The following is a 72,089-nucleotide window of genomic DNA, read 5'->3' as shown; positions in this document are numbered from 1 at the left end:
TATACTATATGTCTTCTTAATAATGTGTGTTCTAGACACAAGATGATATCACAGTTATATTTTTTTAAAATTATCATTCCGAGTTATACCACCCTCTTCAAAACTGTTTCATATGTATGGGAACCAAATTTTCCCACTGAAATAGATCACAGGGTTTTTTTCTCCTCCTTCTTTCTCCTTCTCCTTCTCCTTCTCCTTCTCCTTCTCCTTCTCCTTCTCCTTCTCCTTCTCCTTCTCCTTCTCCTTCTCCTTCTCCTTCTCCTTCTCCTTCTCCTTCTCCTCTTTCTCCCTTCTCCTTCTCCTTCTCCTTCGCCTTCTCCTTCTCCTTCTCCTTCTCCTTCTCCTTCTCCTTCTCCTTCTCCTTCTCCTTCTCCTTCTCCTTCTCCTTCTCCTTCTCCTTCTCCTTCTCCTCCTTTTCTCCTAGTGGCAGGTACATACCTGTCAGTAAGATGGTTAAAATTCATTATTTTTAACTGTTGAATTTTTTGTGTTCTACTGAAGTCAATGACATTTTCAAGCATTTAGCTTCCATCTGGAATCATATTCTAATTAGCAGCAACACTGAAAAATATTTAATTTTTTCTTTTATCTTATTGCAAACCATTTGTTTTATTCAGATTCAAGTTAATTACAGAAAAAAGTACTTCCATTATTCCCATTAACTTTAATTTCAGCTCTGAATGGAGCCTGCCTAATTACTGTCAAATACGAGCATTACAAACATACACATACACCCCCTTCTCCCTCCCTCAGTCATCTTGAGGAAGATTTGTTTGGGAAAGTACCAGCCAAGGGCCTTGCTCTCTATCCTCCTGTATGAGCATTTGTATATTACACAAGAAGATAGTGTCACCTGTTTCATTAGGGTATTATAAAAGTGGTCTGGCCTTTTACCATGTTTCCTGTGGAGAATCTGTTTACAGAGACTTTGAGTTTCCTTGAAAGACATTTATACATAGAATTGTGGACTTTATATCTATTCACTGTGCTCTTTCTGGTCAGTGTCTTTTCTGCTGAAATATTGTTAGACGTTTTGCAGGTCAGTGGGTGTTTTTTCCTCCTATTAATCAAGAAGCCTCTGGCTTCTTTCCTTCTTACAGATGACAGTTTATAACCACAATTACATTTCAATAACAAGATCAACATCAGAAAACATTATTTAGACATCCAAATTTAAAAAAGAGTTTATCTTCCTGAACTGTGTCAATGTCTTCAAAAGTTAATCAAAATAAGGTGTTTTCTCCTGAACATACTGATAAAAAAATTGTACATTGCAGTGCACCTATTTATTGAGGTGCATATGAAATAAAGAATGTAAGTTGTGTATTAGGCAACATTAGCTTCCCAGCACTGTGACAGTGGGGTAATATAACACCTTAGACAGCCTGAGATATTCAGTAATATTTGGAAAACAGTAGCTACAGAGGCACAACCATGTCTTGAATCTCCTATTTGTTTCATATCTCTCTCAGTTAGTTAAACTATGAAGTGCTCTGGAGTGATCACATTATAGTTACCATAAGAAATAAAACAATTTTCTGATTGATTCAGCTTATCATTATTGGGAATTCAGGATGTGTTATTGGTACTGCTGCCAGACTAGAAACCTGCCTGAATGTTAAGGGTATCTATTAATGTCACATACCTAACTCACTCGATAACTCAAACTGTTATTGTGTTCTTGGATAATCACATTTGCTAGCGATTAGCGGTGGCTGTTAAAAAAATAGGTGGGAGAAATTTATATTATTTGATAAAATAAGTGAGGATTTTTGTCACACAGAACTTCTCATCAAACTATAATCTTTTCAACTTTCCAGGTCTAGACAGAGAAATAAGAGTAATAGAGAGATTTAAAATTAAATATTTATTACAAACTATATGAAATGGATAAGCATACGTGCCACAATAGAGGATAATAACACTGGAGTGTCTCCAAAGAAGGGCAACAGAACTAATGTCTAGACAGCAAGCCTTACAAGGGAGCTGCGGTTATTTAACCTGGAGAAAAAGAAGCTCAGAGCTGTAGCAAGGTGGATGTCAGTCTCTTCTCCCAAATAGCAAGAACAAGAGGAAATGCTCAAGTTACTCCAGGAAAGGTTTAGGATGGATATTAGGAAAAAATTCTTCTCTGAAAGGGATGGAAAACATCAGAAAAGGCTGCCCAGGGAAGTGGTGGAGTCACCATCCCTGGAGGTATTTAGTATCATGTAGATGTGGCACTTAAGGACACGGTTTAGTGGTGGACTTGGCAATGTTATGTTTATAGTTGGACTCAATGATCTGAAAGGCCTTTTCCAACCTAAATGATTCTATTACTCTAAGTTCTTATAATTTTATGTGAGTTTGTAAGCCACATGAATGAACTCCAAAGGGGAAAAGATGTGTGGTTGCATGTAGGAGACCTTAAAGAAGAAAAAAAAAATACAGACAAACATAAGTAAAAAGCACCACAAGTAGGCAGGACATTGTACAGAACACATGAAATGGATGACTGGCAAAAGCAAAACCAAGAGCATAACCCAGAGCATAACCCCCCGTGGGAGGGAGACTATAGCATAAAATCATCAGTCACAAAAGAGGAAAATTTGAAAGAGAACAAACTGACCTCTGTTCAAGTTTCACTTGTTAAACAGCTCTCAGGTCTGATCAACTCGATGGCTAAGAGCCATAGGTCATCACAGCTAACTACGTGTTGACTGCATCAGTGCAAAGGCATCAGCTCTGGGGTATGGTATACTGATAGCTGACTGAATGTAACTGTAAAAAATAGTAAGTTTTTCATATGGTGCAGTGATGATTAAAAATAGATAAGAACTAACAATAATTAGGTTAGAAATGTTTTCTTTCACATTTACAAAGCAGTCTGATTTTTCAGTCTTCTGAAGCTTCCCATCACAATGATCTCTATATATAGGTATCTAAATGCTAATCACAACATTTAGTCAGTAGGTCTTACCACTAGATTCCTACTTAAATGACTCTCCTTTCTTCATTGACTGTATTGAATAGGTGTCTGTTGATTGCAGTGACTCTTTTTTGACTCTTAGTGAGCCTGTGGTTATTTGTATGCCACTGTCTGACTGGACTGTGTTACAAATATGGATGTGTTAAAAATATTTCTTTTTCTATGAAAAGAATGTATATCTTTACTTAAGAATAGTTTATAAAACTTGCATCTTTTCTAACTTATATGCTTGTATTTGAACCCATTTTTTATGGAAGAGTTTTTATTAATGTGATCTTTTAACATTTATTTGATTTATTTTGATTTATTGACCATTAAGATTAGAGATTGTAATATCCACTTCTCTTCTGGAATGGTGAACATGGCAAAGCCATTTCTACCCTTGAAAAAAATGATAATGTTTCACTCCCAATAACAAGAATTATACATTACAGGATACAAATTACATTAGGTCATGTCAAAGCAGATAGTTAGACATACATAGAAGCCTGTACAAGCTTGATGTCTAGATAAAAATCAAAAAGCTTATTCTTATTGTAGATAAAGTACAAGATAGAAAGAATTATATTCATCATGTTAAAGTACCTCTCATGAGATTGTTTTTCATTCAGACTATGCTGAAAGCATTTTGCCATTGTTTTTGACACTTCGTATAAACCGTGTTTTCCCAGAAACTTCTACTTTGTTAGATCTTCTACAAAAATCTTCCATTGGATATATTACTTTGCCTCTCTTTTTAACAGAAGGCATAAGATGAGAAAATGGGAAATGGAAAAAACCTCCAAACAATAAAAACCTAGAGGACACTAGAAACAGACATCTTATACATTTCACAGTAAGAGTGAAATGGAATATAAGAAGCAGTGGAAACCAAAGCTTTCTGTTGGCTGCAGAAATCCTCTCTTACACAAATAATCTGTATTTTTCCTCACCTTTTTTTTTTTTTCTGTCATTCCAAAATATTACTGTCTTTCACTGCATTTTACAGAAGAAAAAAAATACAAAAAAAAAATGCAGCTCAAAATCTGATAGTAGGATATAATACTCTGGGCCACAGTATATTAAATGAAATGCAGACTATAAATAATGGTGATGCATGTGTATTGGAAATACCTGACAAGTTCTCCTCTGCTGATGAAGGTTCTGGTACCTCATCCAGTCCACACTGCAGTCTTGTGGTTGAGAGAGCTAAAGCTTTCTGTGAAGATGTTGTAGACGGTATTATTAGTATATGGACTAAACTCTTCAATCTCAAGTACAAAAATGGTTCCAGTTGTGCCGGATGACTACTGTCAGGAATGGTGATGGTGAAGTGGAGGATGTTTAAAGTGGTTTGTAATAGTACTGTTTTAGAAACAAGCAAATAAGTTTGCTTGATCTCTCTGATCTTTTTTTTAGCTTTTTCTGCCCTGACAATTTCCCTCATCTGTTCCTGATGCCTTCCTAAACTCATTTACTCTACCTTTACTTTGGAAAACCTAGACATAGCCCAAAACAAATTCTGTAACTTTTCTTCCATGTAAGGAAAAGGTCTAAATATCCCCCGAATGATCCTCTCCCTCTTTCTAAAAGATGTAGAGAAATCTGGCAGATATAGGTTATGGCTATTGTAATTTTCTTTTGAATAACATTTTTCTATTTTTTTTACAACTCAGACATTTCTCTTGAATCTCCCAGTCTCCCACAGGTCTAGCACTCGAAACATTTAAATGAAGAAAAAGAAACCATGAGGTAAACCTGTTAGCATGACACTCTCCAGACTGAAGAGAGTTTATGTTCATATAATGAGCCTTGAGCAATTAATGAAATAAAAACAGCTAAGAAAAGTTACCACCCATATATTCCACAGCTTCTGCAGCATGTTCCTTTCTTTATCATTAGAGTTGTGGCTTTCAGGATAAGCTATAAAATCAAAAGAATAAAAATGTACTCATTCCTCATAGGAAACATTTCCTCACTAGAAAAAAATATTAAAAATTAGTTCCTATGGCTTTTAGGACTTCTGTGACTTCATTTGCAAGAGCCTGTGGACACATACTGTTTTATGTGCTATTACGATTGCGTCACACTAATATATGTATTAGAGTGTGGATTGCCAGAATTGTTTACCTTCCATAAGGAATTAGTTGTCTGCCTGCAGCTGGGGGAACATGGAAAATGGCAGCCTTTCTGTTTAATGATGTATGCACGAATAAATGTGATGGCAATCACTAACTCTGAATGAGACTCTTGTTGCACAGAGAAATGGAAAATAGTAAGGCAGGTTGGAAACAGTCTAACCAAAATGTTAAGTCCTCTCAAGTTAGCATTGTCATACTGTTTGAAAGGCTTCAGTTGTATGGGTATTTCAATTCACTTATCTTCCTAAAAATATTTTCTTCTACAACCTCTCTGGAAAAAAGTTGTGACTGTGGACGTTGCAATCAACAGAAAGTTACCCAATTTTTTTTTCAATAAGTCTTTGATAAGTCTGCCCATCCCCTATATTGGCTTGCCACCCCATATCTGATTAACGAGGTACATTATATTGGGGAATTGTATCACTTTGTAATCACTGTATGAAAAAGTGAAAAGGAGGAGAAGACAATAACATATTTGGAGAATTTATAGTGCAGGACAATTAATTAGAAAAGAAAATAGAAAGAGCAGCTAGCTAAAGACAAGGTGTAACTTACCTGAGTGGAATTTACTAGTCTGTGCACGAATAGTAGGTCATTGTAACATGTTACAGGCACCCAGTGATTATTTTTTTCTCATTTCATTATTTCCACAATATGTTACACTGATAGAAAAAACAGAATATTTTTCACGTGTTAGCAACTTGAAAATATACAATCACTTCCTCTATACTAATTCTTCTTCCTTGTGATAAAATGAAAAAGAAAAAAAAAAAAAAAGAAAAGAAAAACAATGCTTCCACAAACAACTGTTAGTCTGTCTGGCTTTTGCATAGCACAATTCAGATCAGCTTGATGGATTAAATGTGTCATAAGGTTAACAAAAATGAAAGACAGAAAACCAAACTCATATGAAATCAAATCAGATATTGACAAATTCAAGGAACCACGTTACCACTGCATCTAGCAGACAAGAGGAGCAAGAAGCAAAGCAATACAATCCAATTGATGCAGCAATAAACAATTGTAGAAAGTAATGAGACAAGGTGTTTTTTTTTCATTTTAAGCCTTTTAGTAATGATAGAAGGAAAACGCACGGGCAGAAAGAATGAGACTAAATTGGTCAATGTGTCCTTACTCGGGTCCCTCAAGCTACCACAGCATTTCACTGTTCAAGATGACAAGCAAACTTTATTGCCTTAGCTATCTGGACCTTCTTATTCCTCAGTATCAATGTAAGAGCAAATAGAAGCCTCACAGAGCCATTTCAACTGCTATTTCAGTAAGTGACATGTCTTAAAGATGCTGCAATGTGTCATTTTTTAATGGCAAGATCCTCTAAAGAGCTATCTTAGAAGCTAGTGTGACTGTCTCTCATATGAGTGAAGAGGTTTGTTAAGAGTATACATACGTTTAACCTGAGAAATGAGAGGATGGAGACAAAGGAAACCATTTCTGACACTACTACGTTCTTCTCATTTTGGTCTTTAAATATTCATAGAGAAGTGTCTCATTAATGTATTTACAGTGACAACCCTGTTTATAAACTTCTTCTTAAGATTTATGTGTCTGTATCTTGAATGTATCTAACAGAGCTATACACTATTAGTTATTGTTGATAGCACAAAGTCTTTGTTTACAAATCAGTTCAGTTAATAAGATTGATACAATAACTTTTACAAGATTAATAAATATCTTAATGCAACAACTTGACTACAAAAAGGTACATGTGCCTAAATTTACCCTTGATTCAAAGGTTTATAAATTATACAGTTAAATAAACTTGCAGGTCAAGGGAGATGAAGCAGGTTTCAAAATTTTTTTGAAAGTCTAAATTAAGTTTTCACACTTTCATGTTATTCCTGTGGAAGATGATTTCTAAACACCACATTGGCATAGCTCATAGGCAGGTAAGTTTAACAAATCACAATTCATTACAAGTTTTCTTACTTGAATATCCTGCAGATACATGAATAATTCGAGGGTAGTAAACAGTGCTACTCTCATTAAAAGAGCTCTGTTAAAGCATGGTGACCTACTCCTCCTGAAAGTTAATCCAGTGTTGACGAGCTTTGAGAATTTTAGCCAAATTACTTATAAGATTGTATTTCATATTTGTACAATTGGCAATTTTTTACTGCAAAATACTGGTGCTTGTAGTGATGCTAGGGGTGACTGAGCTGTTAAAATTTAATACTTTGTTAACATAAGCTCTTTATTTCTCTTCACAATGTCCAAACTCTGCCTCCCTCACAGTATTGAGATACAGTGCATTAAGTTCTCAGTCTGCATATGTGTCATGTTCCAAGAATTCCCCCACCTCTCTGATAACTACACTTACACAGTCAGACACTTTCTATTCGAAAATGCAGTATTCTTTCTGATTTATTATTTATTCCCTTGTATTATTACTAATTATTTCCAGAGCAGAATGGATAAGAATACTTGTACTAGAATTGTGCAAACACAAACTAATTTCTGTCTATAGTAGTAGTGACCCATACATATTTGTATATAATTGTAATTTATAGTAATATATATTGAAAGAAAATAGTGGAAGACAAAAACTCTGCCAAAAGACAACTGTTTGTAACATCTGCAAGAACGACTACTTGAAATTTTTTATGAAGTTAATTTTTGGTTTTATTTGGTTTAAAGGAAATTTTTTTCTTAAATAAATTCAATATTTTAACAAAAAAAGTATAATGTTATTTTCTGTTTTCTGGACTTGTCTGTTACTTTACAGCGGAACAGTTGAAGAAATAATAGGTTGCTGAAGTACATGAGTTTGACATTCAAACTGGTTTCAAGACAATATTCTTCTTTAACACCTGGTAAAGCTTTTCAATGTGAATAACATTGAGTAATTAGAATCTCATAAGAGATTCTAATATTTATGCATTTATACAGTCTTAGAGTTTCCTCCACTGACATTAACTAAATTGTCTCCAACTCTAAAAACGTTGGAGATTTAGTAAGAGAACAGAGTGATGGACAGATGAAGTTTCTGTTATTCTTTGAATTTTTGCCACTAAGTACTTTGCACTAGGATTTAAACAGTCCCATAAACTTATTCTGTTTCTGTTGTTTTAAGGGTATATATGTGATATGAAATTCAAATATGCTGGTTTAGTTATTCTTGTGTCTGATGCACTGTATAAAATTTTTTTTAGAAACATAATTCATTTGCATTCATTTTTACTTTGAATCCTCATGTTATACATGTCTTTAGTAAAGAATTTATATTGGCATATCTTTTGGTTTTGCTACGGTGGTGTTTGAATACGAGTATTTGGGGAGAACTTGTAGGCAGGTATTTTTGAAAAAGGAACATCCTAGTGAGAAGTAAAATAAAAATTTTATGTTTTCATTAATTTTGAAAAATATAGATTTGGTTGTATCAAGAAGACATTCTTCATATGTTTAATTTTACATGTTAGTGTTTGGAAAAGGGTCTTCATTTCAGGTAAACTCTAAATCTGAATGCTTAAGAAATAACAGATGAGTGAAAAAGTACAGAAGTGTTTAGATATTGGTTCCTTATCTGCCTTCAAGAACAGGAGAAAGGTGAATTTAACATGAACTGATAAAACTGTTTCAAATGCAGAGAATTTCCACCTATTCTTAATCTTTATCTCTCTTTTGTTCTCATTCACTGTTCTCTATTGAAAACATAAGAGTAAAATGTTCATAGGTACACACCAATTAAAAATAGGGATCAGACTTCTGCTCATTTCCAAGATCAGGTCCACAAATTCAGAAACAAATCATTGTTTTTTTGATTAAAATGAACAATGATCAGAAATAAAATATCCTTAGTGTTTTTTAAATGAAAACATAATATTTTGGTTTGACAAATAAAATGTCTGTCTCAATACTGCAGTACCTATCAATTACAAGTACAGTTCATTACCTTTTTTCCCATGGTTATGTTTGTACAGGTAAATAAAGTAGACTAAAACCTACTGTCTGGACCCGAGTTACAGCAGCTTGCGGCTGTTTGTCAAACTTTCTTCCCCTCACAAATAGGTTCACCTGTACTGTCCATGAGGGCAAGTTCTTGACTCAAACTATCTGTGACCATACTCGACCGTTGCCTAAGAGACTCTTGCTTAGCACTGGGCAAAAACATGTTGAGGACCATACTCACACTGAAACATGCTAGAGGATTGTACAATAGAATTTCACTTGAGCACCAGTCCTACTTAACTCATTAATTTAGGCTTATGGATCAGGACACCTAACCAGAGAAGTACTGCAGTAGGTAGGAAGAGAAGATACAGTGATGTATGATGAGAGATATAGCCTTCTCAGACTGTCTGACATGAGAAGAAATGTGAAAAAAAATGAATCTTGACAATTCAGTATTCATTGAGCTTATCCAGCAGCTTATGACATCCTTCATCACACATTAAAACATATAGCAGTTTTCTATCTCCTATACTGGTTATTATAAAAATCGTTTAACACAAGTGATGGGTCTCTGTCATTTTAAGACTGCCAGTTCTCTGGTGTTCATTTTAGGGGGACAAATGGATATGGTATCAGAAGAACAGTTTAATAAAATAATTTTTAAAAAATTCAGCTCTAATGATGAAAGAGTAGTATGATACATTGAAAGGACTTCGTTATTAGCATTGTTTCTTTCTCTCACTCTTTGTCTTAAGTTCAGGAAGACTCTGAAGAACATTCACCACCTATGGATATCACACTGGATAAAACGTACCAAATTATCCAGCTGGTGGCAGGGCATCATTTGTCTAAACCATAGATTACTTTATTGTTAGGTTGTTAAACAACAAGCCACAGTCTTTTACTCAAATGGAAAGTTGCAAGTAGCCTCTGCGAGCAATTCTAATACCAGACATATCAGGCAATTTTACTATTCCTATCAGATCCTGCTCTTTCTCTGTTTAGTTCTAAAGTGTTTAGATTATTCATGATATAAATAATATATTTCAAATACTTGAATAAACTTAATGATGAAAATTTTTAGATTTCACTTTTAAACCTACTTTTTTTCTCCAGTCCAGAGCAGATAAAAAAATTTGCATAGAATGAGTAGTGTCATAAGAGATTTAAGCAATATGCAGTGTTTAAGCAAATGTGTGAACTTTCCAAGAGAGCTCCAAACAAATTAATCTTACCTAAATTTGGATTAGAAAGATGGAATCGTCATGGAATCATAGAATAACTTAGGTTGGAAGGGACCTTCAATATCATCTACTTTCAACCCTTCTACCATGGTGGGGGAATCTTCCACTACACCAAGTTATTCAGAGCTTCGTCCAATCTGGCCTCGAACACTGCCAGGGATGGGACATCCCCAACTTCTTTGGACAACCTGTTCCAGTGCCTCACCACCCTCACAGTAAAGAATTTCTTCTTAATATCCAATCTAAACCTACTCTCAGTTTAAAGCCATTCTGCCTTGTCCTATCACTGAATGTCCCTGTAAAAAGTCTCTCTTTGTGTTCATCATAGGCTCTCTTCAAGTACTGGAAGGCCACATACCCCAAAGCCTTCTCTTGTCCAGTCTGAAAAATCCTAATTCTGTCAGCCTTTCCTCATATGAGAGGTTCTCTATCTCTCTAGTCATCTTCTTGGCCCTCCTCTGGACTCACTCTTGCAGGTCAATGTCCTTCCTGTGCTCGGGATGCCAGAGCTGGATGCAGCACTTCAGGTGGGGTCTCATGAGAATGGACAGCTCTTGTTATTTATTGACCTTAATGTTAAGTGCTTAATAGTTCATCGTCTAAGGCAAATACAAGTAATTCTAAGCTTTCTTTATAGTTAATGGAGAACAATAGACACCTTCAAATAATTCATGCTATCCTAAAACGGATGTCCAAGGGAAAGACAAAGCATTCTCTAAAAGTTTTTGTTTCCTTCTACTAAACATATATGAAAGCCAAAATGATTTGCTTTGACTTGGATAACTAGCTTTAGACATGTAATATTGGGTCGTAGATATGCCAAAGAATTCTAGAATTCACTGGATTAATACATATTTTACACACCTGACAGCTCTGAAAAGCAAGTAGTTTACTAATAACCATGCTTTAACATGGGGTCAGGATGAACATTGAATCCAGATCTGAGTATTATTTCAATCCTTTCTTGGTCAGATTACTCTAAATATTGTTCTTAAAAAACAAATTTAAAAAATGTGCAGAACTCTATATCTTTAAAATAAGTGATCAATACTTATCCTAAAGGTGTGCTTTTAAAACCTACATAGAAAAGTAGACCTTTTCTCTTGGTTTAATCTCAGTAAAAATAGCAGGAAAACTTTTATCAATATTAAAGAGTATGAAATCATTTGATAGATCATCTGAGAAGGCCTAACACATAAAACAGGTTCTTCAATATTTTATCCAAATAGAGCAAAACTTACACCATTGATTACTAGACCTGCCTGCAAGTAAAAAGTGAAGTGTAAACTTTCTAACCATCCAAGTGCAATCTCAGTACTGTTTTCACTTAAATGAACACTGTTCTTAGCTGTGCAGGCTTCCTTTTCAGTTGTAATAGGGCTTATTCCTATCCTGCTGTCTTAAATATTTTAGCATTACCTTTATCAGAAGAACTTAAAAATTCAATGGCTGCTTTAGGCAAGCCAAATAAAATCAACACAACAATTTAATTACAATTATATCAGTCATAATGGACATCTTCTTTAACTGAAAACTAAGGAAAAAGCTCAGTGCATAAACTTCATGGAGATCTGAAAGAGAATTAAGAAATCACTGATGTTTCTAGCAACACCATTCAAACAGGATATAGCTGGACAGACAGTACAGAGATGACAACAGGAATCTTTTGTTTAAAAAGAGAGAAAAAAAACAGGGAGGAAAAGATTTTATTTGAAAAACTAAAGTATACTTCATAAATAGAACTTCAGTCTCAAAATTGACTTCGTGAAAACAATCTGGTTTTTGGGCCTTTTCTTAGTGTATAGTCAAACTTGTCAACAGGGAGGTCTTAAAAGCAGAAATTAATTTTAAGCAGACAGAAACAATGTGGATTTTGGAGAGTGTACTGCATAATTTCATGGCCTGAACTTAAATCAATATATTTGTTAACTTAAAGTTCCACTTTCAGAACTATTCTTCAGTTCCACTATTTTTGCTGTTTTTCCTTCAGTTACATTTATGCAACCTGACTGAAAGTAATGGAGTTTCACAAGCGAATCCAAAGGCAATACTTGACCTGCAAAAATCTTTATTATTGGTGATCCATGAGTCAGATAGAAGACAAATAAGCTCCCAAATCCCAAGCCTAATTTAAGGACTGGCAGTCAGAAAAACATTTCACTTGTAAACTGAATTAGTTTGATTGAGAAATTATGGGGGTAAAAATAACTATCGAATGTGACAATACTATTTTTGTAGAGTGTTTTAAGAATAGCCTTGTGCTTTTAAAATTAGTCATGTCCTGCTGCTTATTCCCTAATTGAAGACAAAATGCTCCATTTCGATATTACAATTAGTTGCCATAGAAATGATAATCCCATCAAACAAAAAGAAAGGATTACGATTTCCGGTGAGGCATAAGTTGAGGAACCCTTGACAAACAAAGAACTTTATTCCTTCTAAATATCAGTCATAACAGATGTAAAGAACAGAAAAGTTATATTTTTACATGCACACACACATTTATATAAATTAAATAGCATATTTTTCATTTTAGAAAACATAGCTCCATTTAGTTGCAAAGAAAGAGTGATGGGGTAGCACACTGCTATTTAAGACCTTAACCATGCAAAACCAAATTATAGAGTGGGTCTTAATAGTTAGCATACACGGAGAGAAAACCTTCCCAGCCACAAATACTTGTCCCATACAAAAAAACCCCAAACCCAAACAAATCCAAAGAACGCCCCGCAGATAACTACAGATCTCTTTACAGTATGATTCCTAAAGCTTATCATGTTTGATGATTTTTCCATTCTTCATGTGTTTGCCTTAAAAATGAGAACATGTCTCACATAATTAGATGTTCCTGGCTCTTAGTAAGCATTGTGAAGGAGAGGAAGTTATGAAGTTGCTTTGGGCCTTTATATCAACTTGAATTACTGAATATTTATTAGTAGTTTTAAATCTGTTATCTTTACAGAATAGTCTGAGTTGGAAGAGACCCACAAGGACCATCGAGTCAAAGTCATAAGTAAGGGGATCAAACCCACATTGGGGATCAACCCCACAACCTTGATGTTATTAGCAGTATGCTCTAACCAACTGAGCTAATCTCAGGGTCAATGGCAACAGTAACCAGGTAAGAAAATCAGGTTTGTACAGTTTATATGGATAAAACAGGGCTGGAAAATTACTATGCACCCAGTATATAAGTCAAGTAGAAAACAGATATGAAATATGACTCCATAAATTTTTTCTTCTCTTGAGAGAATCATGGATTATCTGGAGGCTTTCTATATCTTTATGGGAGAACCATATAAAATAGGAATAGTCTAGAGAGATATATACAGGAATAAGGACGTTCACACATTCCTTGTGAACTCTCCAAAACTGAGGGTGATATCCTATCATCTGTGATTTTTCCTTGCCAGATGACGTATGTTTTGCATGGGAGAAAGTGAAAGGCATTTCCATACAGTCTTACTTAGCGTAATGAAGAAGGTATTTTCACAGGTGGGTTCGGTTCCTCAAATCTTCCAAAAGAGGTATATATACTCCCTTTTTAAATATCCAGTATAATAATATTCATTGCTCAAAGTTTTCAGTATGGTATACATTTCTTTCCATTACTTATTCTGCTCATTGTCCTGAAAATTCTTATGTCTTCTTTTTATTATCACTCTTGAAATAATGTCCCTTTATTTCACTATATAATGATGTGGGTTAGTAACATTTTCTTTGTAGATTTCTAAGATAACAATGACAAACTTCTGCAAAGAGTATTTGATACTTCCATTTTTCACTCCAATTTTCACACTCTCATTAGAGGGCGATGCTGAAAGTTGTGTCACCACTGTATTCATTTATTTATTTGCCACACCTATCACTTGTGGGTTTGTTATGCAGTAGTCATATCTTCACTAATAATTTTCCAATTGAAATCAGAAAGTTAAACATGTTGAAGAATGGATTCATTATAAGAGAAGACAAAAATCCAAAACAAAACAAAAAAACCCTAACCAGCTGTCTCTGAGTGAATACCAACTGCACTGTGTAAAAAAAGTCCAATTATTGTCTGTCAGAAGCAGGACTGGTTATTAACTCCATAAAGTCACAGAAAAAAAAAAAAAAAGTTCATGGATACCGGTTATTATTGATGCCTAAGAGGAGCTCAGGAAAAAAACTCCGGAGCAGTTAACTGAGGATGAGATAAGAAAAGGGTTTAATTTGTGCCTAGGCATAAAGATCACAAGATGCACGCACCTTCTGTGCTTGAGATGTTACAATTTATAATAATGCCTGACCAATCCAAGGTTTGTCCATCCCGTAGCTTTTGCCCTGGTCCACCCCCTGGCCCATTCCCTGGGAATTGGGTCTGGGGGCTTTTCTTCATCATCTTTATCTTCTTCAGAGCACAAAGGGTACACAGTCACCTAGTTTCTGACCGTGTCCTGTGGTTCAGGCCAAGATATGAGTGTTCTCTAAACGGCATAGGCCTTGCTTTGACAAAAGACTAAACATTTTCTACTGGAATTCAGCGGTAGAATTGATATGGGGAACACAGAATGGGGTAAGAGGGTTGAGGAATGTGTAAACTACTGTGCTAAAGGGTGAGGAATAAGGGCTGCTGCTTCTAAAATCTACTTCTACTATAATTACTTATAAAGCTTATAAAATTAGGAAAATAAGAAAAAAACAGATGGACTTTAAGGCATCATTATACACAGTATAATAGCCAGACAGTGTCCTAGAACAGCATATGAGGTGTGTAAGATATGTTCGGACAGCATTTAGTCGTAGAACTTTCCTCCAGTTAGCAACTAAAATCAGTATAAATTAGACAAAAAGCTTCACTCTAGGATTCTTTTTTTCCTTTTTTTGAGTGGCAAGCATGACTTATGTTTATGAATGAAGTGAAAACTGATGTCAGAAGGATAAGAGCATTACTGGGCTCTGCAAAAGTATTTCAGGAGAGTTAAAATTTCTAATCTGTGAAAGTTAGAACTAAATTCTAGATTTAATTTTATTACCTAAAAGAAAAAAACATTCTATTGCATCCATGGTTTCCAAAATCCACATTAACTAAACCCGTATCTTGCCAAACCTGTGTTAGATTTTATAAAAACATATTTCTTTTTTTCTTGTACTATAACATTGTTTGCAAGACAGTATTTGTACTTCATACTTTGTTGTCCAGCATGCTAAACTGAGAAGACATCAGATGAATCAGGTTATTAAGTCTGTACCCATGCACTGTCTCCTGTGTACATAATTGTTGAAAATGAACAGACAGAACAGATATTTTTATTTTCGGTTTACAAAGGTTACAGTACAGCAGACTAATTCTGAAAGATTGATGATCAAACAGCCCTCAAGAAGTCTGTGTTAAATAGACTCTCATTAACTAAAAAAAAAAGTTCCCTTATTTTTTGGTTTTTACATGCCTTAAATCTATAACCTGGTTCAAACTCATATGCACCTTCTTCATGTTCTGGTACACAGCTGTTACAGCTAAAGAGATTAAAAGAAAATGAAGATATGAAAGATATGAAAAATATAGGACAGGGGGTAAAGACTTTAAACTGCAAGAGTTTAAATTAGATATTGGAAAGACATTCTTTACTGTGAGGGTGTAGAGGCACTGCTACATTGCCCAGGGAAGTTGTGGATGCCACATCCCTGGATGTGCTCAAGGCTAGGCTGGATGGTGCCCTGGACAATCTATTCTCGTGGAAGGTGTTCCTGCTCATGGCAGGGGTGTTTGAACTGGATGGTCTTTAAGGTCCCTTCCAAGCCTATCTTTTTTAGACTTCTATGATTCTATGAAAAGGCTTCTAAAGAAAAATAAATAAAGTAAGTCTTTTCAGCACGCTGAGGAGACCTTACAGTTGGAATTGCAGAAAGTCATTCATTTAAATACTTGTGTCAGTAGAACCCTTTTTTCTGTCACCAAAAACCTTCTTACTTACAACAGGTGATAATAAACAAGAAAAAGGTATTCTTCCCTGCTTGATATTCCAAGCTAGAAATAGAGTCTTAACAAAACTTCAAGTAGATAAACTGTTTTTATTTGAGTTTACTTTTAAGAAAAATGGTGCTCATAAATCCTTGTAGAATACTGACTCCTCAAAATTGCAGTGAAAATATGAAATGTTTAATGTTAGATGATGTAAGACACAGGGATAATATGATAAAATATATCTCTGCCACATTAAGAAAAACTTTGTTTATTACAAAGATACTCTATCTTTATTGATGTTCATCATTAATAACCTGTGCTATTATTTGTAGTCTATTTAAGAAAGACCTACAAGTTAAAGTTTTTTTCCACTTATTCTGGGATTTTTTTTACTTTGATTTTCCCCTATTTTATTGCGATATCACAAGCATTTGACCTAACTGACACTTGGAAAACAGAGTTGACTTTGACATGTAATTTAATGTACAGCAATTTATGAGCTCCTGAAGTCTTTACTCTACTCCACAAATTTCTAGTTTCAGTCCTAAACACTCTATATTAAATATTTGGGGATTCTATAAGGGCTGGGTCAGTACATATAATCTACAAAGCATTAAAATTTTCTACCTAAACTTTTAGATTTTAAAGATGTACTTTTAAGAATGATTTTAACATACTGTAATTTGCCTTACATTTAGAACTACAAATTGAATCTGTTGTACTGCTGTTCTGTATCCGAACATGACGTTCTGTGAACCTCTATTAGTTTTGATGGGTTACCATGGAAACTTGAGAGAAAGAAAGAGAAGGAGAACGCTGTACAGGAAAGAGATTATATCCATTGACTATAAACCTTACAAACATATCTACAGATAGATTTTTTCTCCCCCCCCCCCCCAAAAAAGTAGAAAATCAGTTATTTTGTTAAAATAAAGAAAAGAAAACCAAAGAAATCAGCTGTGGCATCCACAGTTGTCTTATCTAAATTTAACATATTATCATGTGATTATAAATAGCTGCATACTAACTGAAGGTTCCTCTCTCTTCTGCTGTAGGATTGAGCCTCTGTTAAAGATCCAAGGAAAATTGCATTGTTGAGGTGCTGTATGGGGTGAGCTGCCTACAACCAGAAGTATATGTACATGGTTGTGATCTTTGGAGTGAAAACAAGTGCCAGAAAAGGGCACTTAAAACCTGCATATGTGCAAATTTAACATAGGAGCTGATTTTGTTTGGCTTTGGCTTCCATCGTCTAGTAGATTGCTGTGGTACTGGGAATTCAGTCATTCCCAGAAAACACAGGACAGTGGCTTCTCTATTCTTCCTAACTCATATGGGGGGAAATGGAGTGAAACTGTAGTGGTAAACAATATAGAAGGAGCATATAATTTTTTTTTTCTGATGGAAGTGCTACACTTCTTATATGATTTGACAACAAAAGGATGTAAGGTTCATGCCACTGATATGGGAACCACGTCCCTTTCATACATACAACCCTGATGGGAAAGGAATCTCTCATCTTAAAAAGACACTTTAAAATGAAGTCTTTTAAAATCCTTTTTCTTTCATTGGTTTCCTATGTCATGTATGACTTTTGCAGATTCTTCTCTGATGTGTGAAAGACTCAGTTTAGTTTTGGGACCAAAACCTCAGAAGAAACTCTTTATTCCTTCAGAAAGTAAAGCATCCAGAAATTATCTGTGTGAAATATCTCAGTCTTACTAGATGCATGTACACGTGTTTATAATTTCCAGGTTTGACTGAAGATCTGCAGTATCATTAAGTTTTACAGTTCTTAATCAAGCCTTGAGTGAAAGAACCTTCACCAAATCAAAGGACCTCTGACTCCATTAAGATAATTGCTAAAACTTTCCTTGTCTTTTACAATCAGGACTGTTTTTATGTAAGTAGAAAAATACATCTTCAAAGTGTTATCAGAGATAACTTGTCAGTCAGTTACGTGCAATGTTTAATTACGTTTAAATTACTATGCTGGTAGGATAAATTTAAATATTCATGCTGAGAGTGTGGGTTTATATTTGCAATGAAACAAAAAGGAAAGTAAATAATTATTTACCTCAGTTATAATTCTCCAGGGGAAAGTACGCTAGACTAAGTATGCACAAGTTTCAGTGCAACAGAAGATAAAATAAGACACTAAAGAACTCTATCCTATGAAAAAAATTAATTTACTGCTTTGGCACATATTAAAGAGACAAGACCCTTGAAGTTATGTTTAATAATAAACGTAGTCTGTGTATTCCCATTAGTTATAAGTATTATCTATCAATGCTTTCAGATAGGGAACATGCATCAGTAAGAAACATTTTAATTTAAAATGATGCAAAGTAGTCCCAGTGCAAAAAGAGACATTGAAAAAATTATTAAGCTATTGAAAACTGTCCAAGTACTAAATTTTAAGATGACAAAGTATATAAAAAAATCATTATGCAATGATAGCAGCCGTACAAGATAGAATCTGGTGCCCAATAGAGTTACCGTTATTATCTTCAGCTTTCACATAAAGACAAAAATCTTACACATCTGAGTTATTGAGTTGAATTACTTTGATATTCAAACTTTTGGGGGGGAAACTTTTTTTCCCTCCATTTGTAAAGCAAGCAATTTTTCCCAATTCACAGGAATTGCTCGAACATCACTGAGCTGATGTCAATTTCTATTACCAAGGAAGAGCACAGAAGCATTCAGTCACTTCGGAGAGTACAAAAGGGCTGTACTGCCTTCCCCATACTGATCGGCAGACAATACTCTTCTGATTAGATGATGTTGTCAGTAGAAATTTCTTGCAGTTTTAGTGTTCTGAAGCACTGTCCCAGTTAAGCACTTAAATTAAATATTTCTGAATAAAAGTAATCCTTTGAAGAAAAAAATCTTATCGATCCATAAAATTCATACTGAAAATAACTGGTATGTTACATTACATAAGTTCTCCTTATACTATCCTGAAAAAGAATTGAGGATTTTCAGATTTTCAGTGAAAGAAAGTTTCACACATAGGTATCATCTTTCTCATGAGGTTTGACTTTCTTTCAGCTCTCCATAGAAGTTGTTCCATTTTTTGGTCAAGGTATTATGGTAATATTACATGGTACACTAAGGATCTCCTGTATCTTTGGTAATATCATAACAATCATTCCAAGATGCAATATGAGTACTTCGAACTTACAGGTTTCTAGGAGAGACAGTAAAATGTCAGATTAGGCAATTAAATCCTAAAAGAGGTCAAATTTAGCTGCTTTAAATAGACTGTAATGTGAAATGTAAACATTTAGAGACTGAAAAAGCTTTGGTTGAGATGGCATTATTTAGATTATATTTGTTTCATATAGAGTGTATTCTCATTGACTGCACATGCAGTAAAGTGGGTAGACAGATTGAATAAATAAGAAAGGGAGAGGAGAGGAGAGGTTCAGAGAGGTTCGGAGAGGAGAGAAGAGGAGAGGAGAGGACATGATTTCATCTTACCTATAACCTTGGCAGTTCTCCAATATTGCTTTTGCCTGTTGGAGTTGTGGAATTCTTCTGAAACACAAATAAAATAAAAATTAACTAACTTCAAAGAAAAATATTTTGATACAGAATTGCATCTTCAGGGCAAAATCAGAAAAGGGAAATTCAGCTACTGATTTCAATGCCATCAGGATTTTATCTATGCAGTATAAAAAAAACAAATTAGTTTTCTACCTTAAATCTGGGAGTTTTGAGAATAAAATCTCCTTCAAGAAGAAAATGAAGGGTTCACTTTTTGCTTACCTCATGAAGACAGATATCTGCAACATTATGACATCTTTGGCAGTGGATAAAACCTGACTACTGCATATTATTACACTTTTTTTATGGTTGAGTGACCACACTGTTTTCTCCTTGTCAAATTTTCCTTTTTTCCTTTGCAAATTTTCAAAGGTTTGTGTTTAGGATTCTACAGCAATACCCTGTCTTTTCTCACAGAGTCCATATATTCCTTCTCAGTGACAGGATATATTTAGCAATTATTTAACAATTACAGGTGAATTTTAGATTTATAACAGCCTTCCATAAAATGTGTTAGCCTAAGGGCAACCAAAGGAAACAAGGAAGTCTTTATCTTCATTGCAAGTATTCATATACAGTTTGCCAACACTACAGCTATAGAATTTTAAGAAACACTAGATAAAAATAACATATGCTTATTTATGTATGTCTGTAGTCCCTGACGTACAAATGTAAGGCAATTATGCTCAGAAAAAGCCCACAGTGATAAACAATTTTTGCAAATATGAAGGAAGAAGCTTGAACACAACTGAGACAATTGTTTCTTCAGAACTGCAGTGGATAATGGATATTTGCAATGTGGTGTCCTTTTTTCTCCCTAAATTATTCATTTGAATCCAGTGTAAATGGGAAGTGGTTAAATCAAAAGTTTTTGCCATTTATCTAATGTGTAGTCTCAGAATAGAACTGATGAACCCCACCTCTTTCCTGTTGGATGATTCATGCTGTACAAAATCATGCTCTCATCTGATAAAAGTCAGGAGCCTAATTGGTAGCCTAAGCAAAAGTCTTGAGTGTTGACTCCTAATCAGATATGCTTACCCCCAGTACTTTTAACACATATTTTAAAACTGCTTTAAAATAAAAGGTTGTGGTCTAAATTGTATCCACGGTTCCCATAAAACTTTTTCATTGGTGATAAAATTTTTTCCTTAATATTGTCAGTACTCATTAACATTTTAGCTAAGTAACAACCACCACTGTTGCTTAAAAGAAAAACTAACAGGTTGCATTTTCTTCTATATATTTGCCTACCAAACCTAAGAAAAGAGCAATTTTAACAAATGGCCCAATATATTCAATTCAATTCAATATTTTATTGTGAAAAAAAAAAAAATAAAAATCAGCACTGCAACATTCAGCTAGATGTGATTGGGTTATTTGACTTACTGAAAAATACAGAGCAAAGTTTTCCAGTACTGGCAAAAGCTAAGATTCAACTAAAATATGTTTGCAGAGGAGAAACAAAAAGATGGGTGGGGGGTTTTTTGATTTGTTTGGGTTTTTTTTGGTTGGTTTGTTTTGTTTTCTTTTCAAATAGCAATTAGACTGAAAAATTAGCCACTTTGGGATTTCGTAGCCAGTGGTAACAGATGGCTAAGTTAGTGATGAACCACTGAGGGGGCTGGAGAGCTGACTAGAGAGACTGAAAACATGTATGCTCAAATTGGCATAATGCCCAGTAAAAGCAGTGACCCATCACTTAGAGTAAGTCTTTGAAATATTAAGTGGACATATATATATTCAGAACAGAGGGGGAGAGCGGGAGAGGGGAAGGGAGCTTGCACAGTTAGTTTTTTTGGGGTTTGTGTTTTGGTTTATTTTTGAAAGTTTTTGGGTAGAAACAATTTCTCAATTCTTGCTTGTGTTTCCAGTGTAGCTTCTTTTCCTATTCCTATCTTTTTGAAGTTGGCTACAGCTGTGCAAAATAGAGTGAGTTTTACTTTATTAGTCATAGCTTTTAGAAAAATAACAATCAAATAACCCTCTCTCCTTTGAAAAACAATCTTGCTTTTCTGTGGTTATAAGTTTACTTCAATCATTTGAAAGGTAGGAGACTTGCATTGTTGGTTTTCATTATTAATTTTGGTGAAGTATTTGAAAAAAAATGTTTATTTGGGCAAAATATCTTCAATTTTAAGGTAAAGTTCTAGAATCAGATAAAGGATATTAATATTCCATTGTAAACTAAATGCAGTTTTAGACCACAGGACTTCTAAATATGAACTATATTGCTCTTTCTCTTTCACCGTTACTCATATTTACTGCTTTCTACAGCCATTAATTTTCCTTCCCACAAAAATTGAATTCATACAAAGGTGGTAGAAATTAGTATTTTGACAATAGGAATATTTTTACTTAGAAAATTTGTAATTCTAGAGGGAAATGTGTCCAAACTTTTAACTAATAAAAATTCTCATTATCCAGTTTCCATACTATCTTTGTTCTCTGGGTGACACCAGTGTAAAAGATTGATTACATATAGTATAAAAAACATTAAATAGCAGCAACAATAGCACAAAGTTCAATTTTGCACCTATCACTACCTTTCTCGTAAGCAAAGCTCATTGTCCGCCAGTGGCATTCTAACTCCTTCACAGTATTAAAAACCTAATGAAAGCTATTAGAACAAAAAAAAAAAGCAATCTGAGAAAATGCTTTAGATTTTTCTTTTTTATTTTTTTTTATTTCCCACAACACTATGTAGATATTTTGACATAGAACTTTGCCTTTTAGAATATGTCTGTGTGTTATAAGGTTGTGTCCTGCCTATAGAGAATATTAACTCAGCTACTGAAATCAACAGACCCATTTTCCTAGCATTTGCCCTGCACCAAAATAATGTCTTTTCATAAAGGCTAATTAACCTTAACAAAGTGTGACTCTAATATAGTTAAATTTCTCTGTTATTTGAGCTGGCTAATAATTTCAATGTAAAGACACATCTTATCCATGCACAGGTGTTCATATATGCACTGTCTGTGCCTGGTTCAAACTCACTGGTTTTCCAAAGCAAAGAAGTAATTATTTCCTGGGATCAATATAATTGTTATATTTTGGGCATAGGTAAAACAGACTTTTTGTGAGTTCAATATTATCTCTTTTGATCACAGTTTTTTGTATACATGTACTAAAATTCTTTATCTCCCAGACTTCCACTTCTTTTTTTTCAGTCTAGAAATGGCTACTTGGCAGGATGTTCTACTTTCTCCTAGAGGTTGCTACAATCTGGTGTCCTGCTGCCACTACCCATGTATAAATATGTTATGCTAGCATGTATGAATATTCCTATGCTAGTAATCAGGGATAACATCAAAGTAAATTTTTTTCCAGATATGACTTTACCTCTATATTTCTACAGAGAACCCTCTTTGCCTAAGTTGGTGTAAAATATCTAGAACAAGAAAATAACTTTCAGATATGGAAAACTTGTGCCTTTAAAATAAATTTCTTTTTAATATAAGTTGATTTCTAATGCTGATAAATTATTTAGTCATTCCATCCAGTAGATAATGAGAAGGTCTCGACCATTCCCAGGAGGTATTTTTTCAGGAACCTACTCACTGCAGCCTGTCGGCATTTGTTTTCAATCTTTTATTCAAAACCCTCTTTAACTCTACTAATAACTATACAAATAATACAGCTACTCTGAATAGAAGCAACTAGGACAAGCACCTTTATAAATCACCAGTGCTGACTGAGTGCCCTTGGCTAACAATGCCTAAGCAGGCAGACGTGCACTGTCTCAGGCCACAGTAATTTTAGGAATGTATGTTAGAAAAGCAACAGCTCATACTTACTACAATTCTCTAAAGTCACGTAATATTTTCAATAATGTAGTTAATAATTTGTTCCCTCTAGTTATTTGGTTGGTATAATCCGTGTGTTGGGTTTACGTGGCAAGGTCTTCGTAGTGGGTGGTCTGCAGGAGTGGCTTCTGTGAGAGGACACCAGAAGTTGTTCCCATGTTATGCAGAGACAGTTCTAGATGGCTCTAAAACAGACCTGCTGCTGGCCAAAGCTGAGTCCATCAGCAATGTTGGCACTATCTCTGTCATAACATATTTAAGAAAGAATAAAAGATGTTGCAGAACAGCAACTGAGATAAAGGAGGTAGAAAACGTGAGAGAAACAATCCTGAACACACCGAGGTCAGTGAAGAAGGAGGGGGAGGAGGTGCTCCGGGTGCTGAAGCAGACATGCCCCTGCAGCCCATGGAGATGAATCATGGAGCATTTCCACCTGCAGCCCATGGAGTAGCTCATACCAGAGCAGATGGATGTGCCCTGAAGCAAGTTGCAGCCTAAGAAGGGGCCATGATGGACCAGACTCAACAGAAATTGTGGCCCTTTGAGGATCACTAGAGCAGTCTATTCCTAAAGGACTCCACACTGTGGAAAGGACCCATGCTGGAGCAATTTGTGAAGTACAATCCATTGGGAAGACCCATAAAGCTCATGAAGGAATGACTCTTGTGGGAGGGCCCCCACACTGCAACAGGGTAAGAGTGTGAGGAAGAAGCAGCAGCAGAGGAATAGTCATTCCCTGACTCACTGCACTGCTTAGGTGGAGGAGGTAGAAGAGCTGGGAGCGAAGTTGAGTCTGGGAGAATTTAGGGGTGGGAGAAAGCTTGTTTTAGCTTTGTTCTTATTTGTCATTATGCTACTATGTTTAATTGGCAATTAATTAAATTAATAAATTAAGTATTCTTTTTGCCAACGATGGTAACTGTAAGTGATCTTCCTGTCCTTATCCTGACCCCCAAGCTTTTTGTCATATTCTCTCCACCTGTCCTCTTGAGGAGGGGGAATGATAGAACAGTTTGGTGGCACCTCATACCTAGTTAAAGTTAACCCACCACAATCACTTACTATAACATTTATTTCAGGATATTTTACAGTAGAATAGTCATACAAGACCATCTTTAAATTAGACTATCAGTATTATCTCACTTTCATAATACAAGAAAATAAATATTTCCAGCAAAAAAATATTCTAGGAAGGTGTATCAGGCACAAACAGTCAGGCTTTGGGTGGCAGGGGCCTTCCAGGCTGTCCTGGATAGGAAGCGGCCATGACCTGTCCTGTGCTGGACAGAGTTGGCTGCAGCTAGAGCTGACACTGATGCAAACAGTGCATCTCAAACTGCAGCAGCTGTGAGAACCTGCAACACCTCTGCTCAGGCAGTGATAAGGGCAGCAGCCACCGTGCAAGGGAGATGCAGGGAAAACACAGAGTGAGAAATGAGGAGAAAGAGCAAGAAGATATGTGGTGAAAATGAGGACAAAAAGCAAGGTATAGTGGAGAATCACTCATGGGAAGGGAGACATGGAGAGAGATGTTGGAGACATAGTGGAAGGAGGTCCTGTCTCTGAGGAACTTCCACCGTGGGGGACTCAAGTCTGGGGAGGAACACCCCTGAGGGGCTGCAACCTATGAACAACCTGTGGTGGGGCAGACAGAAATGAGAAAGAACCAATGAACAAAAAAGGAAAACGTATGTGAAGCAAAGAGTGGCAGAAAGAATCTTTTTTAGACTGTTTTAAACCTCCCACACTCCTGTCACCTTGATGAAGTAATTACCTTGACTGAATGTAACACAATGTGAAGGTAAGGAGAACTGAAACTAGGAAGTGGGTAGGAGAGTTGTTTAGTTTAGTTAAACCTGGGAAAGGTACTTCACTAAATGTTTGTTTAAATTATGTATGTATGTTTTTTTTTTTTTTTTATTCTTAAACATTTGTCTATCTATCTATTTATCTATCTGGGAGGGCCGACCATATACTGGGGTGCATTAAGTACAGCATTGTCAGCTGGTCGAGGGAGGTGACTGTCCAGTTCTACTCTGCACTGATGCAGTATCACCTTGAGTACTATGTGTAGGTTTGGGCACCACAATACAAAAATGACTTTAAGCTATTGGAGAGCATCCAAAGGAGGGCCATGAGGATGGTGATAGGTCTGGGTCTTAGGAGAAGTGGCTGAGGTCACTTGATCTGTTCAGCCTGGATGAGACTGAGGGAATGAGGGAAGACCTAATTGCAGTCTTCAACATCCTCAGAAGGGGAAAAGGAGAGGTAGGTACTGAACTCTTCAGTCTTGCGACCAGTGACAGGACTCAAGAAAGTGGCATGAAGCTGCATCAGAGGAGGTTTAGGTTAGATATCAGGAAAAGGTTTTTCACCCAGAGGGTGCTTGGGCACTGGAACAGGCTTCCCAGGGAAGTGGTCACAGCATCAAACCTGACAGAATTCAAGAAGCATTTGGACAGTGCTCTCAGGCGCGGTGTGATTCTTGCGGTGTCCTTCCCAGGGCCAAGAGTTGGACTCAATGATCCTGATGAGTCCCTTCCAATGCAGCATATTCTATGATTTTATAATTAATCAGTGATCAGAAGTTTGGCCTAATCAGTAATAAATAAACTAAGTATTCTTGAATCAAGACTGTTTTTACTTTTCTAAAGAACCTGCAATATATGAATGAGCTCAAAGGATCAAAGTTAAACAGCAGAAGAAAATTAATAGAAAGTAAGACAACACTAGAAGGAATGCAGTTCAAGGCTACTCTAATAACAACAACAAAAAAAGACCTCTAGTCTTTTGGCTCATTGCTTCATGGCTAGTGTGTGTCGCCGCATGTTCTGCCACAAAACATATAGGGGGTTGATCTAGAGCCTTAAAGTTGAATTTGAACTTACTTATCAAAAACTTAGTATTTCTTTTCCATAAAAATTTGCAATATATTTGAAATTTGGTATACAGTTATTTCCTGGCTTCTGCAGACCTAATGTCTAATGCATCAATAACTCTTGTGATGTGGAAAGAGAAGAATCAAGTAGTATATTTGGAGAGATATTAAAAACAAAAAGTTCATGGTATTACACATAGCTTACAGTAGCAAATTATGTCAAATTTTCGGCAATTATAACAAGTACTTAAACTTTTCAAGCAAATCATTCAAATTAATTTGCTTTCCTATAATTATTCATCTGCATGGTTTAGGCACCATCTAGTAATCTTTTGTGACTCTCTCTTTTTGAGTAGTGAACCTGAAACAATTCGCTCCGGTTCAGGAAATTCACAAGAGACTTGAGAATATTATAATACAGTTGAATTGGGTGTCTTTCCCTTAGGCATACACTTAATGAAGAAATTACACCTTTTTTGATTGATTAGTGGGAATATTAATGACTACTGGGTTTCTGACAAAAAGCTGACATGTCTGTTAGAAAGAAAATTAATGCTTACATTCCATTATTTTTGTTTCCAACTGCTTTTTCTCAATTTACAGTAGATCAATCTTTCAGTGAAAAATATAGGTCAACTCCTAACAAAGAGGAAATATGATTTCATATTACCCATAATACACTGTTTATTATTAACACTGCAAAATAATGTGTCACAGAAACCAGAGTTTGTTTTTCATCATTTGACTTCTAAATTATGTAGGACATTGCTTATTTGTATTCAGATATGCAGACACTAGCATAAAATTAATTAAATCAATCTACTCAAAGGCTATTGGAAGAAGTAAATATGTTATTGGAAGTAAAGTAAAGATTATTTGATTGGTAAATATTATTTGACTCACCATAATGACTAAAACTGTAGGGTCTAGCCTACAAGGTATTTTTCTTTTTTTTTTTGCTGTATGTAATCAAAAGGAATGTTCAATGAAGAAAATAATCTTTCAGTAGGAATTCAGACCAAATAAAAGTTTGGGTGTCCAATGGCTGGAAAAGTGGTACTATCCATAACTCTGTAAATGTCTAAATATAAAGGTATATACGTGTGTTTGTTTGTAAAGTTTTCTCTATTATACTGTTTTTTCTTTTGTTTCACATTCTTTATCAAACCTCCTCTGTAATAAATACCTTAGAATAGGATTTTAGCATTAGGATTAATTTGTTTTCAGCATTGATTATTCTACATTACTTTGTGGAAATAATTGCTGATAATAAAATAAAGAGTACCTAATGTCACAAAAAAAAGTAAAAATTAATTTTTTGTCACACAAGCAGAATTTTAGTCATTTAGTTTAATCTAGTTGAGGAAAATGCTAATAAGAAAAACATGTTTAATATCTTAATGGAAGCCATCTTTAGAGAAATTAGTGGTTACTCTAACATTCAACACCGCAAGAGTAGTATCTAAGTTTGATTCTTTGCATTGGTGACCACAAATACACCTTTATGTGAAAAATGATATTGTTGTCTTTGTTTTAGAGACAGATATCTGAAACATAATTGGAATATTCACCTGTCCAATGACAAAATCTGTACTTTAGACTGGGTAGGCAGTGGTGAGAAGTAGACAGTTCTGTAATAGAACTGCGTATAGAAGAAAACAGAACAAAATCACCCTAATGTCTCAGCATTCAGACCTACAACATTAATTGTAATTTTAATTTAACAATTCATTTAATGTAATAAAACATGTTTTGGCTATTCTAATGGACCTTTAAGATTTGCATATGCAATATAATTTTCTCTTGATCAATTCTGTTAAATTCTGGATTTGCAGCTTGCATGGAATTTTAGAGTGTGGATTTCTTCCTGAAGGTCATGTAAATCTTGATTTCATACAGCAGCATCAAGAACATTTGAGAGGAATTTTATACATAAATAATCTTATACAGTAATACATATGCAAGTTATTTTGTCAAATGACAAGTTAATAGTTTCAAAATTATTTCTTAGAAATAATAATAAAATACTAACTTTGCAAGGAGCAATTGAAGATTGAGAGGTTCTGCAGTTGGTTTGCTGTTGCTTCTTCCACCACTGTAAAGGAAGGTGTGTCATCCTATTAGCATGTAGTTCCATTGCCAAAAAATATATGTGAATGTATACAAACTATTTGCAGCAGTTCATGAACGTGAATAATGTGAATGAGGTTAAGAGTTTATCCAGTGGTTGTAAATACAAAGAGCATCAATTGCTTGCAAAAAACAAGATAAGACATTGCAAGGTGTATGAAAATATGTTCTTGAGTGCCCTAAGTAGGCAAAAGATATATATATTTGCTTAAGAGTTATCTTTTTATTGAGAGCTCAATTGCTGTCAGGAATTGGTTATCTCTAATGCATTTATAAAAGATATAAATAAAACATATTTCAAAGTTGTATATACATTAGTCAAAACATGATACCATGAAAGAAAAATAAATCATATATGACAAAACAAGTCACACATAAAATAGTAAAATAATTTTTATTAGCAGCTTAGAGATACTCTATTTTATCTTTCCGGAAGAATAGATAATGTTATATTCTTCCTTTGAAAGGGTGAAATTCTTTTTTGGGCTGGAAAAAAAATTTTATATTTTATGTTAATAAAACACAAATTAAGTTTTTCCTTTAACATAAGAATAAAATTGTAGTGTTTTGTAAAACCTTGAGATACCAATTTATTTACTATTTATTCTAAAAATATATTGTATTCAAGTCAGTTTTATTAGCTACCCTCATAGCTGAAAAAAATCATGAGGACTACAGAATAATCACAAAACCTCCAGAAAATGTTCTCCATTGAAAGCACGTTAAGAATATGACCCTAATTTGGATTCCCTTTGCTGTTAATGAGTAACACTGATGCTCAATAAAGGCAATTGTACTTGACTTAAATGTAGAGACCAAAGGGGACTACTTCAGTGTACAGGTAGTGAATGTCCTTGGAGGATGAGATGAAGGATCATGTTTCTGTAATTTAATAGCCAAAAATAATGCTAATACCAATTAAACATCTGTTCACAGTAAAAATCAGGCAATTTATAACACAGCAATTTTCAGTGCCTAGTTCTATCTACTCCCTGACAGAGAACTGGTTACTTTAAGTTTTGGATTTTAAGACCAACATCTGGTGTGGATGTTGGAAATTTAGCTGGCTTTTTAATGTCATCCAATTTCTGTTATATTGAACAGTACAGGTAGCTAAAATTATATATCTGAAGCAATGATACTTCATCACATGTGTGAGCCCAGCAATGCAATGCTTCTTGGGAGTCCATAGGAAGACACTTTCTTCCAGTTCTACAATCCTCACATCAGGCACATTTTCCTGTTTGAAGTAGGGGGTTCAATAGTGTTTTTGAAAAGGTCATTACTTTTGCTTGAAACACAGAAACAGCCAGAAAATGTGTCATTTCCCTTTGCTCTTCAGGTTCTTTTTGGAGGGCACTTTGAGGTCTGTAGCTTCACCCAGTGAATCTTCCCATATGGTATCACTGTGGATGACCATATAATTCATGGGACTTTGTTGCAACAGTTTTCTAATTCTGGATCAGCCTATCCATCGATAATACTAATAGGTCTGTATCTATTGCCTATATGATTAATCATTCTAATTGTTTAAATGTTCTCAGTGTTGCAAATTTAAATGTGTCCAACATGCAGTTTCAGGCATTTTGTTTAGATTATGTTTTCCTCTGTTAGAGGGTACATTTCTCCTCATGCAGTCTTTTTGAGATGACTCAAAGGTTTTTTGAACTTAACTGAGTTTCTTCAGAACCCATTATAAAGTCAGCAACGAAAAAATGCTTAAGTGGAAGACAGAAAATCTTCTTAACTGTTCTTCGATATATGTACATAAGTAGGTCTATACACATATAAGTGCAGACAGAAATAATTTTGCCAACCTTATAAATATATCTGCTTCCAGAGCAAAGTAAAGGAAAAAACTAATAGTTTCTGGGAACAATCAGAATCAGAAATAAAGAACATGTTGAACCTGTCTGTAGCTAACAAAGCTAAATGTGAAAAGACAATTGTATGTCATCTACCTTTACGGTTCTCAGACATAGGGACAATGCCCCTAACCTAGCTTTGAAGAAAGTGAAATGTAAGTACTAAAGACTTCAAAAACAATAGACTGTCTTCTTTTTTAGTGTCTTCAGCTAGAAAAGTCATCCCAGAGGGAACAGGGCAATTTCACTACATTATCTACATTTTCTGCAATGCTCTGTGTAATTAAGGACAACACTTTACAAGGGACATGTGCCATTCAAAACATGCACAGCATTCTTGTTACTATTTAATTACTTGAAGTAAAGGTTATCTAATTAAATGAAAATTAACCATTATGAGTACTAGAAATAATTTTACTGAGAATAAGATACACACACATATAACTACCCCCCTCATACACACACAAAAGGAAATATCAGTGCATCATGCATCATGCATCTCGTCTGTCATACAATACAAAACTATTGTATGACAGATGAGAACATCATGATCATATTAGTAGCATGGTTGAGGTGGGAGGTGATCTCTGGATATTGTCTGGTTCAATCCCCTCTTCTCAAGCAGGGCCACTAGAGCAAGCTACCCAGGATCATGTGCAAACAGCTTTTGTACATTTCCATGGAGGCAGACTCCGCAAGCTCTCTAGACAACCTATCCCTGTCTCTTGACTTCTTATTCTTTATTATAACCACATGATAATACTTTTTTTAAAAAAAAATAAATTCTGCAGTATGTGCTTCCATTTGGGTAAAGATGAAAAGCAGAAAGAAGAAATTAGAAAAGGGGAATGACATTAAATTAAGAAACTCAGTATAATAATCAGGAAAATAAGGATTTGTTTTGTCCTGTTTGGGTTTTTTTTGTTAATATCCATTCCGAAAGTGGTATTTCTCTTTCCTAATGTCTAGATTATGAAATCTGTTTAAGAATGAAAATAAATGAATAAAGGTACATATATATATATTTATATATATATGCATTTTAAGAGAGAGAAAAATAAAATGTTAAGCTTCTTGGTTTCACTTTAGTGCTTTAGAAGTACTGCGAAGTTCTTTAAATTCTTAAGTCATATCTCTGTCTGCTTTGTACTGTGATGTTATGGAAGGAAATCAAACAGACAGAGTTATATGGACCATATGTTTTTACAGGTTGTAATTCTATAAAGAACAGATAAGGTAGAATACATTACACTAAAACAACAGGGTAATGTATTCATGTACGTGGATTAGGAGTCTGCAAAAATTAGAAAACATTCTTCATGGCTTCATTTTAAAACGAAAATGGAACTGTCACCCAATCAAATGACAGGAAGTCAGTGCAGCATAACTTATATAGCAGCACCTTTACCTTAGGTTACGTATTCAATATCTCCAGTTTATCCTGTACCTTTTTCATAAGCAATATAGGAGATGACTTTAACATATGAGTGACATTATCATATAAAATACACAAACAAATGTAATGTTTTCTTGATTTTCATATAGATCATTATATATTGATTGGCTCCTATGGTCAGAATTTTTGAATTGTTTGCTGAAACAAGGCCTACAGAAAGAAGGGAAAAAATAGGGATCAAAAGAAAAAGCAGTAGGTATTTTTTTAATCATTATTTACATACCTTCTATCATACTGTACAAGTCTTCACAGATTATTAAGTCTTGTCCTCAGAGATATTTATATTTACACTGTATTTTTTTTACACTTTGTCCTTTTTCTGAGTTCATAAATAATTTAAGACAGAAGTCTGTGATAGTTGTTTGGGGAATAACTATTTTATTATTTGTTCTGCATTAGTATCAAAAGTGTTAATTGATATCAGGTCTCCAAAGTACAGAAACTATCCAGAAGAATTATTAATTCTTTGAAAGAGTACCACCAAATCTCTCTTAATTTGAAAGAAGAGAGGGAATGGAAGATGAATAGGAAAATAAGGTATTATCTGTGGTTTTCATTGAAATATTTAAACAATTTAGACACTGAAGCAGTCACACAGGAGATGAAAAAACCATATTCCATGTGTCCCTGACTCAGATTCCAGTCCACATCTCCTATTATACTGGATTGTGTTATCAGCACAGATGGACCTTTTGTGGAGAAACTCTCCTCTTCACCTTCCGAACATCCAGTGCAGAAAGAGAGATATGTTTTACTTTGGGATTGACAGAGTCATTTGAAATTCCAGAGGTTTTTATCCTCTTTCCAAAGTGGTTTATGTATTTTATCTTTTGAATAGGTAAAACACTATCAATAGTATCATGGTTGTCTCTTGCCCTAGCAATAATTTTTGAAAGAATATATGGTTCTGATAGTTTTGCAGGAAAACCAATCACATGAATGCATTTTAGGAACATTGTAATGGATTAGGTCTTTCAGAGCAAAAATAAAGTTTGAATAAGAAAGAGGCATTGAGGTACTGAAACTAAGGTATTTACAGTGGTGCAAGTCTCAAAAAAATTCAGATTCTTTGTGAAGGCAACAGCTAAGTAAATTTTAGAGGACAGACAGTACTGCAAATGTATTTTTTGTGCTTTGAAAGTTCTTTTTGAGTTCATTTTGTTGAAAGTCACTCTGTCTGTCTTGCTTCAAAATTAGAAACGAAATCTGATGAAGAGTTGAGAATTGAATTTTCAATGTTTGAATCCTCTTCTGGTGTTTAGTTCCTGGGCATGCTCTGCCTCAGGAGACAACAAGAAGCCTTAGAAAGGAAATTAAAGAAATGGGGGGAAAAAACTGAGGACACTAGTTAGAACAAGAGTAGGAAGAGGAAGAATAAAATACAAGTAATTGTTGTATTTTTAATGTAACAATTCACTTTTCAAAGCTTAACTAACCATGTTCTTTCTGAACAGAGAAAATTTAGACAGCAGGATGTCTAGACCCTGAACTGCTATCTAAAATGCTGCAACTACAGAAACTAAATAGCAGTTAAACTGCTATTTAAAATCTTGCAACTACAGAAACTCTCCAGAACAGTTCTGTAGAGATCAATGAGCCAAATGAGTTGATTTTTTTTTTTTCTGTTTTTTGTTTGTTTTGTTTTTCCTAATCCAAAGGCCTTCAAATTCAGAGGAAATCATATCAAGAAAACTGGGATTTATTGTGTTAAAAATAGTCCTATAGAGTCAGATTAAAACCGCCTGCAGACAATTTTATTTTTAAAGAAGGAAGAGCAGAGTATCCCATGAATTTTAGAATCTAAGATATATAAAAGCAATATGGCCAACTCTGACTGTACACAATGCTCCTAATAAGACAACTCGGTTGCTTGTTCAGCCATATTTTAACAGAAGAAAAATTATCTGGGTCATACTTCATACTATGAGTTAAGAAGTTCCGTAACGTATGTCAGCATGGTCCAGATGCAGCCAGCAGATCAACCATGGTCCATAGATATTTCCATTCATCTGATTGCATATTCTGTATGAAATGAAGAAGAATTTTTCAAGCAAGGGCAAACTAAAACAACTGATCTTCTTGTGTGTGCTAGGAACCCAAAGTAAAAAATGAGACTGTTATCCATACCACATATGGAAATTAAAGTTATTGAGGTCTATGAGACAGTGATACTCTTGCTTCCAGAGGGGAGGTCCTCCAGTAATTGCTGCTGCTTAATGACAGGTACCCAAAAGTTCATTCCTAAATCCGTTTCATCCCTCTGCAGTTTTTAAGGTTGGATTTTACTGACATAAAATACCTCTGTGTTATGAACAAAATGTCAAAAAACATCTCTACAGCCTATACAGTCATTCTTCACTAAAGGATAGCTTTTGTGATTTAATCCCAGTAGGAAAGCAATCATCACACTGACCCTCATTCACTCCCCTGCATGTGTAATATGGGGGAGATTAGAAGAATAAAAGTGAGTAATCCCATGGGTTGAGATAGTGCCAGTTTGATAGGTAAAGAAAAATCTGTGTACACAAGCAAAGCAAAATGATGTGTTCATTCCTCCTTTCCCATCAGCAGGCAGGTGTTCAAGAACCTCTAGGAAAGCAGTGATCCATCATGTGTAACAGTTACTTGGGAAGATAAATATTATCACTCCAGATGTGATCTTTATCTCCTCTGTTCCCCCAGCTTTTATTGCTGAACATGATGTCATATGGTCTGGGATATCCTTTTGGCCAGTTGGGCTCAGTTGTCCCAGCCATGTCCACTCCCAACTTCCTTTGTACCCCCCAGCCAACTTGTTGGTGGAGCATCATGAGAAATAGAAAAGGCCTTGACACTGTGTTAGTGTTGTTCAACAATAATTAAAACATTCCTGTGTTATCAACACTCTTATCATCCACAATACAAAACAGAGCACCATATGAGTGAGCTACTAAGAATAAAATTAATTTTAACCCAGACAAACCCAGTACAACAGGTCATAGGGACCCCGGCTCTGCTGAAAAAGAATGTTAAGTTGCTAATAGTAAAGTATTCAGGACATCCAAGAGACCTAGTTTTTTCTCTATCTGTCTATGATCAAAACTTTTTATTCTAAGAGAGGAATAGTGCTTTTTTTTAGGGAATTGTGCAATATTAACAGAACAGATTTAGAATTTGAGTGGAGGTGTTAAACTAATGTACATTTTACAGAACACTGTTGTGTCAGGAACATCCATCCCCTTGGACAATAAATGGTGGCTGCCAGACTTTCGCACTCTTGTTTTAATGCCTTCACAGCACCACACCACCGTGGCTGTGGCAGATATACTGTGACACCCTCCCCTCCACAGTGGTGGGAAAGAGAAGGGTAGGCACCTTTGTTCAACAGACAGGATTCCCAGCCCATGAGAAGCCTCTGTCCGGAGTAGTTTATGGACCATGACCATGTATGACCACAAGGCTCACCCCAACCAGGTTATAAATGGAGGTCCCACTGGAAGACCCTTTGTGCAGTTTTCCATGGATCACTGGGCCTGTGGTGGGAACAGACTGAGTTACTCTGCACTGGAATTTAGTTAATCGGAATCAAAAGGGAGCATCAACTTTGGCTAAGTGCTTTGAGAGAGAGAATGTTATTTATCAAAGTGGAAAACCACTTTAAACAGCCTGCATGATAAGCGTGTGTTTTTCTCTCATGGCTGAACACAGCCACCAAATGATGCGAGTGTGAATGTGTGGGATCAGGGCACTGGTTTGGGACAATCCTGGGAATTTTGGTTGACTAAAAGAAAAACACCGGGTGCTGTTTACGAGAGAATATGAATAAAAGGAGAATGCTGAACGCTACGTATGCAGCCTCATTTTCTCCTTCAGCGCCCATAAAACCCTACCCTTGAGACTGGGGTGCCACCAAAATTGACTTCCTGAGACTGAGTGCCCTTATGTCCAACCCACGTGAGTGACAATTTTACTACTGGATATCCCTGAGTGATCTCTCAACCCTTTGGGGTGAAGCAGACAGTTTGGAGTAAGAGGCCTCCTCTGTGTAAGTGTGTGTGCAATTTGGATCATCATTCCTGTTCATGTAGGAACAATATCCCTGATTGGTACACGTTAAATGTCATTAGAGTGTCATCATTGTTACCACTGTTGTTTTTTAGTTCTGGCCATTGGTTTTTGGTTGCAAATTAGTTTGTCTGAGTTTGTCAGTTGTGTGAAGTTGTTTACATGTACTTCCTTGACAGCTTACAACTGTCACTAAATTCAAGATATATGTAGTGAGTTTTCAGGAGTTCTCACCTTAAAAGGAAAAACAGAGAAATCCTTTAGTAGAAAATTATTTTTTTTACCCTATCTACTGCAACCATTACGAAACAGAACACTTGTATGAACTAGAACATTTATCAAACAAATAAACAAAGAGATACAAGTACATTAACAGATTACTATGAATATTTTCTATGCTCATAGGCCACAACTACTCCTGGCTCCTGTACTTAGCTTCCTACCTCCATATTATGGCAGGAGCCAAACACACAGCTGAGTCCATATTCATCCTCTTCACTGGAGAAGAATCCTGGACATTCAGAAGAGAGACCAAATCAAGAAGACAAGGGTCTCTGTACCCAAGTATACACCTTCCACATGACTTAAAACTAGATCAAGAGAGACTTCAGATTCAGTTGACATGAGAGATAGTTTAACATTACTGTTGTAACCAAATGCTGCTTCTGCAGGAATTAAATAATTGGGATAGAGGTCAAGGGAGAATATTCTAGGTGGTCTGAACAATTCAAAGGGTCAGTTATGGCTAATGTTGCTGTGAGATCCTAAATCAAAATCAAATATAGTCAGTTATGGCTAATGCTATTGAGATATCAAACATGGTCAACAACAAGTAAATTGAAAGGTAGATTACTGTCCATTTTAGCCTTCGCAGTTTCAGCTTTGTGAATGTTAGCATCTAAATTGCAGTCTTTGAAATGTGTTATCAGTGAGATGAGCCTAAATTGGAAAATAATAATTCCTTCCCATTGTTCTTACTCTGATTCAAAAAAAAATCAAACCAAACCAAACCAAACCAACAAACAAACAAAAGAACCAAAACAAAAAAGCAAAACCAAAACCAAAAACCTAACTAAAACACCACAAAGAAACAACAATGAAAAGACATAAAGGCAACAAATTACATTCCCTTCAGCTGGACATGTGGGTCCCATAGGACATAATTAAAGTCCAGTTACTATATAGAGGCATTATTAGATGTCAATGTTAATTGACTGTACAAAGAATTGCTAATGATCTGCTGTGCATATTGTGGTAATAGGCCTAAGTGGACAATAGTTTAAATTCTGTGACGATTAAATATGGTGAGTAAAACAAACCTCTAGCTCTAGATCTAGAAGGGAAAACCAAAGTGTTAGGCTTTTGATTATAAGATGGGGTGAGTTAAGCAGCGTCCTGATTTCAGCTGGTATAGAGTTAATTTCTTCATAGTAGCTGTTACAGTGCTGTGTTCTGGATGCCTTGAGAATAATGTTGACAATGCACTGACGTTTTAGTTGTTTCTAAGTATTGTTTGCCCTAAGTTGAGTATCTCATGCTCTGCCAGTGAGGAGGTGCACAAGATGGTGGGAGAGGACACAGCTGGAACAACTGACCCTGGCTGACCAAAGGGACATTCTATACCATACGACACTTTGTTAATCATAAAAAGCTGGGGGGAGAAGGGGAAATGGGGGCAGCACTCATAGTGATGATGTTTGTCTTCCCAAGTCACCCTTACATGTGATGGAGCCCAGCTTTCCTGGGGATGGCTGAACATCTGCCTGCACAGGGGAAGTGGTGGATTAATTCCTTGTTATGCTTTGCTTATATGTGCAGTTTTTACTTTATTTCAACCCATAAGTTTTTTCACTTCTACTTTTCTGATTCTCTCCCTGATCCCGCTGGTCAGGGAGTGAGTAAGTGGCTGCCTACTACTTAGTTGCTGGGCTTAAATCACAACAAGCAGTACAGTAAAATTCAAAGGAATAGGCTTAAATCAAAGGAATAAGCTTAAACACCACTGGTGATGAGCAAAAACAGGTAAATGAATAAATCTTACATATATATGTAATACAGAGTACCAAGAATCAACATTTGGTATCCATGCTAAACGATGAGGCAAAGGAAAACAGTTTCAGATATTTTGCCATCTCATGCTAATATTGAATTCTTTGCATCACTGCAAGTCATCAGCATTCAGAACTCTTTCTGAGTGTCCAGTCAAAATCCTCTTTGATTTTGTGCCTAGAGGAATGCTAAGCATTGTGTTATCACCCAAAATTTGTGGAATACTTTCCATTAGGATTTGGTCTATACTATTATATATCTCACATGTATCTATATGTTGTGACATCCTGAAAATTCTAGAAAAACATTTTCAACCTGGTTTCTTCAAAATAAACATTTAACATTTCAGTTCAGTGATTAATTTCTATAGAAATTTGCTTTAGTACATTTTCTTGGATTTTCATTTGATTTTGATTTCTGTTATTCTTTGTGAGAATGCTTTCCAAGGGAAGCTTCACAAATGAACAGACAAAGACATAAGCATGGTGCAATTTTCAATATTATAGCCGGAATAGAAAAACTGAAATTGTTTATTAAAATCAGGTTAATAAGCACCATTTATCATTCACCTTGTCTGATGCTTCTTAGAATAAACCCCCATAATTACTTATAATTGCAGCAGTGTGTTAGAGTATGTATGGGTTAAAAATTTTGAATGTCAGATTTCTTCCTCAATCTAAGTAATTTCTGATTTTTTTTTGTAATAATTTCTGCACTTTCTGAACCTGTAGAAGGTAATATTTATATTTTTTAAAAATACAGTTGTTTATATATCGACAAGCACTTATTCACATGAAACTATGCAGAATGGACTTGAAATCAGAGAAGAAGCCTCCTGTCAGGCCTTTTGTCTTTGAAAGATCTCATTGCACAGGACAGCATGTGTAGAGTAGATTGGCAGGAACCTGTAAAGATCTTATTCTTCACTTGAGTTCACAAGTTAATATAAAACAGACCTCTGTAAATTGCTCTGAACATGTACCTTTCTAAAAGAACACTCTTTCAGATATTACAGTTTCTACAGGTTTCTGCAAAAAGAAGAATAAAATGGTTTCTATGTATATTGCAGGGAAAATAATGGACTAGATGGAATATTTGAATTTATAGACTTTTATTCCACTTACTTTCAAATCCCTGAGATTCATACTAAAATCAAAGAGAAAAGAGCATAGGTCTGGTCTTCAGAGAGAAACAAACCTACCTGAATGGAGGCTAAACTGACAGGAAAAATAAGTACTAGTATGTAGAGATGTAAGATATTAATTCTGAACCATTTTACTTAGCAGGTAGAACTCAAGACTCTGGAGTCTGATCTTTCCTTTGCTGCCAACAGGTATGACAGATGCTATAGTCCATATATGATCTACCTATTCTGTTAAACCAAACGACATAAAATCTCTGCTGTAGATCAAAAGACTCGAGGTTAGTCACATTTCACTTACGTGTTATGCAATGCTAGGAAGCTAGATCTTACTAAAAATTTGCATCGATTACACCAATATCCTATAATTATCTTTTTTGTAAAACCAAATGCTCACCAAGGAAGTGAAGAGTTGTCCTCAGTGCAGTCAGAGCTATGTAATCACAGAGTAGCTGAGGTTGGCAGGGACCTCCTGGAATTGGCCAGGCAACCACTGCTGCTCAAAGCACAGTCACTTGCAGCAGGTTGCTAATGATGATGTCCAATTGAGTTTTGTCTATCTAGAAGCTGGAAACTCTATAAACTCTCTGAGCTACATTACTTAGCTATAGTTACATCATGCAGTATTAAATGTGCTTGACATTCTTTTCTCCAGCAGGAGATTTGGGTTTATCTTTTCCCAACTGTAGAATGATAAAAAGGTTGTAACAATACTTAAGTGTACAAATGTACTTCCAGCTGTATTTGGTAACAGCTCACTGGACCATTGACTGTGTTACTCTCTTTTTTTATTCCTTCAAAGATTTTGATCTATGCAGAAATGTAATACATAGGTAGAATACATTTCTTATTGTCACTCTAATTTCACATTTCTAAAAGTGAGTATTTCTGAATAGATTCACATTCACCTAAATATTAATTAACTCCATGCTTGACATCTATAGAAATTTAAGCTTATGAGTGTGTTCATTTTGAAATACATTCCTTTGATGTCATCACAGGAAATGTAAATATGAATAATCAAATAGCTAAATTAATTTCTGAAGATGTCATAAATTTCGTTGCCAATAATCAGTGAATGTCTACACCTCAAACACATTTTCTAATATTTGTATTTTTCCCATTTGATGTCCAAATTAAAACACATACTGGAACATATGCTGATTATGCAAGTCATGGTATTATTGAAGCCTTTAACAAATGAACAAGTGCAAGTTGCTCTAAGAATATTGACAGATGTAAAATAATAATATTTTCAAGCTTTTGCTGCTCATTCAAAAACATATTGAGTGCAAAGTATTGATCATTCCTTTATTTATTTTATAATCATAGACATCCTACTTTTCTGTTCTGGAAATTCCTTGGCATTTGACTTCATTTGACTGAGATGGTTCCTTTGAGATTGAAAAGCACTCAAAAAGATAAAACCATTTGAATGAATTTGTCATCATTTTAGAACCTACTTTTATGCTGTCCCTATTTTATGAAAGAGATTACAGCATTTGTCCACTAGACATAAGAAAAAATGTATATATTTTCCAGTGAAATATCAGTCTTTGGATTTTGCAGGTTTAGCTTGCAAACATACATTTGTATGAAGATTCTAAAGGAGAATACAACCTTGTTAGTCTGGAGATAATTTCTTGATTTTCTCATGCTGCCTAAGAGGTGTATTCCATTTCTACCTAGAAGATGGGGTCAATAGCTTTGAGTATCATGCGAGAATGAATTCTGAATGAAAGGAAGAAGAATACCTATCTGTGTTTTGTTAGGAGTCTTTTTATGTCTTGACTCTTGAGAAATGCAACCCTAAGTATGAAAAAAATCTATAATTAGAAAGAAAAAAGCCACACGGTGAACATTTCTTCTGTTCCATGGCGTAAATTAATGAATATACATTCAATTGTGTTAACAGTCTGGATTTTCTAGTTGTGCTTTTCGAAGGACATACTACAACCATAAACAATGAGAATGATCACAGTTAGTGATCACATTAGTCAGAGAGAAAACATTAGAGAGAAAACAAAATAAAACCCACTGACCAATAAATAAGAATTTCTTTTTTTTTCTTTTTTGCTTCTCCCCCCCCCCCGCCCCCGTAGTCTTCATTGTAGGGGTCTCCAGTAAAAACTGTGGTAATTTTCTCCTTAGAAGGCACTTCATACTTTATTTCTCAGAATAATAACAAGTCCTAGAAGTATATAATTTAAGCAGACTATCATAAAACCATATAAGAATGTAATTAAATGCTTTAGTTAATGCTAAGTACAACTATCTAAAATATAAAGTGACCAGTCATAGGTAATGATCTTGTATCTTCTGTCATATATCCTCAAAGTGGTATTATCTTAGCTCTCTCCAGAGTCTACAAGATGCCTGCACAATCTTAGATTAAATACCTAGCTTTACGATGTGTTGGCACACATTCATCTGGAGTAAGTCCCAGGCAACTGGAAAGAAAATGTCTCCTCCTGATGTGTTTGTCTGGTTCCTCATTACAGTCAGTGAAGATACAGTCAATACAGTTACTCTGGCCGTAGACTGGTTCATTTCACCCTGAAGTCAACATCTAAATGGAAGACACATGGGCTAAACAAATCTGGATTTCATAGAGGGGGGAGTAGAAACTCTACCTATGATATTTATATTTTATTTTACTTGAAGAAGGTGTAATGAATCCAGCCTCTAGTGTTCTGCAGAATGAACCCTACCTTAATGTAAAGACTTAGAAAGTTAGGTTAGGTGAATCTGACCATAAAGGTTAATTTATACAATTAAGCATATAATAGATAGGAGGAAGTAAATAGATATATATCAAGAAATAACATAAAATGCTAATTTATTCTTTATATTTTTGTGAGATTACTTCATATTCTTTCTTTAAATTAGAGGGAAATCAGAAGATTATTAACAATGTTAATATCTTCCTTGACAATAGCATTTTAATATCCCCGTTCAATTTTTTTAAGAAAATATTAGTTTAAATATACTCCATGTGTTACAGCTTCATCTAGTCATATTGAATCGCTGTGAAGTTGTGAAATGGAAAGTCACTTCCTCTTGATCCTGTTGTAGAAGTTTAACTTTTTTTCTCGTATTAGTTGCTTGCCTTTTTGTTGGTTTATGAAAGTGAAGAGTGCAGTTAAAACAAGGATTGAAGGACAAAGAAATGTCTTATTCAGCTCAAGTAGAAGTTTTAATGTTCTTTTCCAACACTTCATGAAGAAAACAAGCATCCTTCTTTCATGCATGGCTTAATTCAAAATTAGCTTTTATCATCTTTTCATTAGCACAATACCATAACTAGTCTTTTTTATAAGGAGAAGATATTACTATTTAGCATATTTTAATTATCTTTCTCCATGTGGAAAATAGAAACAGTCTTTAAAGTAGGATTTTTACTTTTTTTTTCTTTCTTCATGCTAATATCTCAGATAATTCTCTAGTTTTACCTTCATCCAGTGAGACATGAATTTATATTTTAAATAAGTGAGACCATTTTACTTTTTGTGTACAAAGCTTTTAATGGCCAGTCTTCGCGAGCGAAGATTTGGGAAAGGTCATTAACCCTTCCAGCCTGCGCAGTGGATTTTTAGGTGAGACACAGCGTGCGCTGAACTGAGCCCACCCTTTAGTCCTGAGGTTCATCTGCCGGGGCCGAGCAAAGCTTGGACAGTGGCAGTGAGGTCCCCAGGATGTAGGTTTGTTTAGAGTGACCTTCTCTTAGGTGGATTGCCTTCCACGGCTGACGAGCTCCACCTGCCCAGGGGGCCGGGAATCGAACCCGGGTCGCAGCGGTGAGAGTCAGACACTCTAACCACTAGACCACCAAGGGGCCTCTGGTGGTCTAATGGTTAGAGTGCCTGACTCTCACCTCTGTGACACGGGTTCGATTCCCGGCCCCCTGGGCAGGTGGAGCTCATCAGCCTTGGTAGGCAATCCACCTAAGAGAAGGTCACTCTAAACAAACCTACATCCTGGGGACCTCACTGCCACTGTCCAAGCTTTGCTCGGCCCCGGCAGATGAACCTCAGGACTAAAGGGTGGGCTCAGTTCAGCGCACGCTGTGTCTCACCTAAAAATCCACTGCGCAGGCTGGAAGGGTTAATGACCTTTCCCAAAATCTTCGCTCGCGAAGACTGGCCATTATACAAAGCTTTTTAGTCTTAATATATTTTTAAATGAACCTATTAATCTGTTAATTTAGGCTAAAATTTATCTTAAAGACTCCTAAAGTAGGCAATAAAGAAAACAGTCTTTTAAAACAACTTCTGGAGAGCTTTCTTGTCTTTCTCACAACATTACAGTTTCCCTGCATTAAAAAGTTTCCTAAGGATATTTCCCAGTAAAAATAAATATTTTGTATTAATACAATCATAGAATCATTTAGGCTGGAAAAGACCTTTGAGGTTACAGAGTCCAACCATTAACCCAGTACTTCCATGTCCACCACTAAACCATGTGCCTCAGTGCCACATCTACATGCCTTTTAAATATCTCCAGAGATGATGACCACCATTTCCCTGGGTAGCCTTTTCCAATGCTTGACCATCCTTTCCACGAAGATACAAATCCAATCTAAACCTCTATCCCAGCCAAAATCAGCACATTGCCTTCAAAATCAAAATACATTACCTTGGACTACAAAACCCAAGTCTTGAGGGAATACCATTATTACCATGTTTTGCTTGATTTTACAGTTATTGACAAAAAGCACAGACTTTTAATGTCCTTAGCTGGGGAGTACACTTTCTGGAATCCAAGACCTCAGTCATTCAGGCCTATATGATAAGGACTGAGACAATAAACCTAAGGAGAACAGTGTCTTAAGCAAGCAATGAAACCTGGAAAACACGAGGAGAAAGAATAAAAAAGAGTTAAAGAGAATTCTAACAGTTTTCAAAATTTAAAAAAAAAAAAGAAAATTCAATTATTTGGAGAAAAAAATCTTCTGAAATCAATATTCTTTCAGGAAAATTTGAATGATAGTTCTCCCATAGATTTATGAGGAAGGATTTTATTGATTTTCCTTACCCTTAGTAGAGAGAAAGTAAGACAGAAGAACATTCCAATATGGCAGTAAGAAAACTAAACTTGACTTTGGAAATTGAGGGAGTGGGAGGATAAGCACAGAGAAAATCTATTTTCGATATGCATTTGAATTTGAGTTTTAAAAATGCAGTATATTTAATGAGAAAACACTAATCTTTTCCCGCCCCAATTAGATCTACATTTCTCGCAGTCATATTTGCCTTCTCAGTCTTTCTCTATGTTCCTGTAACCTGATTCACTGTAGTACTCTTTAGATATGATTCTTAGGAGAAGAGTTAAACAAATTAATATAATCTAGATAGATTTACAAGACATAACCAAAGTAAAATTTGGCCATTTTTAGCATACTGTTGAATTCTCCATAGTAAATATTATAGACTATCTCTTTAAGGCTCAGTTTCATAAAAGGGTCTGTGATGTGAAAACTGGTAAAACTTTAAAGCCAAAACTATGATAGAAAAATGTTCTTCCCAGACCAATTGTATTTCTGATTTCTCTGCTAAAGAATCGCAATCACATGAGAGTCCCTAAGTACCCAAAGTTAGAAGTACTGATACTGAGCCTACATTCTCCATTTTTGGTTTTGCACCATAGCATACATATTTTTTACTGGAAAGGAAAAGAGGTGTCTTACGCAATCTAGTGTTCACAAAGCCATTTGATCTATTGAGGGTAGTATGACTAGAAACTGGTTTTCAGCACAGCTGCTTCAGCAGCAAAGGATTTTAAAATCCTGGAGAGTCAGCAATCAATTAAGGAAAATCCACGGTGTAGAAGATTAGGAAGCAAATTATTTTCTCTTAAAGTACATTTTCACTTTTATGGTCACATTTTCAGCAGAATTTCTTTTTTTGTCTGATTTGAAATTTGATTTACTTCATGATACTTTAAACTGAGAATTTAAGTGCATACCAGAGGATGAAAACTTGATTTTTTTTCAGGACAGAAAGTAAAAGTAACAATGTTCACCCTAGAAATTTCTTTGTTGAGAAAGAAATTCTGCAATTTGTTTCTCAGCCTTTGTCAAAAAATCTTGGCACAGAGGGATAATTTCTAGACATCTAGGTTATATTATGAATGCTTTTCTCTCAATTTGAAGTAATGTGAACATTAGCTAATTCATGGTTGAAAAAAAAATTCAATACCTTTTTCAGGATGTATGATTTCAGAATGTATGCCTCAAGGAAAGAGTGCAGTCAGTACAACAAAACCCATTGCAGTTGCATAATAATCTTATATACTCAAGCATAAGACATATTCTATTTTGTGGAATTCTTTAAGTCAAAGACAATATATGAAATATGGTATCAGAACAAGAAGATATTTAAAAGTAGAGGAAAAAAAACAAAAAAGATAAGGGTTGTTTGAAGGTTTTTCCATTGAGAAAATAGAGACAAGCTGAGAAGATAAAATTTATCTTTACATGGGTCAAGAAATCTGTATAAACAACTCAGCTTTCAATAAACCGCATTCTTACAGTCTTCAGTTCTTTCAATAGAGCAGATGAAGAAATGATCCTATTTGTATACAGCATATATATCTCATAGAAAGTATCATTGCTCATATGATCAACATCTTCTCAGGTTTTGGGTACATATGAACTTTACCTAAATACACATTTCATAACTCTTTCATCTGCTAAAATTTTATGAGAAATAAGGATATATATAAGGATACAAGACACATTAAAATAAAATAATAATATTTTATAAATTTAATACATATACTAAAAATTTAATAAGATAAATATGCACTGCAAGAAATTTTGGAAAAATCAGAATTGGACTCAAAATATAACAGCCCGCCATGAAACATTTTGTTTAAATACAGAATAGAAATCTATTAAAAATGTTTAATCCGTAATAGTAGTCTATTTTCATTGACTTGCTTAAAACTTCAGGTTTTACTCTTCAATATTGTAAAATCTTACACAAATATAGTTTTAAATTATTCTAATTATTTGAACAAGGACTAGATTGTGGTAAGGTTACTGGGAAGATGAAACATTCCAAGAAGAATTAGGATCTACAGTTTCTATATTTTTTGTGACGTAAATATTATGATACATTTCTTTTACATCAAATGGACTTTCTGCATCTTTGGCTTTGTACCTCAAATAAGAAATGAAGAGTCTAACTTGAGTGCAAACAGAAATATAATGTGATACAATGCTAGTAAACTCCAGACTGTAGAAAAATAATTTCTCTGATTTTCTCATTTCACCAACTACTTTTTATATCAGTTTAATTGATCCTTCTCCTCAAAATAATCAAAATATCTACCTGAAGCTAATGTGGGTTGCTAAAGCTATTGTGATTAGCTAGCATGAGAAAAAAATTGATCCAAGATGAAATTTCCTACATCTAAAGACAAAGTGCTTCATTACTCCAGTTTTACCTTTTTTTCTCTCTCAAGTTCCCATTAAACCCTGTCTTCATTGATAAGCAAAGAATATCCTGACACATTTTTCCAAGAAATGGGATTATATGAGTTTACTTCTCAGGAAGTGTACACAGGCTTGCTATTCGGTAATACATTTGAAAATAAATCACTGAAAACATAGTACTTAAGATGTCTTTGTATATGTCAAGCTGCAGAATTTATAAATATAAATATTTATAAATATAAAACTTTCACATAATGTCACAAAATTATTTTTATTTTGGCTTGAATGCAGTGGCAAAATATATTCTTATAATAAAATCTAAAGTTCAGTGAGGTTTAGTTTTTAATCAGGTGTCTGTATTTAATTTCCTGCCTAGATGTCAAATCTGAGTGACACTGCTACAGTGAGTAAGATATGAAGAGGTCATAACGTGTAAAAATGTGAGATTAAGAGTCATGTTTCAGTGTGAGCTCATACCTATATGTCAGAAAAAAGTATCAAAATTTTGTTATTTATTTTATTGTTTTAGTGAGAACCTCATTTGATTTAAAAGCTATAGGCTGTTGTACAAAGGCTCCAGAATGGCCAAAAATTTCCCTCACTTGCAGTTCGCAACTTTTTCCATGTTCCTGCTTCAGTCTGCCTCTGATCAGAAAAATCAAGTGTAACTCACAGAAAGCCTAATTTGATGTTAAAATTGAGGTGATTTTTACCATACAGCTTTGTCTTAAAATGTGAAGACAACAGAAACACTTCTATGCTAAAGTAGTACTGTTTATGTTGATTCCTATTTTTTTGTGGAGTTGAATTAGTCCTTAAAATAATTCTAACATGTCCTAAATAATTGTCTACAAATAAAGATAAACAATGGTGGTACAGAAATTTCCACTTTTGCTCCTAAATATCAAGTAAATAGCTATTTATAAGAAAAATGCTTGTCTCAAAACATCAGTTACGATTCATCTGTTCAGTTTTACTGAAGTTATGTGATAATCTTGATCTATCAGTAAAAGAACTCTGCAACAATTTACAAATTGATAATAGATCTCTGGTGGTCAGCTAAAGCTCTCATTTCTGACTTCAGTCACAGAATCACAGAATATGCCATGTTGGAAGGGACCCACAAGGACATCGAGTCCAGCTTCTGGCCCTGCACAGGGCCATTCTCAAGAGTCCCACCATGTGATGATTACACAGGTGAAGTCAGTCTTCATGAAAAAAACACAGAACTTTAACAATTCTAGATAAGATAATTTTACCTTAACATTAAAATAGTTTAGTGCAACAGTGTTGCAAAAAGGACAAAATAATGACTGACGTCTATTATAATTATCTCGAAAATCCAGACTATTAGAGTTTTAGACAACCTACTTTTTACTAGATTCATTGAATAATGATGAAATATTTGGCAGGAGATTAAACAAAAGTTATTTGGCAGGAACCCAGGCTAACCTCTTACTAATTGGTTTTTCTTATCTCCAAGACATTTATAGCACGTGTTAAAGCAAAAACATATCAAACAGAATGTATTTTTTTTCACTTAGCTAACATCACAACCATTTTTTTAATTCCTTTTTTTCTAGAAACATTCTAAATGCACTGTACTTACATCTGTATTAATGTTTGCTGAAGTAATCATGTGCAATATGAAACATAAGATTCCTCATCCATAAGATATGTGTGAGGAAAAAATACGACTTTGAAAACAGGAAACTATTTATAGCTATAAATTCTTTCCATAGGAAAAGGATAAACCCATGAAACATAAAAACAATCTGTGGAAAAGAAATGTTTTTCTTGAAGAGACTTCGAAGGCCTTTCACAGAGATCATGGCAGATACAATGACCCTGTCATCAGTTATCATTGAATTCCTCATATAAATAAAGAGAAGAAATAAAGAGAAGGAAAGAGACTAACAGATTTGTTTTGGAACTGCTTTGACCCCAAAGTGTTGTGTGTTGGCAATCCTTTTTTAGCAGCAATGTCTTTGGGATTGGGAAATCTTCACTCTTGAGAGGAATCTCTGATTTATTTTATTTTATTTTTTTGCCCCACAGCTGAGTTCTACCAATCAGTCTGTAGCCAGATGAGGTACATAACACAAGTATTTTTATTCTCAAAATACAGTAGAGTAGGTGAACAGTACCAACATCTCTTCATTCCCCCAGTGAAAAACTTGACTTAGTGAGAACTTTGATTTTGATTATTAGAAAGTAGTACTTCTGTACTGTTTCCTGGCCATAAAATGGCAGATCTGAAACGCTCAGCAGACACACAGTCATTTTAAGACAAATATAACAGGGAATTCTCTGCTCATGCAAACAACTCCCTTCGGTACTTCCTAATGCCCAAAGTAAAAGAAGATAAAACATACCATCAGACTGCACACAGCTCTACAGACCCATATTACATGGTATATTTTACAGAAAGAGTTTTTAATGTTAATCATGAAAATAAAATGCATAAAGACATAAGCAGGACAGTGTTACTGTATAAAGTTGATGTACAATCAAACACAAAACTGGGCATGACAAATTGCTTGGATTTTTATCCTCCATTTAGAAAGTTTTCAGTCTTGTTAATCCTTGGATACCATAGCTATTCAGCTAAAAAATATTCTTTAAATGAGGTATTTTAAAGTTAAAATCTAATATAAGCAAAAAAAAAAAAAAAATCTACATGAGTTTTGCAGACATTTGCTTTGAGGCCACTAGAAATTAATCATATATGAATCAACACCTTCAACCTCTCCAAAAGTGGATAGCATATGACTTCAGCATTCAGCACTGAATATGATTTTGCTAGTCCTGAGGGCCAGGTTATCATTGTCTATATAAGATAACTAGTAAACACAGCTCAAATGAACCATATATGAAACATTGTGTTTAAAACCCCACAATTCTATAAAGCTATGAAATGTGGCCTATAAAACCTACAGCATGGATATAAATTTTTCAAACTTGCAGAGTTGTTACAGAGGCTGTAACAAGTTTTCACAGGTTCTGCTACACTAAGGATCTTCAGTGTGAAATATGAAAAATTAACATTTTCTATAAATAAGAAAACAGCTCTATAGCAGGAAATCACCCAAATACCACCAATATCGACATTATAGGTGCTGCTCATTGCAATTTTATTTAGCATTAATCAAACAATGTTTAGTATATAATGAAGTTTTGTTGGGTTTCTTTGTTTGGGTTTTTTTTTAAAGTGGTCTGAAGCTGATGCAATCAGCTTTATCAGTTATGTGTGATAAACTGCTTTCATCAGCAAATCTACTGATCTGTGCTTCCTGCAAAAAAAGCTGTCCTGTGTCCGGTCACCTTGAAGCCTACCTTGTCAGACATCTAAAAGTTGTCGGCACTGTTGTATAGAACACAGAGCAATATAATAATGTGTACCATTAATACAATGTATTAAAATGTATGAACATGTAGAAGCAGCCTTATAATACTGGAATGGTTTGGATTTGGTTAACACGTACAGATCAGTTTGATAGTCTATGAGCAAAGAGTTCTGTGTGAGAAATGTGCGTGTATATTTCTTTATATACAAGTCATGCCCATTGGAATTTCCAGTGTTGCCACGACAGCTTTTGTTCTCACAATTTGGCGCCTCATTCATTATTGACTTTCTAATTTCTGCAGCAATAAGTAGGCAAAGATGAGAGTGATTGTAAAAAGTAACCTCATTTACTATATAACCTTGAACAATTACCAGAACAGCACATCTTCTGGGTGCACAAAAAGGTACAGCTCTGTGACTCCGTTATACTTAATCCAGATCTCAGGCTAAAATAAATATTTCAAGAAAAAGTTCCCTATTGTTCTTGGTACCCTGGAAAAAAGAGGCCATTCTGAAAAAGTAGTGAATCTGTAAACTGGTACAAGGCAGAGTCAGCACAGGTGAATACAGAAATTTAGGAAAACTAAACAAAAATAATTATTGAATATATGTAAAATGAGATTTATTTTTTTTTTTTTTACTGCTGAAAACAGTTTAGGAGTAGCAGATACTGCATATGCCAGGGAATCACAGAATGAACATTCATGCTGTTCCTCCATCAGATATTGTATGTCTACAAATACTGATAATTATTTTCACTAAATGTTCTCCATAGCTGCTTGCCAGGTTTGCTGCAGCTATCAGCAAAGGACCAATAAAATAGAATACAACTATGAGGTTGAAGAAACAAAGCATCATTTTGTTTGTAAATATACCATATTAAAAACTAAATAATAGAAAAAACAAAGTTTTGAATCTGAAATATCACATTTATGTTAAGTAAGTTTGGCTGGGGATTTAAAATGAGTATTGACACTGAAAAATCATAGATCAGGTATCTTGGAGATATTGTATTCCATCTTCATGAGAAAAGACAACATATGATATAGGTTATTTTAGCAATACAAGTGCAGCAAAGGTACACAAACCATGGAATATCTGTTCAATTTTTTAAAATATCATTTGAATTTGCAAGTATTACCCTGAACAGTGATTTAGGTAATACAATGTGCTTGCTTTTGGAAAAAAATATTCTAGAAAATAATAACAAGAATGCCTTCTACGACGTAGGAAATATTAAAGCTAAAATGACAAATTGGTTTGGATTGAAATGCTCCTCAAAGGCATCATCCAATTCCCTCAGCATGGGCAGTGGCATCTTCCACCAGACTAGGTTGCACAGAGCCCCTTTCAACCTGACTTTGAACAATGGAGCATCCACAACTTCTCTAGGCAACCTGTTCCAGTGCCTCATCACACTCACAATAAAGACTCTAATTCTTATGTGTAATAAAAATATTTTTCTCTGCTATCCAAATTGGTTTTTTTTCCTGTATTGGGAAGATTTCAAAAAAAATTCTTATTTATTACATGATAAGCCATTTGCCATACTAAAACTTTGGCAGAACATGGAACAGCTTGACTTTTCATTCCAAAGTGGAGCTGTTTGTAATCATGTGACCTTTTTTCAGGTTACAAAACACCTTAATTTTTCTGAAGGGATAAATGCAGTCAGATTCTTACTTAATGGTTAACTTGATATCTGTCCCCTTTAATATTTGTATTTGCTACAGGCAATAAAATATTATCTAGTTGTTTTCTTTTTTGGTAAATAAGAAAAAAACTGATACAATCTACTTTATATGAGCTCTATGTCAAAAAACTCATTATATAAACTTGTCTTGAAATCAACAAAGTCAACAAGCATGCTGAGATATCTGAAAATTCTAATTTTTTTCTACCAGTCAAGCCATCATTTTCCAATAAAGAAAAATAAATAAAATGCTTATGCAACTAAGCTGACTGTCCATATTAAAGTCTCTCCTTTATTACAGACAAGTTAAAGACACAATGCACAGACCAGTTCAGAGGTGAATTCATGGTGCTTAACCGGTCATATTTCCCTCTGACACAGACACATACACGCATATCCACACAGAAATGCACATACACATCTACATGTATTTACACATATAAAACAGAATTCAGATTAGTCCCTTCTTTCCTTTGCAAAATCACTGTCATTGCAGCACTTGATGTCAATTAAGCTTGTTTTAGTCTGGTCTCCTGATGTGTTTCAAGTGCTGCTGAATGCATTCCACAGATTATGATTTTGGTACCATTAAGTAAAATGACAGAGTTTTTACAAGCTATCTATCAGCTGTGATGCACTGTCCTTTTTCTTGCAGCTCCAGACTGCTCAGAATTAGGATGTATAATTTTCTGACTGCTATAACCCAAAGGAACCTATCAAGAGTTTCTCCATCCAATGGTATGCATCATTTTCTTATTTCTGACATATTTCCTAGCAAATTTGAAAGTGAGTCCAGCCGATATTCTCAAAGCTCTGTTAAATAATTGGTACTTTACTAATCTGTTTTTCAGTTTCTTAATGGCGAAATATTAAATCTAATCAAGTTGGAGGTTGTCCAACTTCTGTTAGAGTTAAATATAATTATAAGCATTTGGGCAGGTTTTGACTGTTTATGTACAACTTTAATACTTAGCTTGGCTCATCTGAACCTTTTCATCATAGCTTAATAAATATTTTTCTGCATAATTTCAGTTAGCTTGCTGTTACTGCCCTTTGTGAGACTATGTTCAGCTAAAATATATTAACAACTATTTATAAACTGTATACCAGGTTTTTTTCTTATTATTTGTAACTTTAAAAAAGAAATTCCTGTAAAAGTAAACAGATTCAGAGCTGTAATGAATTAATTATGCTGGCGATAATTCATGGTTAGTATTAAAGCCCATCCATGTAAGTGTGTCCCAAAATAAGAAATTATCTGAATGTGGATTTCTACATATACTGGGTTGTTTTAAGTTAATTTACATCACTGTAAGAAAATAGTGCAATATTTTATACTTCATCGTAACTTAATTTTTCACCAGGAGAATTCATGATCCAACAAGTTGTCTTGGTTTATACATATTCTTTCCTATGCATATTCAACACAAAAAAAATGTTTAAACAGTGCTGGTATTCTACAAGGAAATTCAGAATCAATTAGGATCCGTACTGTGCAAACTGAAGGGAAAACATGAAGCAAGGAGAAAGGTAGAAAAAGGAGTTAGATTTTTCTTTTCATATTAAATGAAATAAACTAGGTTCTCCTTTGGAAAATCCACAAACTTTCTAGAGTAAATGTATTTATTATATTTATCTAAACTACTTTTTCTGTATATGGGTAGTTATTTCTGAAAATACAAACTGGATTAATTCTTTCCTTTCTGGTAATACAGATGTGTTGCATATTGGCAAGAACTTTTATCTTCATTTATCTTTTGAACCTCTAATGTCCTGGTTCCAGTAAGGATAGGGTTAATTTTTGCGGTAGCAAGGAGTTGGCATGGCTAGAACCCAGAAAGTTACTCTATACCACCTCACATAATTGCTGGAGGTGGTGGAAAGGGAGTCTTCCGGATAGAAGGGGTTCTGCCTGTTTGCATAAGTGTAGCTGAGGGAGTGGTTGGTTAATGCCAGTTCTGAGCCAGAGGGAGCAGTTGCAGTAGTGTGGATGTGGTTGGGTCATGTCAGGCTCTGAGGTGAGCATTTTGCATGTGAATCACTCTCTTCTTTTTTTACACTTTTGTTATGAATAATGTTGCTGTTACTGCTTGTTTTCTTCTCTCATTGCTGTTTCCAGTAAATTGTTATCTCAACCCATGATCTTTACCTTTTATGCCTCCAGTTCTCCTTTCCAGCCCACCACAGGCGAACAGGAGGAGGAGGAGAGGGAGTGAGTGAGGTTTGGAGAGGCTCAGTGGGAGCACTAAATTGGAGAGTACCATTCTACCATTGTAGATTTTTTCTTATTTTAAATATATTCATTGTACTTCTATCTTTTCTTTAATCAAACTCGAGGTTCTCCATTTATGAATTGTATATCCATAGTTGAAAGAATTCAGCTTGTTTTTTATTTCCTTCTACATGTGAAAACATCAGGACTGAGAACTGATATGTATTTTCATATTATTTCTCTGTATAAACTCAAATTAACAGCTACTGCTTTGGGGGAATCAATAGTGCCCAAAGATCAATTAATAGTTTTCCTTCTTTCACCTACATTTATAACAGAGGTGACATTGTGTATGTAATTTGCATAAACAGCTGAGAAAATCCAAAATAAAGTGATTAAAAGTAAATTAAGTAAACAGTCCACTCTAGACTCCTGGGTAATTAGAAAACATTGGTTTTGATAGTTATATATTATGCTTGTGCATGTACTGAATTTAAATGCCAATGATAATTTGTTTACTATTTAAATTTTACTTTATGTTGCTCACATATTTATTTGAAAATATGAGAATACATATTGTTCAGCACAAACCGCTCAACTATATTAAAAATATTCCTTGCTATATATATATATATCTCCATCTTATCATTATCCTAGATGTCTTTTCAAACTGGTTACGTTGCTGCAATCTTTATAGGGGTATCACAGGACTCCAATATTTCCACAAGCAGTATGTCAGCAGGTAAACAATTAAAGAAAATATTATTGGTGATCAGTTTTAAAAGAGCCTTTTGGAAATTCTTGAAGCTACATATCTCTCCTGGATCCTATGTTCTGATTTTGCAATGTTCTCTCTTGATTTAAATCTATGACTAATTAGCTGTTCATCAGCTAGCTTTTCTATCAAACAAGTAAAAAATATTAAATCTTCTGGTTTAGTTTACAATAAATTAACCCCCCTTCCAAACAACCAAAAAAAAAAAAAACAAAACCAAAAAAAAACCCCACTAAACAAAAATCCTGAAAAGAATTAATAAAATTTACTGCAGGAATACCTCTTTTGCCTAAGGAAGCATTTCTTTTCTAGAATAATTTTAGTTTGGATGGCAAAATAAATCTGACCTTAATGTGGATAATCTGCAGTGCCTGAGTCATCATGTTCTTTCCTGAACAGAATGTGTCTACTTTTAACACTTCTTCCCAAGCACTCTTGTCTTTCAGGAAATCGTGGGACCTTTGATGTGTGAAATCTCTGATAGGTTTAAAGTTAGAACTGTAAAAACATTGATACAAATCTTCTAAAATATTCATAAACAATTAATTTTATATAGGCAGATTCTCTGCTCTGTAAGAAATGGGTCACCTGAAACAGAATTAAAAGAGCTGAACAAGAGTTCAACTGCATGCTTCAAATGTCAGCTTTCATTTAGACTTTCTTTAATGGAAATAAATTGCAGTTTTCAGAGAGATGTTGATTTTGTAATAAGATAGATAAGTAACACCTTTGGCATAAACCATCTGTTTTTTCTCTTCATTCATGATAAAAATAGTTTTGAGGAGTACCTCAGTGTATTTTCTTAGCTTCTTTGGAAAGCTAAACCTAGTTGATATGAATCCTAGTCTTTATAACTAACAATATACATGAAGATCTAAAATTTGTAAGTGAACACAGATACACAATTAACCTAAGCAATGTATCATACACTGGCCTAGTCATTCCACGGGGATCAAAATGTTTTTGCATGAGAAGGAAGTCTTCAACATTCTTATATTGTGCCTAAATATGAGTTTTCTTAAATCTGTGTGATGACAGGAGTATTAAAGCTCAAGGCTTCTTTGGTTTGTTCATATTCTGAACACCTATAATTAACACTGACAAGTGATCACAACTAATGTAGCACAAATCACATCTCAATTGAATACAGTTTTTACAATACATTGAGAACAAATTGAACAACTAAAAATTCAGCATCTAATAACGTCATGTCAAAGGATAAAAGGCTGCAAGCCATAAGAGAAACCAGAGGAATGAATTCAACAGTGAGCTGTTCCCTTTGAATTTTCTGATCATCCCTCCTCAGAAATCATTTTTTGACAACATTTTTTGGAAGCAAAGTCAGTTCTTAAGCTTTTTTTTTCCGTCGTGTGTCCTTTCCTCTTTCTTCTATTCCCAGACTCTTAGATATCTTTGGGGAGATGTCATTAGAAGATTCTACTTTGCCTGTATACATCATCAGCATCTGAACAGGATTCCTATATCTGCATGATAAAAAACAGTCATCAGTGGTGCTTCTTCTCTCATCCACCTTTAGGTGTATTCAGTAAAGTCAAGAGATACAGCATAGCATTTGCTGAAAGACAAAGTGCAGTACCACACCTTTATCAAAAGCAGGAAAGACTTAGAATGGAAGCCTGGAAGAAACAGGTAAGCAGTGGTATGTCTGGAATGACCCAAAATAGGGCAACTGGAAAAAGGGAGACAAATATGTGATGGAAATAGACAGCAGACGTGTGTTCTGCAAAGATAAAAAAGAAAATGCAGGAAAAAAGAAAAGTACATGTGCATTGGGGGAAATTCTCATTAAAATGCTGGGGAGAGGTTATGTCTACTTTACAAATACAACACTATTCCCAGTTCTTTGTTTGCATTGGGTGTGCAGCTAGAGAGTAGACAAGAATGTTCGAAACTAAGCATAGTGAAATGATTGCAAAATTATCAAGATTTTTTATTATAAAAAGGGAAAAGGAAGACAGTAGAAGAATGGAAGAAAAAGTATAAGAATGAGATGGAATTTAAAATCGATCAGTTAGCAATTAGGTAAAAGGCATGGAGAAACTGTAGTGATAAAGAAAGTTATGCAAGAGTAACAAAATTACAAGATAAGTGACCCAAACTATTTTTCCTCGGTTGCTTGGTTGGCAGTGTCCAAAGTAACAGTTGTGAGGATTTAAATCTAGAGCAGGAGAGCAAGGTGAACTCAAGGGATGTAATGAAATGATTCCTAGAGAATAGCAAAATAATGATAGTAAGAGAGGAGATAAGAGAAATAAACCAATAGAATAGGTTTTAATCTCCTCACTAAGTATCTCAAGTAATTTTAGTGTATTTTGTAGATGATCTGTCTTTTCATTCATAAATTCTGTCTGAGGTTTTTCCCACATGCTGTCATATACACTGGTTAAGATGTCCAGAGATGAGCTCAAAGGCCTTTGGTAAGGCTCCCAAAGTCTTCTCATTCCCTCCTAAACTACATAAATTATCCTTGAGAATGAAGGCTGAACATCCAAGGCAAACATTCATATGGGACTCTTGAGAATGTTGACTGATGGAACTGAATTAATTTTGTGAAGCAAAATTGTATTTCTTTTGCTCCAACCTGAAGTCTGTGTTATTGTTCTTTTCCGCATAGGTCTTCTTAGCCTGAAAAGAGTCATAATAATTCCTAATCTCACCTCTGAACTATAAGAACTGGACAGCCTTATATTAAAAAGACAAGTCTTATTGTAAAGTTATCTGATTTGCTGGTTTTATCCACCAGGCATTTTATCCCTTCTACAGTGAAAAATATCACAACACTACATTAAAAAACCCACAAACCACTATACGTAATGGTCTTTTTATATGTGTTAATATAATAGTGAATTTTGTCTCAGAAGTCAGAAAGCCTGACTATAGACCTTTTTTTCACATTACAAATAAAAAGTGTATGAATTCTTATATTCATGACAGAAAAGAAAAAGTCACTCCTGGTTATCCATGCAGTCTTTCACTGATGTCTTCTCTTCCATGTATGACAATCAACTCAACACATGTTTCATAAACATATTAAAGTGAATAGTTATAGAACCATGTTTCTCTTCAAGGCATTAGAAAACCTGTGACACATTTCACATTAATACCTGTGACACAAATCAGTATATTATAATAATAATAATAATAATAATAATAATAATAATAATAATAATAATAATAATGTAACAAATTGGAAAATAAATATCTAAAATTATTCTTTAAACTTTGAATTAGAACACCTAGGAGGCCAATAATATGTTAATTGAATCGTTTTTCAAAATACAGCAATAATACAAACAACAAAGTGAATTAAAAAAAAATTCGGAAAACAAGGCAAAGTGGAACTGGAAAGGGTGGATAGGGGAATAAGCACTTAAACTAAGATTACACCTCCAGGTGGCCTAATTTTAGGAAATAGTTTCTAACAAATAACAATAAGAATTGTTGTAGGATCTCTTCTAACAAATATGTTAGAATAGTAGTGGAATAGAATCTGTAGAACAGTAGTAATTTTGTTCTGTGAGTAATCTGACCATTTTGCTTATTTCTTAGTTTTTATTCTATTTAATCATTTGAGGAATTAAGTACCCAATTTTTTGACAGAAAATAATTCTTTAGCAGTTTATTATCTCATGTTAGTTTATGCTGCCTTCCTCTTTCCCAAAACCTTGTTTGCCAATGTCTATCATTCCATTTTAGTTCTTATTTCTCTGAGTTTAGAAAGAAAGTTTCTGGAAGAGATTAAGGGCAGAGAAACCTACTTTATGGTGGGAAGACACTAAGAAAAAAATCAGAAAAACCAAGTAACAACAAACACCCTCCCAATACACACACCCAAATTGAAACCATAAAAGTAATCTTTGAAAGTTCTATGGTTTCACAAAAAAACAATAAAATTTAAAGACCATATTGGTACCTTTTATATTAAATTTAGCTTAATCAAAAATAATGTCCCGCTTTATAAATCAAAAGTTAGAAAGTATTGCTAGAAGAAAATGATCTTGCATCACAGAATGTTACTTTATGTTTTGTGGGCTTGTGAAGAATATTAGACAACATTTTTGATATGTTTCCTGTGTTACTTACATTTCCCTACCATCACAAATACTGACCTTCCTGTTCTACAGGGGCATTTTCAGCAGGAGGTTGGAAATCAGTCTGTCATCAGCCAACTAAAACCACTTCTCATAATTCTAAATATTGGCCTCCCTTCTGTGTCTTATTATTGCTTTACGGTCCCTTTTTTTATGGAACTCAGATGCACATGCTTTAGAACTCATATTTGCCTACTAGCCAAAACAGTTCTATTAAGTCTGGTCTCATCTTTAAGAACGTCTGCTCAGTGCTGTTTTTACACAGCTTAATATAAACTGAACTGAAAAAAAAAAGTGTCATATTACTTACAGGCTTTCATTATTTATGCCAAAGGTGCGACAGTTGTTCTCTGAAGGAAGTATTAATAGGCCCCTATTCCTCATATTTTTCAGATACCCTGACAGTGTTTACAGATTAGTCCTACGTCTTAGTTTCAAAGCTAATTAATTGTGGAGAACACTAAAGACTGCAGTAAATTCCTCTCCAAATCCATCAGAGTCTTACAATTAACATTCATATTTTTCAACAGAGTGGGGGTGGACAAGTCTTATCAGAATGAACAAACAACCCACATCAAAAGGCATGCATGATTCATATGTAGGTGAATGTCCTTGTATCTTAAGCAACTATCCATTAACAAGCTGTGGAATTCTAAGTGGCAGTGGATAGCCTTTGGATGTTGCCAACTGGAGCTCCTTCCGAGAGCTGCCATTACACACATATCCACAATCTGATATCTTTCCTAGTGTGTCAGGCTGCTAGGGTAAGTAGGGTGTTCAGGAGTTGTGTGATAATACTGTGTAGATAGAAAGAGATGGGACTCAGGATCAAAACAGATACAATTCTTTATTAAAGAAACTAAATTTCTTCAGGTTATTGGTCTGTTCCCATCATCATTTACTCACTAGACAATAAACAATTAAAAAAAATGAACATTTGTATCACTGACAGGAAAATCAGATGACATTCCAGATTTGCTCTTTTCAATGAAGAACAACAATGAAGGATTCCTCATAATTAAACCGCAGCATAATTTAGAACAAACAAGCCTTAAGAAGTACTGCAAATGTGAAGAAATGTGCTGCTGAATAGTAATTGTTTGCAAAAGTTAGTGATTGGTAGCCTGTTATACTGAAAATGCACAAAATCAATATAGATATAAAACTCCGGAGCAGACTGTCTCAAAATTCTTCGATTAATCTGAAATAACTAAGGATTGCTTAGTATTATTATATGTATGCCACTATCCCCAAAAATGCCACTGGAAAGTGTCAGAATGCCAGGCAAGAAATTATGAGGGACAGAAAAATACACATGTCAAGTCCCAATACAGCTGATGATGGAGGTGGAAAACTTCACAGCTATCTCACACCATTTTTATCACTAGAACCACTTGCAATTCAGAAAAGATATTCAAAGCATAAACCTAGTGTAAACAGATACGAATGATAGGAAAGTTAAATCCAGAATGCTAAAATACTTCTTTTAAACTAAGTGTGGCTACATGTTAAGAAAGCAGGAGTCATAGAAAAGTTATTGACAAGAGAAAAGAAACTCAAGCAAAACAAAACCAAACATCTCAAGACAAGACACCATTAAGCTTAAATCAATGTTCAGAAACCTAGTAAAAATGTATGTTGTTTTGTAGCTACCAAACTAGAAGGCAGTGGTGTCCACAAATGAGTTTCTGTTAATAGTGTTGACTCTTCTGTTCAATGAGAAAACAACTGAAAATTATTTTGGACATCTAAATAATTTTCAGGTAATAGTTTCCCCCACTGAAGACCTGAGTTGAAAGCTGAATGTGTATTTTCCACTTAACTATCCTCTTACCTAGTCTATGAATTATTTCTGTGCTACCTTTACTTGCTTTTCTAGAAAATACTATGATGATTTGATCAGTTAGAATGTTTTACATCACAAAAATATTATAGAGTAAAAAATATATACCAAATCTGCACACAATCATAAATGAACACACTCTATCTAAAATAATGCAACTCAGCTTACCCAGAGTGCTGGACATTCTCACAATGCTTTCAGTTATTGGTCTTTTCTCCCTTGCTGTGATGGTGATAGGTAATAAACTTCCTCTTTAAATTTGCTGTTATTTGAGGATTCCAAGTATAATCCTGTGGTGGTTTGAAAAAAGGCCTTTCCCGAGGAGGTATTGTTTTTAATACTGAACCAACTGAAAGCTTGTACGCTCTTGTGTAAATTACATGCTCCCAAAAACGGAAGAGAAGGAGTTAATTCTTTTAGCCGCGCAGCCTCGTGGCAGGGCCGATCGGCCCCTGCGCCACCCCCCCCCCTGGCTGGAGCAGCCAGCCATGGAGTGGAGCCCCCCTGAAGCCAGTGACCAAGGAGGACCCTAGCACTTTGTGCTGCAGACATGGTAACATGGGTGTTCCCCCAAAGCCACGGTAATACCCTCAGAACGAGGTGGCCGAGGAGTGAGAAATGGGGGTCGACCCCCCTACACACCTTAGAAGAAAGAAGAATTCTAACTACAACAAATGAAAAGTACTGTCTTAAAATAAGAGACACTTCCAAGAGCCGCAGAAAATTAATTTGAAAGAGCTGTGGCCTGAAAGTGAAGAAAAAGGACTTCTTCTCCTTTCTTTCCAGACTCTTTTTTGAAAAAAAGAGGGACTTAATCTAATGTAAATATATTGCTTTACCATGGAAGAGATAGTTAAGTTGTTACATGTATATATATATATGTGTGTATAATAAATTGTAATTTATATATACCCTCCCCCTATACCAAGTTGTGTGTGTATGTCTGAAAACTTCTTCTCTCACACATTCGAACAAATTATAACATATCTTTTAAATTAGCCTTTTTAAAATTCCTGTGTTTTTTCAAACCACCACAAATCCCAAGATCATTTCTGTATCTGGGATATTCATGGATCTTCTGAACACATATGAAAACTAGTAACTGTTCTAAAGATGCTGGGAAAATGCAATGATTTAATAAGTTCAGCATGGGAGAGAGATCAGTATCCACAGTTCTCACTTTTGTGTGAAAGGAGAACAAACAGGTCATGCATTCCCCAGGAGTTCATTTTGCGGATAAGATACAGTGCTGTCTCATGGCAGCTCAGTGTCTGACACAAATACCAGGGCCTCTTTTTTTGCAGAGCCACACTCCAGCCAGGTAGTCAGTCCCCAGCCCACATACTCTCAGCTGCAGGATTTAGCATTCGTCCTTACTTTTCATAAGGTTTCTTTGGGCCCATTCCTTCAGCCTGGCCATGTCCCTTCAGCAGGCAATCTGTCTTTGAGCATATCAACTATTCCCTTTGCTTCAATGTCATCCACAAGGTTAGTGAGAGTGTCCTTTGTTGGCACTTCCAGATTATTGATAAAATCATTAAATAGGAGAGGTCTCAGGATACGCTCCTACTGTACTCCACTACTTTCCAAGCTCCAGGTAGAGTACAAGGCATTACCCATAACTGTCTGATCCAACTGTTAACATATAAACTGTTTCTTACTCACTCAGATCACATATACAAACTATAGTATTCTAACTTTGCTGCAAGAATATGGTGGTACATAGTGCCTAAAACCTTGCTACCATAAAGGTAAGCAACATCCACTGCTCTTTCCTAACAATAGAAGTTTATTATAGATGGCAATTAGATATGGCAGTTATGATTAACCCTGGTAAAGCCATGCTACCTGCTCCCAGTCACCAATATCTCCTTTGTGTGCCCAATATGTTTTGCGAGAGGACTTGTCTCATGATTTTCTCAGGCAGTGAAGTGAAGCTGTACTTCCTCAGATTACCTGCTTGGCCCTTTTTGAGGACAAGTATCACGCCCACTTTTCAACAGTTACCCGTTTCCCGGGACCTACCCCAGTCTCCAGATTCTTTCAAAGATGATGAGATCAGCCCTGTAGGGACACTGGCCAGCTCTCTCATGACCCTTGGATACAATCTATTTGGTCTCACAAACATTTCTTGCAGTTCTTGCAAATAATCCCTCAATTAATCCTCATGTGCTGCAGATAGGTTTTTCAGAGCTCTGCCTCTAAGCACAGAGATTTGGGGGACCTCCTAATGAAGTCTCAGGCAAAGAAGACATTAAGTACCTCAGCTACGTCTGTTGTCACTACTTCCTCCAACCAACAATAAACAAACATTTTCCTTGTTCAGCCTTTTAATGCACCAATAAAGATCTTCTTGTCCTCAATGTCCCTTGCAAGTCCTAGCTTCAGATGAGCTTTCACTTTCTTAACACCACCCCTACATTCCCAGGCAACATTTCTTAATTCCTCCTAAACACAGGTTAACCTAACAGGTATCAAACAGGATTTTTACCATTTAAAAGTATGTTAGTTCTGAGTTCCTAAGGTCCAGGATGTAATTCAATTTTCATTCTTCCAAAAATCTCACTCCTCCAAAAGGACACTTTCAAAAAAAAAAGGTCCTGTTGGAGTATTTAATTTTGAAGCAAGTCTATCAGTCAAAATTGTCATCCGTCTCAGATTTGATTACTTACTGTCCAAACATTAAAGAGAAATCTCTCTCTAAATATATATCAACTTACGGTCTTGGCATTCCATCTAGTTTTTGCACCAAAAAATGAAAACATTTATATTATAATGTAATTCTAATTCTTGCATGCTCAAAGAACCTGGAAGAACAAGTGTTCTTCCACAGTATAAGGAAGTCCAAGGAAAACAGATATATTCAAAAATCCTTTTATACTTGAAGAACAATGGAAAACAAGAACAATGCAAAATCTTCAAATAAAACAGATATAAGCACTTAATTCAGTTTAATCATATACTTTCAATACAAGTCCAGCCCATGAGCGCGTTAAGAGAATTGTAAAGTTCCAGGAAGGTTGTCTTGATTTTTAACAAATACTTTGGCTTTTATTGCTTTGAATAATTACGTTTGCTCTTGATTTCACTTTACAATTTTAAATTTATACTGCCATGTGTTTCTGAGTGTAATCATAATACATTAACTGACAGCAGATATTACAAACCTGAATTAAAAGTATTTGAAATATCTGTATAAAATCACAGCAAATACATTAGAGGATTCAAAGCTGGAGCAAAACGACAGAGAGGACTCAAGAATGGAGAAACATATGTTCCCAGTATGTGGAAATTGTATCATTTAATATAGAACTCTCAAGACAGATTTTGCTTTGAAGAAGTTAATTACAAGCAAAACTACATTTTCCTCCAACATGAGACATTTCAATTGCATACTGTTCTGTGCCTATATTTACATGCAAATCTGAATATAAGTTGCTAGATGTAGTAATGAGTAAGTTTAGTTTATCACAATCTCCAAACAGCTATAAAAGATGCGTAAGTGAAGATAAGTGTGAGCATTTGTGTGCCGGTTTCTGATATTTCAACAAAAGGGTGAAAAAACTAAGGAAAATCAAGGTTGAATCCTATCTTCTACACAGAAAAAGAAAACACGGGATAGGGCAACCCTGGTTGTGTGTATAGACCAGCTGTGTCCTGAAGCGCATTAAGCACAGTATCACCAGACAATCAAAGGAGGCGATTGCCCCGCTCTGCTCTGCACTGGTGCAACCTCACTTCAAGTCTTGTTTGCAGTTTTGGGCACCACAACTTAAAAGACATCAAGTTATAAGAGAGTGTCCAAAGGAAGGTACACAAGGATGGTGAAGGGTCTGGAGGGTCACTTGATTTGTTCAGCCTAGAGGAGACTGAGGGGAGACCTCATTGCAGTCTTCAACTCATGAGGGGAAGCAGAGGGTAAACCACTTCACTGCACACATTACTGTCTTTCATATACTCCTTTATAGTTGTTAATTAAAATGTCGTTTTCCTGATAATTTCATTTTTTTGCAGAAATTACACCTTTGATTCTTCAGTATGATATCCAGTGTACTGTCCGATTAGTCTTTTCCTGCTTTGACCAGACAGTAGACATAGATTTATCAGAGCAAAGGATGGGAGGAATCTCAGTTGTTTGCATTGGCTGTTGTAACGTATTCCTTCCTGCACCATGCAAGTCAGTGACCGCACCGTAACAGGACTGTGTCTGGTTCTCATTTGTACTTACAGTGAATTCTGCTTAAAGAGTTATATCATGGTCATTCATTTCCTGCCAGACTGATTTGTTATAACAAATATTGACCTTTAATCTCTCTTCTCCAAGCCATGCAGTCCACAGAAATGCAGATCACATGTGTAAGACCTTTTCAAGCAGAGCTACACATACAGCTCTTGAAAAACTGAATCTTTGTTTGAAAATGGTAGTGACACAGGCAGGAAACTCTTCCTCACAAGGAAACAAGTCCCCTGAGCATACAAGTGTCAGAATCTTTATGCTTTGAGGTAATCTTACATATCCTCTAGAAATGTTGGAATTGGGGCATTTTTGGGGGGGGGGTTAGGGTAGTTTTTTGGGAGTTTGAAAATATTTTACACTAAGCCCCATGACCTTTCCCTGTCACTACTCTACTCAGAAACATACTTTTGTCTATCTGATACTTTAAGATTAATTTTTTCCCTAGATACAAAGGATTGGGGAAATACGAAGCTCAATATTGGACCAACTGTATTTTTTATTCTTCTTGTCTTTTGTGTTATGCTGAAGTGTTACAGTCCGAAATTCAGATACCAGTAGGAAAGAAACTGCTAGAGTTAAACAGGAAGCCTTGGGCCACAGGGGCTGGGGAAAAACCCATCATCTAAAAGACCAGACAAGATCCATTGACATTCGTTCCTGTGAACTGTCCTATCTCTCCCAACAGGATATGGAGAGACTCTGCTGTGATGCTATCAGTTCATGCAAAAGCCCCAGAGTTTTCTCCCCTCCCTGTGTAATCCTTATTTTGGGAAAAGCTGACCATCCTTCCCCAGTATAATCCTGCTTACTGGAAATATCAATCCTTTTTCCCCCAAATGTAAATACTGGATCCGAGAAATGTAAATTCTTTTTTCCCCTTATGTCATCCCTGCTACTGGAAAAGCTAATGGGTTGTGGATTTCCCTACTTGGCATAAACCGGCCTCCTTATTAGCGTGTTAAGCCCTCAAGACCCTTAAATAGTGACCCTTAAATAGTGTTCGCTTGTTCAATAAACTGTTCCAGTTTCTACCCCCAAACCTGGGATTGTCTAGTTTTATTGGACCCATTATACTGAAGGGCACTTCAGACTGTCTGAAACTAACAGCATGAGTTTGTGACTGGAGCATCTGATGACATGAAGTACAGACTGTTCCTGTACGTCCTTTATTATTATCTCATGACAACACGACAATTAAACTTTATGATACTAAGAAGCGAAATAGTCAGCACTGGCTTTTGTAAGTGAGTTTACTTAAAATACTCCCTCTCCAAAAAAACCCGAAAACAAAAACCCCAAAACAACAACAACAAACACCCACACACACCCCCAAAAAAATCCAAACCAAGCAAAAAAACCCCAAGACTCAAGATAAAACAAGAACAAAATCCAGAAAACAGAAAGATAAAAAATTATGAATCTCAAAACCAAAGAGAATAAAAGGATGATAGGTTACCAACAGATTGCTAGTTATATGGTAACAATTTTTGTCAGATTACATTCTATTTACAAATTATTCTTTGTGTTGCATCACTGATTAGAAAGTCTTAAGGCATTGAAATGCTCAATGATCTACACAGAAATTTAGTGCTCTATGCATCAGAAAGCAGCGTAATAAAAACATATCAAAAGACATTTGTCTACACAGTACTGATATATATGTGAGATGTGAATAGAATGTGTACTGTTCTCACTAATGTGTAGACAGATTCAAAGTAAAAGTGGTGGTAATTAGTTTGCTATACTAAGCCACTGGTACAAACATTGTCAGAAGCTGAATGTCAGTTGACTGAAAACTCTTCTTCCATCTGATATTACACAGAAATGAGCACATAGTACATCAGATCAAAGACATTTCACATTAATGTTAAAACATTAATTTTCAATGTTAAAAAAATGTAAAAAGATAAAAATTAACTGGCTGGTTAAAGGTAGATAAAAATGAAAGTACTTGTTTGTATAAGGTTGAGCAGAACACAATCAATACAAAGAATTGGCTAAATGTGTGTATAGATCTAGCACAGAATCCTTTCTACAAGGCTTTTTTAGTTACTGGGGCTTTTCACTGGAGAACAATTTTTGAATGGATTAAAATATTTTCAGCAGTAGAAGTTATTATGTTGGCAGGAAATTATGGCTAGGACTCTACTTCCTACCTCCTACTTCGTAGTTAGAGATTTCCAATATAGGATTTCTCTCTACCTTTCTACATGTTAGAGATCAGAATACATCTTTCAAATAAATTTAATATAGAATGACAACTTTTTGTTTTACTCAAGAGACACAGCATATGCAAGGAGAGGTAGAAGGCAATACTCCCCTCTGTATTCTTCCTTTGAGGGGAAAAAGCAGGAGACTATTAAAAGATTTGAAAAAAAGTAGATTATAATCCGGATCTATATCCACTATACTTAACAAAAAAGTAAATGTATGGGAATGGAAATTTCAGTTTCTTTAAGCTACAGCAGCAGTTAAGTATGCCAAAACAACTTAGATAAATGATATTGGCTATTTTATTCTTTCAGGTGTTGCAGACATTCTACTGAAACATCCCTTATGAGACATAAGTTAGAACAGTTCCTTTACTTCAGAAAGACAAGAGAAAAATATCACACAGGACGTGCAGTGGAAGGACGTGCAGTGGAAGGGAAAACTAAGAACTGAAATAAACTTCTGCAATGATTTCTCTGAACCTAAATTAGAAGGGGAAATGGTCTATTCCAGCATCCACCCCTGTGTTTACGTAACTTGCTTTATCAGGATCAAATGATAAATCAGAGGTAAGAATTCTACAATTAGACTTTTTTACAATGAAGATCTGTGGAGAAATATTACCACTCACAAAAAACTCACTAATAATTTATTTTCCTTAAAGAACTGTTACCCACCAAATACTTCTGATGCAGCACTTCCCTTTTTATGTATCATAATATACCCTTATAATATCAGATATCAAAAATAATCATATTACCCAGAGCTTCTAGCATATTTTGAAAAGTATCAGACAAGTCTACAGGCAGAATTGCAAGTAATGCGTCCTGAAGCTCTTCTAAGTTCTTTTTCTTCTAAATCTCTTGTGTTAGTACTTGAAAAAAACGATAAGGTTTTCTGGTTTGAATACAGCTGATGCCTTAGTTGTCTACTTCACCTTATTCTGTTAGTGTAGTAGGAAGCAAAGAGGAGCAGAGAAACCTTAATTATGGTTGTATACTATTATTCCTTTGCAGTTTTCAAGTTACTTATGAAAAATCTCTATTTCTTGGATTATGTGTGCCTGGGGAGCTACGATAGCATACAAAAATCTCACTACTTCAACTCTGCAGGCTTAGAGTGAACATAAATAAGTTTGAGGAAAGTTTTCAATGGCCTCTTTTACTGATAATACCAAATGATAAAGGATAATTAAAAATTAAAAATGTAGGAAGTAGGTAGATTTGCACAAGAAGCAACTTTCAAGGTTCAAGGCTAAAATAAGGCATGAATGCTTACTTGTACAAGAGCAAAAAAATATAAAATTGAACCTTAGAAAGTCTGTATCAATAGCATCTTACTCTATGAAATGGACTTTATTTTCCTGGAGATGGCACATGGGTTAGGTATAACCCTAACACGGATTTTCACAGATGCAACAACTTAGAAGGTTAGTTTGTATAAGTTAAGGCAATTTCAAGAGAGAGGTAGTAGGGCATAGAAGAATAAAGGAACTGAGAAAGAAGGGTGTGGACGTATTAATGCCTTTGTCTTGATGGTATATTGCTTATGACCTGGAAGGTATATCTATAATATTACATTTAACTTAGATCTATAATTTTCAGCAGCATTGCTATCATTAACTGCATTTCACATAAATGTTACATTTCTGTTTACTAGATTAAAATTCTATATTTAAATGCCTTCAGAAAAAGTGAGGTAGAACAAGAGTGCCTTGAGGAGGCAAGCTGTGTTTGCTCATGATTAGCAGCCCCTTCTTGGAATAATTTGGTTTCAGGACTGAAATAAATTATTTATGTCTTAATGACACTGGAGTAATTAAATCTCTATTTGCTTATAATTTGTGTTTATTCTTAGATAATAGCTTACACTAGTTTTCAGTTTGCATCTTTTTTCCTATGTTAACAGTTCTTACCTCAAGGGAAGCACTGTGTAGGAAAAAGAATATTTTTAAGTTAAATGATGTGTTTACTTAGCTACTAATCTTTTCATACATTTTTTGCTTGTCCACTGCAGAACAACAAAGTTGGTCTACCACAAAAGGAGACATATGAAGAACTGCAGCAACTAGCTTTCATAAGGTTCATATATTCAGCCCAGTGTTTATCCTCAGCCATAAAGCTTTTCTCTAATGGGCTAACAAAATATCAAAGTTAAAAATGAATGTATAAAAATGTGTGTTTTAACCATTAAACAAGCTGATTTTTATTGAACACGAGGAAATAATATTTTAGAAATCTGGAGCCATATCTAGTGTTCTACCTCTACTCTTCTTACCTCTATAGAATTGTGTTCCTCAGGAAAAGTAATTATTTTTGCTCCTACACACGGCTTCCTGCCCAAGGAAGTTTTCATGCTATCATGATGTCGGTTTTCTAGGGACAACAATACCCCACTTTTTTTTTTTTTTCAGGTGTTCTAATTTTAAAAGTTCAATGAGGTTTAATTCAACTATAAAAAAATATTTCATATGACAGTAACCATACACAAACTTTCTGGGTCAGAGCTACAGAATACAGTCAAGGTAACATTATATATATATATATATATATATATATATATGTATATATATGCTTATATAATATAATATATTGCTTGCTGACCCTAACGTCTGGGATATCTACTGATAGCATATAAAGTAAAAATTCTGTAATTACTGAAACTACTCCCTAGCCCCAGTTTTCATATAACTTTCTCTCAAATAGTTGATGCCATAGAAAAACCACACTCACTGGATCATGCTTCCAAGCCAGATAAAATAACAGGAGTGTGATTCTTATCATCCAGACTCCTACCATGTAGATTTCTCAATGACATAAAACCATAGAAACAATGTTCATAGGCAAGAGAAATAGATATGTCTAGAATATGAATCATCTCAACTCAAGTAAACTGTCTAAAATAAGTCAAATGCATCACAATAAAGAAGTTCCCATGTATACCTGGTTATTCTGTAACTATTAGAGGAATTTAAACAGTCAGCTGAGAAGCAAATTTTTACACTGTTGATACAGTTGTCTACAAGCAAGATTAGGGGAGCTCCTCAGTTATCTCCATATTTCAGGAAAGAGTTGAAAATGACACTAAGAGGTCCTTTTGTGATATTATGAAAAGAATGAGATTGGAGAGTCTTGGAAGGGATTATTTTTGTTGTTTTTCCAATTAGCAATTTAATAATGATGCACAGTTAAGACACAGGAGAGACACAGGAAAAAATGCAGCATTGCAGGACTGTCATCTCTTAGATGAACACTCTCACAATCACTAAAGAGATTTTCCCTCAAGGAGCAGTCCATGAGCTGGTGAATAGAGGGATTTCCTGGGAAAAAGTCATTGTGAAGTTCTTCAGGCTGCAGTTTGGAGCTGAGAACTTTAAATGCCACTAAAGTCTTCTAAATGATTTAGCCCTAAGGAAACAGTGCAGTGTTGACAAGGTAAGCAGGGTACTTTGTTGGGAAAAGCAATATGTATTTCTTACCAGTCTGGAATATTGTAGGCGGATGGGAGCTCACTTTGCGTCAACTAAAAGCCAGGCAGAAACCAGAGTTTATTAGTTTGGATGAAATGATAAACTGCTTTCAGCTGTCTCTGAATGTGTAGAAAGACAGCTTTATATACACTCCTGTTGTCCCGCTGTAACTGTCATGCAAAACCCATGCTTGCTCAGAGTCAAGATTATATATCTCTGTTCAACCACAAGTAAAACTAATCCATAATTGTGCCAGACATTACACAATACATGTTAAGAACTGTTAAGCACTCTTGTCTTGATATTTCCTATATCCCATATCTATTCATAAAATAAAAATCTGGTCATGTCATTAATGCCTAATATCAAAGTATGAGAAAGGTTTTATAGTTAACTCTTCACTTATCCATATCTGAGCTAGTCAACAGTAACAGAAATTAGGCTTCTGGAATTGGGAATTATAGATATTTGCTTTGCAAGACAAATTCTGGGTACCCTCAACAGGAAAAAAAAAAAAAAAGAAAAGCAGGGAGGACAATCATGAAAATTATCAAAATCAGCTTTACAAAACAATAGTTTTTCACTGTTTCTCTGGTTTTAGTAAGTTGTTCCTATATCAGGGATTCTGCCTATCTCTGTGCTAGCACATCTTGTCTCCTCTACTGACAGATCTGTTCTAAAAAGAAGTTGATCAACAATGTTTACTTCCCAGTACCAACATTAGTGACAGGTAGAGAAAGAGCAAGATAACCGTAAGTCGAAAACATGCTGCAAAGAGTGAGAACAGATTCTGAATTTCTATGTTGATTTCTAGAGGATAGATGTTATTGACTAAGTCACTTTTTCAAGGATGTTTCTTCATTCCAGATACTGGGATACAGTTGCTACTGCATTTGCATTAATAAATGCAACTTGTGTGCTTATTCACCCTTTTCAAATTCTCAGCATTTAGAAGCTGCATCAGAATCATTGACACAAGAAACAAATAATTCAATACCTGAAAATTTTCTGTTATCGCAATCATAACCGAGGGCAATGGCAAGAAAGGAAATCACTTAACATTGTAATTGAAATACTCTTGTAAACTGGACCCACAATCTGAAGTCATAATTCTCTCTAAATGGCTGAAATATGACCATAATGAGAAAGAAATAAGAATTAAAAGAATGCGAAATCACTGCATCTCTATTCTAGCAGAAGACCATCAGAGCTTCCATACAGCAGTATGAACACTTTAAAAATATTACTGAACAGTAAAAATAGAGGATGTTTAGGGAAAAAAACGAAGAAAGGAAATAGAATCATAAAATTATACAACAGCTTGGATTGGAAGGCTCAAAATCCTTCTTGAATGCTGACAGGCTTGTGGCTGTGACAGATTCTCTGGGAAGCTTATTCTGTTGCTTGACCAGCCTCTTGAGTGAAGAATATTTTCCGAATGTCCAATCCGAACTTCTGACAGAACATTAATCCATCACCTCTCATCCTATCAGCAGACACAGAAGAGAAATCATCACCTCCCTCTTTTCTTTCTCTCATGAGGTATTTGTAGATAGTCATGAGGTCACCCCTTAGCCTCCTTTCATCTAAGGTTAATCAGCCTACTATCCTCAGCTACTCCTCATATGTCATGCTCTCGAGTTCCAT

The sequence above is a fragment of the Pipra filicauda genome, unplaced genomic scaffold (genome assembly GCF_003945595.2).
Source record: "Pipra filicauda isolate LSUMZ 115617 unplaced genomic scaffold, ASM394559v2 scaffold128_size5466820_pilon, whole genome shotgun sequence".
Taxonomy (NCBI): Eukaryota; Metazoa; Chordata; class Aves; order Passeriformes; family Pipridae; genus Pipra; species Pipra filicauda.
This window is presented reverse-complemented; position numbering follows the sequence as displayed.